The sequence below is a fragment of the Mus caroli genome, unplaced genomic scaffold, assembly GCF_978045245.1.
Source record: "Mus caroli unplaced genomic scaffold, Mus_caroli_1 scaffold_14, whole genome shotgun sequence".
Classification (NCBI taxonomy): Eukaryota; Metazoa; Chordata; class Mammalia; order Rodentia; family Muridae; genus Mus; species Mus caroli.
The window spans coordinates 113081060-113153148 of NW_028227269.1; the positions used below are offsets into that span (position 1 = coordinate 113081060).

Genomic DNA, 72089 nt, shown 5'->3' on the forward strand with positions numbered 1-72089 from the left:
TCAGGCCTTGGAGCCTCCCCTTGAGCTTCATCTCAATTTGGGCCAATCACTGAACTTCCTTTCCCTCAGGTTCTTCTCCATTCTTGTCCATGCACTTCTTTTCGACAGGAGGAAGTCTGAGTCACATTTTTTTACTGTGGGATTTCAAGCCATTCCCTCTACTTGATGCCCTGTCTTTCTACTGGAGAATGACTCCACAAGGTCCCTCTCCCCACTGTTGGGCATTTCACCTAAAGTCCCTCCCTATAGTGTTCAAAATTCCAGACCTCAGAAATACTCATGATGAGAGTTTATTTAATGTATTTCAAGTCAGTGATGTAGGCATAACTAGGTCTCCCTTTTTATCACAGTGACATGTGAAAGAAAAAGTTCTGCAGTGGAAACAATTGTTATTTAAAATGGTATCATCAATTAACCCTTCAGAAATTCTCAAGCTCTTAGACTGAAAATGATAATGGTATTTTTTGTTTATGTGAGAAAACACATTCAATGTCAATGGTATGAGAAATGGATTAAAGAATTTGCACTGGGTATAGCTCTAAACAGATATACATTTACATGACATAGAAAGTCTGCTATTATAGGCAAGACCTAATCTCATAAGATGTAAATATAACCCAGCTATATTATTTGAGTTTGAAAGGAGAGAAAGAAAGGGAATCCCTAACAAGTAATCATTATCAATCTCAGAATTCCCCATAATAACCTAAAATTCTATGTACAACATTGGTGTTGATTCTTAATCAGATAATGAATTATTCTGCAAGTAAATCTGAAAATTAGGATGAATATGGGACATAAACCTTGGACATCAAACAAGATTGAATGAAAGAACAATGATTAAACTAATACTTCATAAGGCCCAGAGCATTGTGAACAGATAAAATGGCCTTGGAATCCAGGAAGTTGTAGTAAACTGTATAAATGCATGTGCAAACGGCAGGTATATGGTGTTGGTGTGACGATTCTGAACCTCTACAAATATAGGCTTTAATTAAGTTACTTTCTTCTTATGTTTTATCCCAAGTCACAAAAATCACACAATGCTTGATATTACAAATTTGATTTCAAACCTTTATTATGAAAACCATAATAAAGAAAAGATGAATGATGAAAACCAGTATTTAATGAAGTCCAGATGAAGAAAATGTCCAGCTTCTCATTCTCTTCTTTCCTTGAACTGAGGGCTGCGCATGGCACTGGAGGACACCTTGGAACAAGGTCATCAACACTTGACCAGAAGGCCTCGTCTGCTCAGCGGTGTGGATGGAACACCAAGGCCTATGCTCCCAATTCATGAACATATTTTCCATCTGAAAAATAATCTCTGTCAGAGGAAGAACTTACAGATAGATTTACTTATGCTGTTGATGGTGATGCTCATGACTAGGTGTTTAACAGCTCAGGTTTGAAACTCTGTAGATTTCTTTTAAATGGATATGCAAGTGATGTTTGCCCTTTCAAAAAGGTTCATATGTCATGGATGATATATATATATATATATATATATATATATATATATATATATATTAACAATAGATATATTCTTGTAATGGTTTTATTTATATAACTGTGCTCCAATGTGGCTATAAAAGTGTGAACTCCTCTCTGAAATGGAGGACTGTTCCCCTTGCTCCAGATCCTCACCAGCATTAGCTACCACTTATGATTTTGATCTTACCATTCTGATGGAACCTCAAACTCATTTTGATTTGCATTTCACTGTTGGCTAAGGAAGTTGAACATTCCTTTAAGTGCCTCTCTCCATTACTGATTCCTTTTTTGAGAATTCTGTTTAGACCTAAAACCTATTTTAAAATTAGATTGTTCTGTTGATGTCTAGATTCTTGAGTACTTGTCTGGATATCAGACTTCTCTCAGATATGGAGTTGGTAAAAAAAAAAAAAAATCCTTTCCCATTATGTAGGCTCCTTTTTTGTCCTAATGATGATGTTCTTTGCCTTACAAAATCTTCTCAGTTTTCATTAAGTTCCATATATTCATGGTGCTATTAGTATCGATGCAATTGCTGTTCTGTTCAGGATGATATCTCCTGTGCCAATGAGTTCTAAGCTATTCCCCAGATTCTCGTATTAAAGCTCACAATATCTGCTTTCATATTGAGGTTTTTGGTCCAGTTATCTTGAGGATTGTTCATAGGAACAATTATGGATATATTTGCACATGAAGACATGTAGTTAGACCAGCATGCTTACTTTTATTCATTGTGAATTTGTTGCTTCATTATCAAAAAAAAAGTGTGCATAGCTGTGTGGAATTACAACTGAACTTTGATTCAATTCTGCATATAAACCTTTCCTATTTTAGTTGAGTATCCTGCTGGTTTTATTACTATACCTCTGTATTACACTCTGAAATAATGGAGGCTGATATCTCTAGATGTTCCTTTATTACACATAATATTTTTGGCTCTCCAGGATTTTATTTGTTTTCTATATGATGTTGACTGTTGTCATTTCAAGATCTATAAAATTTTGATGAGTATTGCAATGATTCTATATGTTGCTTTAAGTAGAAGGGCAATTTTTAATATGTTACCAATTCAACAGAAGGGCAGATATTTCCAACTTTTGATGTCTTCTAATTTTTTATTCAAAGACATGAAGTTTTAGTCATACAGGTGTTTCAATAGCGTGTCTTAAATTTCCAATTGAGGAGTGTATTCAGCTATGAGGTGAACAGTCTTCCTGGTGACTGAGAGGACCTTAAAATTTTGTCATTTATGTTTCTGTAGCATTTCCAGGGTAGTGACATAGATTTTAGGAAATAGCACCAGTAATCTGCTTCAGATTTTGTGTCCTTTAATACAAGGATTAATGAACAGAGGAGATGGCTTCCAGGCTTTCAAAGGGGTTAAAGGAGAAAAAAAAAACACTCTGTAGACTAAGTAATCATCCCGCTCTAAACCTGATCCTCAAGTTCTTCACAACTAAGTTATTTATATGTTTTGCTTTCACTGACACATGACAACAAATATTTATAAATGTTATTGATGATATTGACATTAACATTGTAGAGGAAATGAGGGCCTTGATCTCACAGAGAAGTACTAAAAACCCAGGAATTTTAGTCTTGCAGAGACGTCTTCTCAAGGAAGGAGATAAAATCAAATAACTCCACTCCATCCAGAAACCTGAAAGTGGAGGTTCTTAACAACCTGTTGATCCTTTTGCTCTCTGTATGGACAGAACATATCCTAATTCCTAGGAATGATTATCTCACACTCTTCATCATTATTTTACCACTCATCCTTCAGGGAGGTGTCATATGTACTTTATGGCCTACTGACCTGTACACTGTTGACTAGAGATCACACTAGAACTAGTCTTTAGCAAAAGAACCTATCCTTATGGTCACAAGAACTTCATGAATTTTTTTCTATATGGTCATACCTTAAGGTTTATTGAGTAAAAGCATTTGGAATGACTAGGGAAATTATTGTTGCCTAGAGACTGTTTTCCAAATTATTTTTTGTTAAAGAGTAACATGAACAAACTGCCTGTGATTAGACTCCCTGAAGTCTGATCCAGGTAGACAAAGTCAATCTGAACCACATGTTCATTCTCATCTCTTTACATTGTTTCTTTCCCTCTATTACATGTGCAGGGACACCTGCAAGAGATTAAATGTATCCTAATAGAAATTATTCTGTGCACTTAGAGATTAATGATAGAAAAATTCATTACTGAAAATACAGAGAGAGAGAGAGAGAGAGAGAGAGAGAGAGAGAGAGAGAGAGAGAGAGAGAGAGAGAGATTAGGATGGACTAAAGTCCAAACATGTTACTTATGTATTTCACTACCCCTTAACATTACTCATTTTACATATTTCTCATCATTAAATCTTTTTATTCATGGCTTCTGAATATCCTTTGAACAATTTAAATAAAGGCATGAGACTTAGAGACTGGGCAATTGAGCATGTAGAAGATTTATACAGGAGATATATTATCAGAATGCTTTGTTTATTTATTGATATTTTACAATTCTTTTTCTATTTTTATTAAAAATAGATTTTTTCATGCAATATATTCCTGTTAATGATTTCCATTCTGCAACACCTTCCTGATCTTCTCCTAGCACAACTCTGTTTCTTTATCTAATTAGAAAACAAACAGAATCTAAAAGTAATAAAATGGAAAAGCAAACAAATGGAATAGGACAAAATAAATAAACAGAATAAAGGTCACCAAAAACAAAGCACAAGAAACACATGTGAATGCAGAGACACGTGTTCACAAATACTCTATATAACAAAGCTGAGGGACAGGTATGAAATGGACTATAACAGTTACTAATATATCAGTATAAGTCCACATTCTAAAATGCTAGTGACTGTAGGGATGATTACTGAGTCTTGAAAGGAAGAAAATATTTAGCAAACACTTATGTATAATCTTAAAACTTACATAAATTAACAGGTACATACACTGTGTTTTTAAATGAGTTTCATGAAAAGTGGTTTAGTAATATTTTGACCAACTTACAGGAATTATATTTATCTGACTTTACATTTTGATGTAGTTATTTCTCATATTCTACAAGACTGAAACTTCTCCTGGAACACACAGCCTGATTTAACAACACAGCTGAAGTTACTTTGTACTTAAGACTATGAAAGGAGTGTTTGTTTGCCCAGATGTTAGTTATGTAGATTTTATACGTCTAATTCACATTGTACATTATTCCCAACAATTTCAAAGAATGTTCTGGTCTCCTTGAATCCAGTGATGTTTTTATCATGCATCACCATATGTTTCCTTTTTGATTGTTGGCGGAGTAAAAAACATGTCAGTGGAGGTGGTCACTGGTGAAGAGATTGCCAGGGTACAGTGTAGTGTACCTTTATCCTAATTCAGCATCACTTAATTCCTAGATGTCCTTTTAGAAAGATGACAAAGACACTCTAGGACTATGGCGAGAAGTTCAAAAATGGACACTCAAAATAACTATTTCTGAATAATTGTAAGGTTAGTCTTTCTGTGATCTCAGTGCTAGTGCAGCCTAATGCTCCCCCAGGGTTTCTGAAACACTCAGGATGTGGTTATAACACTGTGTCTTGCACAGTAATAGACTGCAGAGTCCTCAGATGTCAGGCTGCTGAGTTCCATGTAGGCTGTGCTGGAGGATGTGTTTGCAGTCAATGTGGCCTTGCCCTTGAACTTTTCACTGTACTCAGTAGCATCACTGTACATAGTAAAAGATCCTATCAATTCCAGGCCCTGTCCAGATCTTTGCTTCACCCAGTGCATAGTACTGGCCATGAAGGCAAAGTCAGAATCCTTGCAGGACAACTTCACTGAGGACCCAGGTCTCACCAACTCAGCTCCAGACTGCTGCAGCTCAAGCTGTGAGTGGACTCCTGTGGAGAGAAAGGCAGAGTGTATATCAGTGATATCCCAGGCCATTTCTCTTCTTCTGATTTGGAACTGGCAAGCCTCTTACCTGCAGTTCCTGACAGGAGGAAGAGAAAGACCCAGATCCATTCCATGGTTAGAGTCGGTGTCTTCAGGGACTGTGGAGAGGACACTGATCATGGGTTGTTTTCAGGGTGAGGACATCCCTGTATTGACTGCCATAGACTCAGGTGATTTACATATTCATAAGCAGAGGACTTCTAACATAAGAACCTCGTCCATCTAGAGAAGATTTGGAAAGGAAGTAATGAAAAGACACATGGGTCAGGCAGTAGAATGCTCAAGTCCGAATCCAATTCCTCCCTGAGGAAATTCATCCAATACACTTTCTATGAGGCCTGGACGGCTGGTATGGTTGTAACTACAGGGATGAATCTCTCAATCTATATGTGGTCTAAGTCTGTTGCTCCACTCTGGGATATGTTAACATGTTGATTTACAGATAATACTTTGTGAAGATGAAGATGAAGAAGATGATTATGATGATATTGATCATAATTATGGAAAATTCCAAAAACCAGCTAACTTTTATAGCTTTAGAGTCTTCTTTCTAATATATGTAATTAATTTTTGCCTTTCTAACAGGTTATGTGCTTCAAAACTCAATAAAATGACTAAAATTAAATGTGCTTTAAAATTTTCTACCTATCAGTGATTATTGCAGGAGGATGATCAGTAAATTACAGGAATAAGCTATATGTGGGTAAAAAATTATTTTATCAGTAAGGCATGGTTACATATATATTGTAAATTACATAGGCACACACACACACACACATACACATATTTCTTGACCAGAAATAAATAAGAAATTTAAATTACTTTTGGAAAAAATGAATGTAAGTAGAGATAACAGTATTAATGATGACAATCTCAAAATCACAGACATTAAATGAGACTCTCATTAGCAGCTCTTCCATATTTCATGTCATATATGACTACTTATGCAAAAAAATTATATTGCATTAATGAAATTCCCTAGGTAAAATAGGATGGTCAATATGTGACAGGAGAAATATACACAGTATACAAAATAAACATATGAAAAAATCTGTACATATGTAAAGTTGTTATTTCTGTATTTCATAAAGATTTTAATATATGAAATATTCTATAATATACAACCACTCTCAGGACTCTCACCACTATCTACAACTACTACAGTGCATCTCAAAAAGAAAATGACTTCCAGGCATAACAGGCTCATTCACATGTGAATCTACAGAGACTGTGACAGCATGGGCAGGAAATGCAACTCAATCCAAATGAAGACCCAGTGTTGAGAGAAGGACATGGCCACAGACTCTCACCTTTTACCAAAATAGTTTCTAAAATTGGCATTCATGTTTAAAGAAAACATTAGCTTTCTCCAGTGGATTATTGTTGGTCTTATTAATTGCATTTAATGATGGACTCATGACTAGCAGTCGCAGACCAATACAAAATGAACTCAACAGTGTTTTTGTATATATTTACTCTCATTATTATGTGCATTGATTGCTGTATTTGGCTTTTGAATATATTTCTTGATTACTGAGTTGCATTTTATGGGTTTGAGAGTGTGTGTGTTTTATCTTTTTTATTTTTGTAACCCCTCTTAAATGTGTTCCCTTCTTTCTATAGAAAAATAAATGAAAGGGTGAATAGTTAGGTGAGTGGTGAAGTTTCTCACAGAAGTTTTTAAGGAAAATCAGTGATCAGAATACATTGTATAAATTTTATATTTTCTTACTATTATTTCTTTACTTTCTAGTCATTGTCCCTTTACCAGTACACCCTCTCATATTTCCTTATCCTACTCCTACTCCCCCATATCTTCAACAAGGTTCTCCACCACCACCTTCCCACTCCCTGGAAATTCAAATGTCTTAAGGGATAGGTACACTTCTCCCACTGAGGCCAGAACAGGCAGTCCTCTACCGAATATGTGCCAAGGGACTCAGATCAGCTCCTGTAAGCTGCCTGGATAGTTGCTCAGTTTCTGAGAGATCTCAGGAGGCAAGGTATATATATATATATATATATATATATATATATATATATATTAAAAAATGAGAAAATACAAATCTTTGAAGTGTTTAACACAGAATCTTCACAGTGAGTATAAAAACATTACAGGTAAATCACAATAGTTACATGTAAGTTAAGAAAGAATACAGCAGGGTTAGAGAGATGGCTCAGTGGTTAAGAGTACTGACTGCTCTTCCAGAGGATAGGTTCAATTCACAACAACCACATCCATCACAACTATCTGTAATGGTATCTAATGCACTCATCTGATGTGTGTCTAAAGACAGCTACGATGTACTTGTATACGTAAAAGTAAATAAATAATATTTTTAAAAAGAAAGGAAACCACAGAGAATAAAGAGTCTCCATCCACACCCACCACATTAGCTCTTTGCTGGGGATTCTTGAACCCATTGTGCCCCCTGCTTGTCATGAGCTCACCTGTAGGTAGATTTCCCATCACTTACACTGAAGTTGCCTAGTCGAACTTCACCAGTAACATGTCCCTGAAACTATTGTGTGTGTAGGGCTCAGATGTAGAGAGAAATGGCTCTTGTTTAAAAAACGATGATGACTGATTCTCAGCATATGATTTTAAGTTGTTTCTACTTTATCATCCATGACACTTTTAAAGTCATCTGCTTTCCTAGTGGCAGTAGGAACAAGCTCTAACAGTTGTCATTCATAATAATGTGTAAACAGGAGAGATCATCTACATGTGGAGGGGCTTGTGTCCACTGTCTCATGTGACTGATGTCCACAACTCTCTTTAAGGGGGTCTGTGACTATGTGACAGGGACCTGGTGTTAGGAACAGACAAAGCTCCAACTGTTCTTTCTGGGTCCCCTGGACTTCAAGCCTAGCTCAACTTTAGAGGCTTCCTCTCATGGTCCACCTCCCCACAGAGAGAAATTCTCATGCAGTCCAAAATTATACAAGATGCAACTTATGTACTTCATAAAGTTGTGACATACAACCAAGAAGGAATCCCAAATTGTTAAAAAACACCATGAAAGTTCTATTTCTTTGATATCAATTATTTTAGGCCTGCAATATAGGCTTAAGTTTTTCTTCTTTATTGGTTATTTTATTTATTTACATTTCAAATGCTATTCCCCTTCCCAATTTCCCCTCTGTAAACCCTCTCTTTTCCATCCCCCATTTCCTCTGCTTCTATGGGGGAGTCCTGCACCCACCCAGGAACACACCCACTCCTATCTCACTGTCCTAGTCTTCCCCTACATTGGGACATTGAGTCTCCTCAGAACCAAAGGCCTCTCCTCCCGTTGATGCCAAAAAAATCAATCCTCTGCTGCACATGCAGCTGGAGCCATGAATCCCTCCATGTGTAATCTTTGGTTGGTAGTTTAGTCTCTGGAAGCTCTGGGGAGTATGGTTGATTGATAATGTTGTTCTTCCTATGCAGTTGCAAGCATTTGTGCTTCTTTAGTCCTTCCTCTGTCTCCACCATTGTGGTCCCCATGCTCAGTCCAATGGTTAGCTGTGAGCATCAACATCTGTACTGGTGAGGCTCTCGCAGAGCCTCTCAGGGGTCAGATATTCCAGGCTTCTGGCAGCAAGCACATCTTGGACGCCCACTCTCCAGCAAGTAAGACACCACAACAGGCTACAACAGGATCCTTCTGCAACACGTTTATTGGGAGAGCATGGACTGCGTAGGCCAAAGACCCCAAGCTCCAGAAATGGCGCTGCTTATATAGGCCTAGGAGTGACGTGTCCATACCTGATTGGTTATGCTATCAGTACCTCATTAATATGCCTTGGGCCAGGCAGTGACTCGGCAAAAAACTCTTATGCACATGCGCACATTGGTTGTTTACCCATATTCATGGGTGGTGGCCAGTGGTAGCCAGTGCCATCTTGTAATGATATTTGCAGCTTCCCACATCTCTTGTAATGGCGTTTGCTGCTTCCCACATCGTTGGTAGTTTAGTCTCTGGGAGCTCTGGGGAGTATGGTTGATTGATAATGTTGTTCTTCCTATGCAGTTGCAAGCATTTCTGCTTCTTTAGTTCTTCCTCTGTCTCCACCATTGTGGTCCCCATGCTCAGTCCAATGGTTGGCTGTGAGCATCAACATCTGTACTGGTGAGGCTCTCGCAGATCCTCTCAAGAGTCAGGTATCCCAGGCTTCTGGCAGCAAGCACATCTTGGCATCAGCAATAGTGTCTGAGTTTGCTGACTGCAGATAGGATGGATCCATAGGTGGGACAGTCTCTGGATGGCATTTGCTTCAGGCTCTGCTCTAAGCTTTCATTTGCATTTCCATTTCCTTTAGACATGAAAATTTCTGTTTGATGTATTGGATTAAATTCATAAATATAGGAACTGATAAGATGTAGCAAAATAAAGATGTAGACTATTTAGAATTACCATATTTGGCCATTTAAGTGTGATTTTTCATAAGTAAACACTTGATTAATAACTTAAATATTACTCCAGGTCAAGAGAAGCATTTGATGCCCGCAATAGGAAAGCCCATTTGTGAATAAGAAAATATATTTTCTCCAAATAATTTTTGAAGATTAACTGATAATATTCAATTTAATAACACTTACAAGCATTACCAAGAGCAAATAACTAATATGTGAAGATGTGTGGATGATAGTTTGCTGCTTCAAAACAACTACTCAAATTGATGTTTCACATAACTGAATCTGGCCACTTGTTTGATGATCTGTAGCTTCTACAGGGAGAACTATTGTCCTGTGCAGCTATTAAGTAATGTTTAGATATCATTTAGATACCAGATGCCACATTGGCATCCCTGTTAGCTATTGCTGCCACACATTATATTGATCTCTGAAAATGATCACTGTGAGGTTGATCAGAAAAATGGGATCTGAATTCTAACACCTGGAACCCATGTCAACAGGTCATGTACTGGGTTTGAGAAATGGCCCAATAGTTAAGAGTAAATATTGTTCTTCCAGAAGATCTGGATTTAGTTCTAAACAACCACATCAGATGGTGTACAACCAAATGTCTGTGACTCCAAATTTGAAGGATGCACTGCCATCTTCTGGTATCCAAGAGTACCCACACAAATGTGTCATTTAATTACCGAGAAAACTACACAAATACACAAAAATGAAAAGCAAAACAAACAAAAAACATATTTAAAAAACTTCTGAGTTCCCCAATACTCACATTAAAGCCAAATGCCCCAGAATCTGTCTGCTGTCTTAGACTCAGAAACAGAGGAGCAGAATGGTCCCTGAAGCTTTCTCCTCAGGAGAAACTGATCAAATTCAAAAATTGATCTCTAGTCAAATTGATGAGCTCAGGCTTAGTGAGAAATTATTACTTAAAATATATAGGGGAGAGCAATAACAGTTACACGTCACATCCACCACTTGTCACCACATGTACATACAAATCTTTCATACCCAAAAAATTAAAATAAAAAATGGACTGTCTCATTCTATAACACATGTCTAATGCTCCCTTAAAATTTGTCATAAAATTTGCCTCCCCGCTGCTTAGAGGAGAAGGGGATTAGAAGAAGAGAGGTAGGTAATGGGAGGAGAAGGTAGAGCTGTGACTGGGATGTAAAGTGAATAAATAATAAAGTGTCAAAAAAAAACAAAGAAAACAAAACAAAGCAGTGCTCAGAATGGATAACATTGAAACTTTTAGTTAAATGAACACAAGATCCACATACTGTTTCTCTACTACTACAAAATCTTCAATAACTCCTTTCATACTTATGAGCCATATTAGAGAATAGAAAATCTTGTGAGTGTTCCACTTTCCCCATTATTACTCATTTTTATTTGTTTTAATTAGTAGCTTTCATACATGAATCATATTTTAACTATTCAAAAACACAAAAACATACCAGAAATGATAGATTAATTTATCATGGATGACCAGTACCTTAAATGATACTTAAACGTTAAATACTTAAACGATAAAGAAAAAAATAACTTCTCTCTCTCTCTCTCTCTCTCTCTCTCTCTCTCTCTCTCTCTCTCTCTCTGTCTCTGTCTCTCTCTGTCTCTCTCTCTGTCTCTGTCTCTCTGTCTCTGTCTCTGTCTCTGTCTCTGTCTCTCTCTCTCTCTCTCTCTCTCTCTCTCTCTCTCTCTCTCTCTCTCTCTCATTGTGTGTGTGTGTGTGTGTGTGTTTGTCTTTTATTTGAGAATCCAGATAGCTCCTGGGGAGTGCACACATACGATCCAATGGGAACCGAATCAGTATATTCCAAACTTACCACTTAATACTGGATAGCCAAAAAATTCTCAACAAGAAAAGAACTTCTGGGTGAATCACAATGCTTGAACTCAATGTATATTACAAAGCAACTGTGCTAGAAATTGAATGGTATTGGTAAAGAGACAGACAGTTCAATTAATAAAATAGGGTCACAGATTCAGAAATAAACCCATACACCTATGGACACTTGATCTCTGACAAAGAAGCTAAAACTATACAGTGGGGTAAAAGTAAATTCAAGAAATGTTAGTGGTCTAACTGGCAATCTGCATGTAGAATACAAATTGATACATATTTATCACCATGCACAAAGGTCAATTCCAAGTGAATCAAGGACCTCAACATAAAGCCAGACACAGGAAATCTAATAGAAGAGAAGTTAGATTATAGCCTTGAACACTATGGAACAGGAGAAAATTTATTGAAAAGAAAGTCAATGGTACAGAGTCTAAGATCAGCAATTGATAAAAGGGTACCTCAAGTTAACTAAAAAGATTATGTGATACAAAGGACACTTGTCAATAAGACAAAACAATCTATTCCCAATCTACAGATTGGGAAAAGATCTCCATTAACATTAAATCTAAAAGAGGGCTAATATATAATATGTGTAAAGAACTCAAGGTGTTAAACTCCAAAAAATAAATAAAGCAATTTAAAAATGAGATACAGAGACTGCATATCATGTGTGTTCTTTTGTGATTAGTTTACCTCACTCAGGATGATATCTTCCAGATCCATCCATTTGCCTAAGAATTTCATAAATTCATTGTTTTTAATAGCTGAGTAGTATTCCATTGTGTAAATGTACCACATTTTCTGTATTCATTCCTCTGCTGAGGGACATCTGGGTTCTTTGCAGCTTCTGGCTATTATAAATAAGGCTGCTACGAACATAGTGGAGCATGTGTCATTATTACAAGTTGGAACATTTTCTGGGTATATGCCTCATAAAATTGCAAAGCTTCTGTAAGGCAAAAGACACTGTCAATAAGACAAAAAGGCCACCAATATTGGGAAAGGAACTTTACCAATCCTAAATCTGATAGGGGACTAATATGCAATATATACAAAAAAACTCAAAAAGCTAGACTCCAGAAAATCAAATAACCCTATTAAAAAATGGGGTACAAAGTTAAACAGAGAATTCTCAACTGAGGAATACCGAATGGCTGAAAAGCACCTGAAAAAAATATTTAGCATCCTTGATCATCCGGGAAATGCAAATCAAAACAACGCTGAGATTCCACCTCACACCAATCAGAATGTTGCTTATGTTCTTATGCTTGCATCTTGCCATCTGGTTATCTCTGGTGTTATCTGACCTCCCTGTCTGTGACTGGAGCCTGTTCTTCCTGTGAGATGTGATCCTATCATTCTGGATGTGTCAGAACACCTGGAGGGTCAGGCTGAACCAGCGATGTGTGCTGTGTAGGTAGGGATCCAGTGTCTATGTTGTGCTCCCAGAAGAGGTAGAAACCAGAATGTGCTTTGGTCTCTGGCTGGGAAGGGAATCTGTGTCCAAAGGTCTCAGGATTCCCTATACACAGTGTAATGGGGCCGTGTATGGGTTCTCACTTGTGCTCCAGGGTTTGTCAGAATATCCGGGAAGTCTAGCTGCAACTGTGTGGGTACAGATCCAGAGCCAAGTCTCTGCTCCCAACCGAGGTGGAAACCAGAAGGAACACAACTCTCTGGTGGGGCAGGAAATCTCTACCAATATAATCTTTACACAGTGCACAAAAAGCTCACCCCAACACAGGAATATGTGGAACAAATTCACTAATACTCCTTTTCCTGAATCATAAATGTAAGGGTTTTCAGATGTGAGTGGAGTAGTTCTGGATCTCAGTTTGAATGTGTGAGGACAAGTGTTTAGAATTTTTTTATGTATTCGTTAAATTTCTTTGAGCAATGTTATATAAATATAGATGTTGAGCATCCTGCCAATAAGGGTTTTATTTAAAGATTTATTTATTTATTTATTTACTTATTATATGTAAGTACACTGTAGCTGTCTTCAGATACTCTAGAAGAGGGAGTTAGATCTCTTTAAGGATGGCTGTGAGCCACCATGTGGTTGCTGGGATTTGAACTCCAGACCTTTGGAAGAGCAGTCGGGTGCTCTTACCCACTGAGCCATCTCACCAGCCCTGCCAATAAGGTTTTTAAAAACTAGACAATATTTTGAAAAATTTGAAGCATCTCACTCAAAAATTTTACTGAATGGCTTTTTTTCCTTTTCTTTATTATTCTTTAGTCCTTTGTTTTGTTTTGTTTTGTTTTGTTTTACATTCCAGTCACTATTCCCCTACCATTTCACCCTCCAAACATTCCCCATCCCATTCCTCTTCCCCTGTCTCCAAGAGGATGTGCCACTTCACTACACCCCTACCCCACCGCCACCCCACCAGATCTTCCTACTCCCTTTTGCCACAAGTCTCTCAAGGGTTAGGTGTATCTTCTCTCACGGAGCCCAGACCAGGAATTCCTCCGCTGTGTAGATGTCAGGGGCCTCATATAGGATTGTTCATGCTACCTGGCTTATAGTCCAGTATCCAAGAGATCTCAGGGGTCCAAGACAGTTGAGTTTCCTTGTCTTCCTATAGGGTCACCCTCCTCATCTTCTCTCAGGCTTTCCTTACTTCAATCACAGGGGTCACTGGTTTCTCTCCATTGGTTGGGTGAAAATATCTGCATCTGACTCTTTCAGCTGCTCCTTGACCCTCTCAGAGGACAGCCATGCTAGGCTCCTGTCTGTAAGCACAGGATAGCATCAGCAATACTATCAGGCCTTGGAGCCTCCCCTTGTGCTTCATCCCAATTTGGGCCAGTCACTGAACTTCCTTTCATTCAGGCTGTTCTGATTCGTTTCCATGCACTTCTTCTAGACAGGAACAAGTCTGGGCTGCAATTTTTTTACTGTGGGATGGCTACCCATTCCTCCACTTGATGCCTTGTCTTTCTACTGGAGAATAACTCCACAAGTTTCCTCTCCCCACAGTTGAGCAGGAATTAAGGGAGAATGCTGGAGGTGAGAAAAGCAGGTCCTATGTGCCTGGAGCTGCTGGTGGCAGCATGAGAGGAGAATGCTTTGCCTCTCCCTCCCTCACTGAATTGCATACAAGAGGAAATGTGAAGTGCTGAGGTCTGAGCCTGAGATAGCCTGAGGAGCCCAGGAATTTCCAGCACTCCAGAGTTGGCCCCTCTGTCTCCCACACAGACCTGGGCAGTTAGACAGCCAGACTGTCTAGCTCAGGGCTTCACCTGGGAGTTATGCAAACACCTGAGAATATATTGCCAGGGAAGGGGCACTCTGAATCTCTCGCATTCGCCCTCACCCTGGCTGACAGAAGAGTTCCTCTCCAGAACTGGAGCAAGACTCCTAATAAAGATTTCTTTAAAAGAACAAAGAAAAAAATTCCTCACACTCTTGTACAATGAAAGTACTGCCTGCTTCCTCCAGCACATGGGTTTATTGCTGACTAAAAACAGAAAGAGGATACTAACCTGACATGTGCCTTGCTTACAAAATCAGGGCAATCTTTGAGTATCTGCTAGAGATAGAGGAGGAAGCTGTAACTAGGACAGGAAACCACTCCTTAACCACCTCTGATGGCTGGATCTAGATGAGACAGAAGGGCAGGCAGCCAGGGACATCAAAATGTATGTGACAAATGACACTTACAGTCAGTGGGTCCTTACCAAAAAAAACAGACCCATAGAAGAGCCAATCCTATCACAGAGCAGCTGAAAGCTAAAGGGCTAAAGCCTTAGGGTTTCAGAAGGAGGTGTCTACCCAGATTTATACTCAGAGCCCAGGGTCCAGTCATTTTCACCACACTCTAAATCCTTAAGAGATCTGTCACCAACATAGATAACTACTGTCTGTGAGGAAGCATTCCCCTAATCAAGCCTAAACAAAGGATGACAGTGGGTGGCAACAATCACAAAGGTTTTGCTCAGTTTCACAACTTGGTGCCCAAACCAAGAAAACATCTTCAAGACCATTAGACTTCTACCTCACCTTTACAAGGGTATATTTGCACACTGTTGTTCTTCTGGCCAACACCAATGGCAGTAATAGCCACTAACAGCTGTCAAGGATTGACAGAGACCAGCATCCTATTCAGTCCACTGTGTACTAACTGGAATCCATCTTGGATTTTGCAAATGTTTCTCAAGGCCATATGGGCAGAAATAGATGACCAGAAAGATAAAACCAGGTCTATGTAAATCCAAAACTAGGGTATTATGCTTCTCCTCCCAGGATGGCAGTTGTTAGGTCTGTGCTTCTTGCAGCACATTCTCCTGGCTTCCTAGCATTCTCTCCAATGCCAGGCAATATTACACTGTGTGACCCAATTATCAGGCTCATGGGACACCAAAGGATTTGTCATGGTCACTGGTCCAATAGAAGAATATATGGTAAATTCATAGTAATGATTGTCTCTGATGAGTAGGATTATTACTATTTTAAATATCCTAAAATATACTTTATGAATTTGAGAGGTTTTGTTATGGTTTCATTTGTATTTTGAGTCAGAGTTTCTTTGTGTAGCCCTTGCTGTTCTGGAACTTTATTTGTAGACCAGACTGGCCTTGAATTCAGAGGTCTGCCTACCGATGCCTCCCCAGTGATGGGATTAATGGTGTGTACTACCTTCAATGGGAAATTATAAAATTTTAACATGAACCCATAGAATATTTGATACATGAAAAAATTCAAATGTACTTGAAAGTTTGGAAACTAGAATGTATAGCCCCTACTAATAAAAATAAACACTATATATTTTAATGTAAATGGTTGTTTTGCTGGCATGTATATCTGTATGTAACATGTGGACCTAGTGTGTGAAGACATCAGAAATAAACATCAGATCCTGTATGACTGGAGTTACAGATGGTGGTGAGTTGCCATGTGGGTGCTGTGGGTGTTGAGAATTGAGCCTCTGTTCCCTGTAAGAGCAATAAATGCTTTAAACCACTGAGTTAACATCCCAGGACCACCCACCTTTATTTTCATTTACTATTTTATCAAAGAAGCTGGATCATTTGACCTGTAGAGTGTCCCATAGCTGTGAATTAGAAACATTTTATTATTTATTATATTTATTTAGTGATTGAATGATTGAACATGTATATATGTTTACACACACACACACACACACACACACACACACATGCCACGTGTGGTAGACAGAGGAATTTCTTTAACCCTTCCATCAAGTGGACTTCTAACATCTAATTCCAGTTGCTGGATTTGGTCATGAGGGTCTTTATACTCTGAGCAATTTTGCTGGCTAGGAATGTAATATCTTGATAGTATTCAATACTTCATACAGAATTCTGTTTGTTTCACATAGATGCTTCTTTAGATAGAGAAACCCCTTAGCATTGAACAGCATGCTTTGTTTATGCACAGAGGTAGGACAAGGCTAAACAATGTGGGGGCGTTTCCATCTATTTGAAAGATCAAATGGCTTGCCAGGCATCACTAGTGGTTGATGTTACAACTGTCATGAAGGATTGCAAGGTGTTGATGGTTTCATTCTGTCATTTATCTTCTCCTCTCTCTCTCTCTCTCTCTCTCTCTCTCTCTCTCTCTCTCTCTCTCTCTCTCTCTCTCTCTCTCTCATTAGAATGCTTCTTTAAAAGGAACATTTCAGCAAAATAGAATGGCACATTTATAAAAGTCAAGCACTATAAAGACCTTGACAGGAGGACTAGGAGTTTATGGGTAGCCTTGGTTCCAGGAGACCTTGTGGTGGTTTGAATATGCTTGGCCGAGGTAGTGGCACTATTAGAAGACCTTTCCTTGATGGAGGAAGTGTATGACTGTGGGGGTGAGCTTACAGATCTTCCCTCTAGCCACTTGGAAGTCAGTCTTCTCCTAGCAGCCTTTAGATCAAGATGTAGAACTCTCAGCTTCTTTCTTGCCATGCCTGTGTAGACACTGCTGTGATCCCACCTTGATGATAAGGGACTGAATCTCTGAACATATAAGCCAGACCATGAGTTATCTTGGTCATGGTGTCTCCTCACAGCAGTAAAAACCTAACTAAGACACACTTTGTCTCAAAACAAACAAGCAAGCAAACAAACAAAAACCAACAATAACCACTCAACCAACCAACTAACCAACAAATCAGAAGAAAGAATCCCACATAATTTTCCTTTGATCAACTATTTTATTGCATATCAAAATAGAACACAAAGATAAAGTGGAAGCCTCTAGATATTTGAGGAGTTAGTTATGGAAAATGATATTTTACCGGAGCACACAGGTGAAAGAATGTCTTCCTGACACTGCCTGCGGGACAGTTAAACAGGATCTGAGGAACCACCTGTGGAGAAAATGAGAGGTGAGGTACACAAGGATGGACAGCAAGTATGGTTGATCAAGCTGTCAAATTTTTATTATTCCCAGGCATTTTTTATGCCCAGAAAAGCAGGGTATGGGGAGGGGGATGATGCAGAATCACTTTGTTTCTGGAAGAATGCACATGTTCCCAAAAGTAGGATATTGGATAGGAAAAAATTTCAGCAGGAGAAAAAGAAGAGAATGAGTTGCTAGGTGCCTGTAAATAAGATCTATAGCTATTTGCTCTTAACTTGGGGTGGTACTTTCCCATAGAGGCCTCAACTTTTTCCCACAGAGATATCAACTAAGGTACTATTTTCCACTAAGACCAAGACTTTGTAAAAAAGCACTTATGGCTGACAAGGCAGTAAACATTCAAACAGGGTCGCTCCTATCATCTTCCTAAAACAAACTCATAGAAGAATGTTGTCCTGAAGCAGACACATGTGAAAGGATGTTTTCATATAGCAAACATGTGGAAGGATCTGTGAGGAAAGAGTATCAATATGACCCCACAGAAATGAGGAGACTAGCACTGAGCCTTGATTTGGTTTGCTCAACTTCTCTATTCTTCATTAAAGTCATGCATGTATTGGTTTGTCATATACATCATTGGTGAGCTCAACTTGTGATAATGCCACCACTGACTCAAACTCACTTAAAAACTGTCCATGAGGTTTCTCTGACCTTGCATCAGACCTGTTGGGCAGCCCTGTGGTTTCTTCAGGATTGAACTACATCTGCTGGTTTGTGACTGGTGTCTACGTGCCTAGAGGTCTGTAGATGTTGAGAAATATTTGGTGTTTGCTATGTGAATGAACTCCTGCCATAAAGTTCAAGCTCACTCCCAAAGTACTATTGCTGAACAGTCCACTTCCCCCATATCGTAAAATCTTTTCTCTTTCACTATCTGCTGGGTGTTGGGCTAGAAGAGAGTTTGAACCTTCAGTAAATGTAGGTTTCCAAAAATTTATGCCTACACAAAGGAAAGTGGTTGATTCTCTTTAATAGCCACATTCAACATTTATATACACAAAATATATGATCTATACCATACACACACACACACACACACAAATATATATTTGTTAGAGGAACTGGTGATTGAACTCTGGGCCTTATACATGATAGACAAGTACTCTATGGATTGACATCTCTAAACTTCCTGGCCTCTGCTATAGTGTTGAGTATCAAACCCAACCCTTTTTATGTCAAGTATTTGCTTCCATGGTAGTTAATCTTCTGTCACCTCATCTATGCACCTGCTACACACAGTGCAAAGTAGGAAATATTTCATTCCCAGTTTGAGATGGTTTGGTTCATGTCCCCCTGAATTCACTGATTTGGAACCATGTGTGGTGAGGCAGAAGAGAGTGGCAAAGACCATGCAGTAGGGGAAAGTAATTTTCCTATCAGTGGACAGAAGACAGAAAGTAAGAGAAAGGTCCAGGGCGAAAGTACTTTATGCAAAGGCACTCTTCCAATGAACCACTTCGTACAACAAGATATTGAATCACAGCCCTAATGATCCAGATGTCTCTTGAATCTCCCTCATATCTACAACTGTGCTTGATAAATCTTCTAGGCAACTTCCAGTACAATCAAGCTGACACACAAGATTAACATCAGAACCACTGAGCCACATACACAACTCTTAGCAACAAGTTTCAAATAATTATGTGGTTTTCTAAAGGCTACCAGAGTGAGTTACTATTTTTGTATCATAATGAATAAAAGGAGTTAAAAATACTCAATGTGTTTTAATCTATCTTTATTTTTAGCTCATTTAACACAAATTGACTCTTTTTGTTTTTGTTTTTTGTTGTTGTTGTTTTTGTTTTTCGAGATAGGATTTCTCAGTATAACTCTGGCTGTCCTGGAACTCACTTTGTAGACCAGGTTGACCTCGAACTCAGAAATCCGCCTGCCTCTGCCTCCCAAGTGCTGGGACTAAAGTTGTGCGCCACCACTGCCTGGCCACAAATTGCCTCATTTTTTTTTTATTTATTTTTTTATTAGGTATTTTCCTCATTTACATTTCCAATGCTATCCAAAAAGTTTCCAATACACTCCCCCTCCACTCCCCTACCCACCCACTCCCACTTTTTGGCCCTGGCATTCCCCTGTACTGGGGCATATAAAGTTTGCAAGTCCAATGGGCCTCTCTTTCCAGTGATGGCAGACTAGGCCATCTTTTGATACATATGCAGCTAGAGACAAGAGCTCCGGGGTACTGGTTAGTTCATATTGTTGTTCCACCTATAGGGTTGCAGATCCCTTTAGCTCCTTGGATACTTTCTCTAGCTCCTCCATTGGGGGCCCTGTGATCCATCCAATAGCTGACTTTGGGCATCCACTTCTGTGTTTGCTAGGTCCCGGCATTGTCTCACAAGAGACAGCTATATCTTGGTCTTTTCAGCAAAATCTTGCTAGTGTATGCAATGGTGTCAGCGTTTGGAAGCTGATTATGGGATGGATCCCTGGATATGGAAGTCTTTAGATGGTCCATCCTTTCGTCACAGCCTCATTTTTAAAGTCTTTGAGATAGAGTTTCTCTGTGTAGCCCTCCCTAGTTGACCTGGAACTTGCTCTGTAGATCAGAATGTCCTTGAACTCAGAATCTGTGGGACTGTGATAGGCAGTCTATTTTGGTTGAATGGGGCTTGCTCCTGTGACCCAATAGAGAAATCTACAAGGGACAGAAAGGCCAGCCACGTTCCCAGAATCAGGTTCCTGTCCATAATTCTGTGATTATAGTCATGCAGACAATGTCCCAAGCTTCTGGCATTCTGGCTAGACTCCACCCCCACAGTTACCTGACTATAGCCAGGTATGCTCCTCCCCACAGTTACCTGGCAACAGCAAGATAGGCCAGCTCAGTATAAAAGGGCTATTTGGCCCCTCCTTGCACTCTTGAAGCCCTCACCTTTCTTATTCTCTAACCCTACTTCTCTCTTTCCCTTCTCCCCGCGCTACATGTGGTCATGGCCCGACTCTCTCTCTTTCTACCTTCTCTCTTTCCCCATGCCTTTCTACAATAAAGCTCTAAACCATACACTGTCTCAGCTCATCAAGGCCCACCGTGCTTGAAAAATGGGATAGGCTTGTGCTCTCTCTCTCTCTCTCTCTCTCTCTCTCTCTCTCTCTCTCTCTCTCTCTCTCTCTCTCTCTCTCTGATGATTTGACCCCATTAGACTGTGTATGTGTGTGTTTCTGGGTCTTGTTTTTAATTTTTTTTTGCTTCTGTTTCTTTCTAATTCCCCTTTAACTTAACTTTCTTTCTCTCTTTCTTTCTTTTCTTTCTTTCTTTCTTTCTTTCTTTCTTTCTTTCTTTCTTTCTTTCTTTCTTTCTTTCTTTCCTTCTTCCTTGCATCCTTCCTTCCTTCCTCCCTGCCTTTCTTCCTTTTTTTTTCCTTCCTTCCTTTCTTTCTGTTTGCTTATTTTCTGAAAGAAAATAAGATGTGTAGTTGAGTTAATTCAAAGATAGGATGAATCTGGAAATAATTGGAGATGGGATAAGGTTATTAGAATACACTGTATTACTTTTGTTGAAAAGCTTATAGAAGCCAAAAAAAATGAACATTAATCTGAGAATGAATGAGTAAAGAATCTAATGAGCACAGAGACATCACATGTTAATCATAGCAGGGAAGATCAGTTAATACACTTAAGAAAGATAACCACAGAGGATACAGAGTCCCTTTCATAACTACCTCTTCTCTCTGGGGATTTGTAGCATTTGTGTGCCATCTGCTGGTCAATTGCCCCACTGCATGTAGGTTTGAAAAGGCTTACACTGAAGTTGCACTGTCTGGCTTAAGAAAAATGGCATCCCTGTAACTTCATTGTTCACAGACCTCAGCTGAAGGGAGAAGTGGTTCTAGTTTACCTGTAGATGGTGATTTATACAACAGCTGTTTTAAGTTGTGCCAGTATTTGTATAATATCCCGCTATATTGACAATGGGGGATGTATAGACAATGAAGTACTACTACTCATAGTAAAACACAAATTATGAAGTTTAAAGGTATAAACTGACCTTTAAAAATATGCTGAATGTGGTAACCTATGTCTGTAATAATGTTCACTGATTTGACTATTTTATTGTGTGTTTAATTTGTAGAAACCAAGAGAGTAGAAATTGGCCAATAGGGTCACATGAATTAAAGGAGATGATGTAATAAAATTGAGGTAAAATGAATGCAAAGAATGCATAGAGATAAGGCAGAGTGGTTCAAACACGAAATGGTGGTGGGGCATGGAGAAAAATGACAGTGGTGTAGGATAAACCAATGTTAAGTGTTATAAGAGCAGTAAGATAAAAGGAAAGATGTTTCAATGTAGGGAAAAACTAAAATAAAGAGGAAATAAAATGTATGTAGCATGAAAAACAAACCAGGAATTCTGAGATTAAAACAAAATGCATTATGAAGTAAAAAGAGAAAAAAATTACAAATTTTCTATGAAAACCTCTTGAGATATAATGTACAGTTCATAGTTGCCAAACATATATTTAGGAATATCTTAGTGTTAATAGAGTAATATTATGTTGAGATTTCCATGAACATTTATGGATCTTCTGCTATAGTATTTTTATAAAAAATACTGAATGCAAGGAAATTCTATGAGAAATTGCTGGTATTCAGATAATACTCACTGATCAGTTATTGCAATTGTCTCAGTGATCTGGGTCTGGGCATGCTCTATGGCTGTGTAGGATATGTGTTTTCAGAGACCAAGTAGAAAGTATACAGATGGGCTGTATGATTTATTTTGACCTAGGTATATTGGGACAGAGGTACGAGTATGGAGGGCAGTGCAGCTCCCAGATGATATGAGTTATTAATTGAACATCTCAGTGCCCATCATAGGACAACTCACCATGAGTTAATGGTTAGAGAGTCCTCATAGGTGCCACAAGAATATGAGGTATTGCACTTACTCTAAGTTTCAAAATAACTTTACAATTAAACCTCATTTCTGAGAAAAAAATAAAATGCTGAAAAGGATAAAAGAGACAGAGGATCTGGCTCCAAAGAACTGTCTTCCAGACATAACAGGACTCTCTCTCATGTGAGAGCATGAACAAGGTATGCAGAGACTCAATCCACATGGTGTCCCAGTGCTGAGAGAGTGTTATGGCCAAAGGTTCTCACTCTTAACTAAGAAGTTTCTGGAATTCACACTTGTTTGGCATAGAAAATTAGCTTTCTCCAATGGAACAACATTGGGTCTATTAACAATACTTAAGCGTGGACACATGTCCAGCAAGAGAAGGCCAACACACAGTAAGTAGTTCCATCCTCACAGGGTTATGGAAGAGGGTACTAATGTGGCACTGCTGGTTTTGTGAACAACCCTGTATTAGTGAGACTGCTAAGACAGTAAATATAAGAACAGCCATTTATGAATAATCACAGAACCTACCTCAATTGACAAGTATATGTTGGTAAATGAATTCTATGAAAAGTTATCTAATAATATTTTGAACAAACTACAGGAATTCTATATGCAAACCTATGCATTTTAATATAAGTATTTCTCACATTCTAAGAGAGTGGGACTTCTGCTAGAACAGAGCCAGAGTTAACTACTCTTCTAGGATCACTTAATACTAAAGAATATGAAGAGTGTTTCTTTGCCCAGATGTTGGTGATTTGGATTTTATAGGTCAAATTCAAATTATTCATTATCTCCAACTATTTCAACAACAGTTCTGGTCTCTCAGAATCCAGTGATATTTTTATCATGCATCACCACAGTTTTCCCTTTTATTGTTTTGTGGAGTAAAAACATGTCAGTAGAGGTGGTCACCACTGAAGATGTTGGCAATATATGCTGTCTTGTAGGTTTATCCTAAATCAGCACAGCTTTATTCACAGATGTCTTTTTAAAAACAAGACAAAAGTGACGTAGGACTTTGAGGAGGAGGCATAAAAATGGAGATTCAATATTACTATTTCTGAACAAGTCTAAAGGTTAGACTTTTTGGTCATCTCAGTGACAGGGCAGATTTCTGCTCCTCTGGGGATTCTTACACACTCAGGATGAGATTACAACCCTTTGTCTTCACTGTAATAGTCTTTAGAGTTCTCAGATATCAGGATATTACTTGCAGGAAGTCTGTGCTGGAAGATTTATCTATAGTAGATGTGGCCTGTCCTTTGAACTTCTGATTGTAGGTAGTACCAAAACTTCAAGGATCAATTCATCCAATCCACTCAAGAGCCTGTCCAGGCCTCTGCTTTATACAGTTCACAGTAGTTGCTAAATTTGTAGACAGAAGTTGAGCAAGACACCATCACTGAGTCTCACAACCTCAGCCCCACACTGGTGTAGCTGAACCAGGGAGTTAACATCTGTGGGTGGGAAAGGCACAGTGTATGTCATTGTCACCTCCAACCCTATCTCCTCTTCAGATTTGGAAACAGTGAGCCCCTTACCTGTAGTTACTGACAGGAGGAAGAGAAAGATGCAGCTCCATCCCATGGTTAGAGTCAGTGTGTTCAGGGACAGTGGAGAGGACTCTGATCAAAGGCTGTTTTCAGGGTGTGGACATCCCTGTATTTACTGACATAGACTCAAGTAATTTGCACATTCATGAGCAGGGTATATCTTACATAAGAACCAGCTGGGCAACAACTGGAGAAGAAGGACTGAGAAGGCACATGGATTAGACAACAGGATGCATAGGTCCAAATCCTACTCATCTCTGAGGAAATGCATCTCACATCCTTTCCCTGAGTCCCGGGCAGATGCTTTGGATGTAACTTCAAGGGTTAAGCTCTCAATAGATTTTTTGGCCTGGGTCTGTTGGTCAACTTTGGGACAATGTTAACACTTTGGTTTACACATGGTACTTTGCAATGATGATGGTGGTGGTGGTGATGGTGACGGTGGACATGGTGATGTTGTTGATGATGATGATTTCAGTGGTAAATTCCAAAAACGTCTATCTTTTGAGAATTAGAAACTTCTTTCAGATTTCTGCAAGTAATATTTGAGTTTCACACACTTTATATACTTCAAACTTTGCTAAAAAGAATAAAATTAAGTGGACTTAAAATATTTACATATCAATGATTAATGGACCGCTATCATGAGTAACTAAATTGTAGATATAACCTATAGATGTGTTAACAAAAGATTTTATCACTAAGTCCATTTTCTGGACCTACCAACACTAAGTCCCTATTGTTCCATTTGGAACCTTCCAATAAGTCTCTTTCCAAACATCCTAACACTTCTATTTCATTAACTAATAAGAAATGTGAGTTTAGTTAGTACTAATGATATAAACATAGATAGAATCATCAGTAGTAAAGAGTGGAACTCCAGAAATTTTCCCCTCAAAGTAGATTAATTTTGCCCATCAGTTTTCAAATGCTAAAAGACCTTCAGCTTGGTGTGCCTTAAGAATACCTCCCCATCCATGTGGTAATTTTTTAATTGTTATACTATTCTTAGTGGTGATAACAGAAACTTATATAATTCAAATCTAAGGAATTAAACTGATATTCATGAGCTTGCACATAGACATCTTTACCTGCTCAGTCATTTTGGTGTCTCTCATGTGGTAGTTTTCACTGCTTTGATTTGTTTGTGTCTTCTCCTAGTAAATATAGCTATTGAGAGTTCATATGTACACTATGAAGAAATAGTTAAATCCCTAGAGATAGAATTTAATGTCTGTTAACCTAATTTTCTATATCATACATCCTTATTTGCCCTGTTTTTGATGCCCCTTGATTCAGTGGTAAGAGGTTTTTATCATTACTCATCTGTGGCTGTGTACTATGTCAATCATACTCAATTCTCAAACAACTCATGAATGTCTGCATCAATATTTACAAACAGTTACATATGAGCCACTGTGATAAAGGTTCAGACAATCTACTGGGTATAAACATAAATGTTTATAAGGCAGTTTGACAACATGACCTTTATCAATATGACTGGGGTCTACTAAGTCCTATATCATCTCGAAACAAAGGCTTTGGACAGTACTTACATTGTATAAAGTACTATGAAAATTCACCAAAAATTAATAATCAAAATCATGTTGTATCCCAGTGTATCCCTTCCAAACATGTACTCTAAGGATTCTACATCTTATTATAGAAATATTTGCACACACATGTTTATTCACAGCATGGTATTCATGCTCTATAAACAGCATATAGAGGAACAAATAATCATCCCACGTTTCCAAAACACCACAAATAAAAGGTGACAAAGTTGTTCATATAGAAAAAGGAATATAACTCAGTGGTAAAACATGAAATATATAATCTATGAGTGTATGCATGGAATGGGAAAAACATACTGAATGTTCACCCATGTCCTTAAGACTAGTGTCTCATGTTCTGATTCATATATGTTCCAAGATTTGATTTCTTTTTTTTTTTTTTTGGTATATTTAATTGTTGAATCCTGTAGAAAAGAATTGACTCATCAGAGTATGGGAATTTTACAAAGATGATATAAAGAAATATGCATAAAACGAGAGTAAAGAATTTTAAAATTGAGCAGATTATGAGAGTTGGATGTCTTCAAGGAAGGAGTGTCTTCTGGACCAAGTGGACTGATGTAGATATGAGGTCAGAGAGACTATGACTGAAGGCACAGAGCCTGAACCAAGTCCATCCAGATTAAAATCCCCCAACTGGGAGGAAGAAATGGACACAAGTTCTCAGCCCTAAGCAAGAATTTCTGCAATTGACACTCACATACAAAGAAAAATTAATTTTCTTCAATGGAGTTGCACAAGAGATATTAAGCACAGTTAATCATGGAAGACAAGCTTTGAAGTTGATAGCCAACAAAACACGTGGTCAATGGTATTTCTGCAGATATTTTTTCCATCTAAAGATATTTCTTTTCAATATAACCTGGTTTACATATTTTTGTCTCACCTAAATTTGCCTATATAACATGACTCTGGAGCTGTGATTTTACTGATTTTACTATCTGTGTGAGTGTGCATGTTTGTGTGTGTGTATGTGTGTGTGTGTGTGTGTGACTGTGTTTTTGTGTGTGTGTCTGTATGTGAATGTGTCTGTCTGTTTGTGTGTGTGTGTGTCTGTGTTGGAAAATGTGTATGGATGTGTGTCTGTATCTGTATCTATGGTTGTGTGTGTGTGTGTCTATCTGTATATATGTATGGTTCTCTGTGTCTCTGTGTGTATGTGTGTGTGTGTGTGTTTGTGTGTGTTATTTCTCTATTTGTTTCTGTGTCTGTGAATATGTATATGTGTGTGTGTTTGTGTGTGTCTTTGTCTATTTGTTTGTGTGTCTGTGAATATGTATATGTGTGTGTGTGTGTGTGTATGTCCTGGTTTGTTTTAGTCGGTTTTGTTGTTTGCATGTTTGTTTGTATTTTGTTGTTGTTTACTTTAAATCCCCATCAATTTTTTTCATTTTTTTTCTTTTTCAGAAAAAAACAGATAAAAAGGTTTGTAATTGGGTAAGTTGGAAGGTAAGAAGGATCTGAAATAAGTTGTGGATAGGGAGATCAGTTATTACAACACATTGTATGATTTTACTCAGAAATTATAAAAAGCCATACAAACAAATAAACAGGCATCTAGGAAGTGTTTCACAAAGAATCTTTACAGTGTTTGAACATGGAGATATCACATGTCAATCACAGCAGGACAGACTAGTTAATACAATTAAGAAAGGAAACCACAGACAATACAGTGTACCATCCAGACCCTTCTCATCTCTCTATGTGGATTTCTGGCCTCATTGTGTCCCCTGCTTGTCATGAGCTTCCATGCAGTTAGGTTTGTCATGACTTACACTCAAGTTACAGAGTCTTACTTGAGAAAAACTTTATACCATTAACTTCACTGTTCATGGATCTAAGCTAAAGGGAGAAGTGGACATAGTTTATGTGGGGATAATTATTTATACATCGGAGATTTTAACTTGTGCCAATGTTACTGCAATGTCCCTCTCAGTGCCAGGTTCCTCCTTGGTGGCAGTTGGAACCAGCTCTTTCAGATCTCATTTTTAAAAAGGGAATGACAAGGGATAACAGCTTTTCTCCTGTCTTCATCAGGCTACTGTTCAGGCAGAGATCCTGTGTTCAGAAGATAAATTACTCACCTACATAGTATAACAGACAAAGTAAAAAGACTTACACAATAATTGGACATAGGAATGAGAAAGTTGACATAAGTAACTGAAATGCTGCAGCAGCTCAGGACATGGCAGAATCATAGAAGCTGAAATAGTTTTTTGAACTTACTGCAATAATAGGCCTGTATTAACAAGCATAGTTAATTAGTGAAAACTCTGCCTGGAGAAAATTGAAAAGGACCAACAATATGAAAACACTCTGGAGTTCCATAAAAGTACTAAACTTAAAAGTGTAATATATACACACAAAAACAAAAAAAAAAAAAAAACACTTGCTAAAGCAAACACATGAAAGACCTTTTACTTGAAGCAGACACTTGTGAAAGAAACTATTCCTGAAGCAGTCACAGGTAAAAGGATGTCTGCATATAGCAAACACATGAAAGGATCATTGAAGAAGGAGTATAAATATGATCCCATACACAGTGGAAGTTTTGCACTCAGCCTTGGGTTGGTTTGCTCCACCTCATTATTCTTAGCTAATGACAGACATATATTGGTTTGCCTTATGTAGTGTTGTTTACCTCAACTTGTGGTAATACTGATATTGAGAGAAACTCACCCAAGAACCGCTTGTGAGTTTTCTGCAGCTGCTTACTGCTTCAGCAGCCTTAGGCCAGTTGATGAGCCATCTGGATTCTTCATGATTGAGTTACAGGTGCCTGCTATCTACCTGCCTTGAGAACTGGTCTGCAACTTCTGAGTCATGTTTGGTGTAAGCAATGTTGCAGAACTTCTTCCAAAGAAGATCAACTCATCCCCAAAGAACTATTGCTGAACAGGTCTACTTCCTCATATTCTAATACATTTTCTGTACCCTTATCTCCATTGGATGGTAAGCTAGAGGAGAGGCTGAACCCTTATTAAAAGTAGGTGGAACAACAATATGAACTAACCAGTACCCCCAGATCTCATATCTGTAGATGCATATGTAGCAGAAGATGGCCTAGATGGCCATCACAGGGAAGAGAGGCCCATTGGTATTGCAAACTCTATATGCCCCAGTACAGGGGAATGCCAGGGCCAAGAAGTGGGACTGGGTGGGTAGTGGAGTAGGGTGGAGGGAGGGTATAGGGAACTTCTGGGATAGCATTTGAAAGGTGTTGCAGCCCGCCCGCGGTCCACAACACGAACGGTTCACTGAGAATGGCAGTTCCCTGCAAAGAGAGGAATCTAGACGGGGCGGAAGAAACAATGGAGTCAAGACAAAACTCTGATCAAGACTCAATTTAATATTTCCAGACACTCAGTTTATAAAGGAAGGGGGAGGGAACCCAATTTCCCGCCAAGTAACTCAGGGTCCAGTAGCAGGACGAACACGTGTGTGCCTCCAGGCAGCAGAGGGCAGGTTCCAGCAGTGGGCGTGGCAGGACGAATGAGCCGGTAGCTCCACCCTTGAGCAGGCAGGTTCCAGGCTGGGGGGAAGGGAGGCCACAGAAAGGTATATAAAGAAAATATCTAATAATAAATAAATAAATAAATAAATAAATAAATAAATAGTAGGTAACACAAAATATATTGAGGACACATGGTGGTCCTATGCTTACAAATTCAGTCTTTGTGAATTCATTTGACTTTGGCTCAATTGAGTTAATAGCCTTCAAATCCTGTTGTTTGGCATCCATTCTCAGTTATCTCAGGACTAACTTGATACTGAAGACAGGAAAAGATCGCATATATCACAGAAGACCTTGTGGGTCACCTCTGGAATGGAGCCTCCCTGATCCAGATACAAGAAAAGCTGGATTCTGTGCATGTTAGAGGACTTTGGAGATGGAGGTGCTCCCAGAGATCCATATGGCCAGTATGGTTTGGATAAGGGGCAAAAATAAAAGTGTCAAATTCAATGACCATTCAGTTGCATCATGAAGGAAAAATTAAATATGATATTCAACATGGACCACCAAAAGAAAAGGACATTTACAGCAAATACCATGACCTAGATCCAAAGGAAGTTATATATGTAGATGACCCAGATCTGCAATGTCTCTATGAAGAGAACAGTGAAGAGATAACAGAAATGACAAGAGTAGCCTTGCAGAAGATAGTATCAAGGAAGGTTGCTGCTGCCATGCCATCTCAGCAAGGAGGAACATTCAATTCTGGAGCTAAACAGAGGGTTATTTTGATGGTAGAATTGCAGAAATACCCAATGGAGCCTCCAACATTCAAGATGAGTAAGAAAATTCCCTGTGGACCACCTTCTCCTAAAGTGCCAATGATGCACTGTCCTACTAAGAAGACTTTTAAAGAACAGCTAGAATGGAAGATCCCTCCATGTATCCAACTAGAAGAACTCAAAACTTTATGATTCCATTGGATTAACAAGTGACTGCTGGTGGAAAAAGGGCTGCAGTCTATACATATAAATGAAAATTTGCAAACTGCCTGAAGCACTATCTTTTGCTGATCTGAAGGTACATGAAGCTGTGGAAATGTGAGCCAAATTGGAGAAAAAGATAGCTAAAAAAAACAAAACAAAAACAAAAACAAACAAACAAAAAAAGAATAAAGAGAAACTTAGAGAAATGGCCCAGAAAGTAAAAAAGGAGAACTGGGTTGAAAGTCTATGTGGAAAAGAGGATGGGGAGACATGAAAAAGGGATGAAATCCTTTATGGCAGGCAAAAAGAGAAGCACTGTGACTGGAATGTTTCCAGGGCAGCTCCTGATAACAAGTCAAACGAACAGAGAAATGAAAATGGAGATGTCAGTGAAGTCATTGCTCTTGGTGTGCCCAATCCTTGAACTTCCAATGAAGTCAAGTATGAACAAAGGCTCTTCAACCTTGCCAGGGGCTTGCAGGAGGAGAGGATGAAAATTACATTGTTTATGATCAGGCCTGGAGAGGTGGGAATGATGTGGCTCAGAGTATCCACAGGCCCAGTAAAATTCTGGACCATGACATGTAAGGTGATGACCTCAGAACCAGGAAAAAGTCCTACAGATTCATTCCTGTTAAGGTGTTTTCTTGTTCAGACCATAGACAGAGAGGCTCAAATGGACCATTTCACTTTGAGGAAGATCCTTTTGGTTTGGACACGTTTTTGGAAGAAGCCAAACTGTACAGTTTTTCTAAAAGACCATCTGAAGGCATGCTCTTAGTTTGTATAAAGCCATAGTGTGTCTGTATTCTACAAGACCTCTGCTACATCCTCACTGCCTTCTGCTCCATAGTCCAAGGCAGTTTAGCTAAAAGGCTACCTATTCTCCCACCCTTTTCCTTTTCCTACTTATTTTCCTGTAGATTAAAATTTGTTAAGTGCTTCCCATCAGACCCCTTGGGGATGTCACTCCATGCTTGAACTTTTGTGAGACCAGAGTGTGGGTCACATATGTCAAGCTCCCAGACGACAGTGCTTTTATTACCCTTCTATCTCAACATCAGTACCACCTGGGTGGCACTTACATGTTACCAAGTAGAGCTTCAGCAGGAGGTGCATTGCTTTTCTCTGGATCACAATTGCTTTGTATACTCAGAAAATACTTCTCAGAAGATTTCACCTCAATGATACTGGTCTCTTCTTAATCACAATTAATTTTTTAACTCCAGCTAATCAATATAACTTGTCCTAGTAGCCTCCTACTCTTTTTGATTATAAATCCAAACCCACATGGCCAAAGCTGACAAGTTCTGCTGTTTGCAGGATCTTGTTCTATTACATTATCACTATCTTCATCTTTCCCATCTCCTTCACTGCCTAAGCTTGACTGTCCTGGAACTTGCTGTGAAGACTGACCTTGAACTCAGACATCTATTTGCCTGTCTCCTGGCATTAAAGGTGTGTACTACCATGCCTGCATTTAAGCTTTTCTTCACCTAGAACTTGTTCTGTTTTTGGCTGACCTTGAACTCAGAGATCTGTTTGGCTTTATCTCCTGGGATTAAATTTTGCTGTGTTGGATCTTGAAACAAGTTCAGTACTCCCTTGATTCAATTTAATATCCTTGAACTCAGGATTCAGCTCCATTTCTATTCCTGGTGCCCTTTTAATACTTGACCTATGTATTTTATATTTTTCCTTTCAACGTATTCCAAATGCTCTTCATGTGATGTAAGCAGAGAACAAAGTCTATGACGGGCATTTCTGAGACTTCCTTGTTCAATGCAATTAATCTGAGTCTCTAAAACTTACCCTCATTCTGTCTCTTCAGACTAGGTCAAAAAGCAACCACTTAAGAGCACTAATCCCAAACACTAACATGGTTGCTGAGAAGAAACATCTGCTGCTCTAGTACCCAGTGGGTCCAATGCCCTCTTCTAGCATCTTCAGGCACCAAGCATGCATGTGGTTTCAGATAGCTATGCAGACAAAACACACACACACACACACACACACACACACACACACACACACACACACACATATATATATATATATATATATATATATATATATTATGAACTAAGTTCTAAGTTTGGTTACATGTAGTATATGAGTGTGGAGTGTGTGTGTGTGTGTGTGTGTGTGTGTGTGTGTAATACAACTATAACACCTCTGTGAAAGTAAGAGAACAATCTGAGATTGTCTGATTGTCTGTTTTCTCTATCTATCTGAGACTGTACTCAGGTAGTAAAGCATGTCAGCAAGGGCCTTTTCCCATTCTGACACGAATTCACTTTGACAGATCTATTTTCTTAGTTGTGTTGTAGTAAAGTTGCTGTACTCTATATAACCAGAGGACAAAGAGGGATCATTATGGTACAAGCAGCCCAAATGATATGCCCCTGCAGAAAATGAGACTTGACTGTAAGAACACAAACCGATCCCTTTCTTCCAAACCTACAACCCAGGTTATGGTCTAGGCATTTCTGATTTCCCACATTCATTATTTTAACATTGTCCTTGGTAGCATCTTTTGTATCTCATCACCATAGAAAGCAAGTATCAAGTAAGAATTGTCCTTTTGTTTGTTTTGTTGGTGTGGTGATTTAATTATGCTTGGAGCAGGGTGTGGTCCTATCTGGAGGTGTGGCCTGGTTGGAGGAGGTGTGCCACTGTGGAGGCTGGGCTTTGGGGAAATATATATATACTCAAGCTCTGCCCAGGGTGAGACACAGTAGGTTCTCCTTGCTGCCTTCAACTTGGGTGGCAGAGGCAAGAAGATATATGATCTAGCTTAACCTGGTCTGTAGAAAGAGTTTCAGGGCAGCCAGGATTACACAGACAAACCCTATCTCTGAAAGAATCATCTCTCTTCTGTGTCTCAATCCTCCTTCAGAGAAGATGGTGCTCACCAGGTAAGGAGTTGATTTGGGTTCTGGATATGCAAGGGTCTGGGAGTACATATATTTTCCATTTTTCTAACCAGACTTTTCAGGCTCAGGGTCAGAGCGAGGTAACTTGGCCATGATCATGGCTAGAAGCTCTTGTGGGCTTCATTGATGATTAGGCTGCTGGTGTCTTTCATCAGTTGCTTTGCCTGCCTGCTTGCCTCCCTCCTTCCTTTCCTACAAGAAAGCAAGTCCCTCTTGCTTCTGTGTGTGGGATTTAACTAGCTGGCTTGACATTACTTTGTAGGTTGTAACCTGAAATTGTAAGCCAGATAAACCCCTCCTCCTGTAAATTTTGATTTGCCAGAATATTTTAACAATAGCCACAGAAATGAAGGTAGAACCAACATGTGATATTTACTAGTGTGGTAGTAGCCTTGATACAGATAAATAAGAGTGAGTTGTGCTTACTAAGTTTTAGAGGTAGCAAACATTTGAGTCTTCCTCAGGCACTCTAATATATATTAGTAGGACTATAAGCGGAAAGCTACAATTTGAAATGGATGCACACAGAAAAAATCCAGGGGTTCGGTGTGCATTTTGTGCATGTCATAGCAATGGTGAAAAATGAAATCTCAATATGGCCAGGCTTGGTGGATACAATGCTTCATTTAGCTTTCATTTGTATGTTTTTAAATGTCATTTATAAAAAGCAGCAAATACTGGCTGGAGAGACACATTATTCTTTCTGAGCACTGGCTCTTCTTACATAGGACCTGGCTTAGTTCCAGACACTATCTCCTATAACTGCTCACAAAGAAAAAGTTAGTTTTCAAAAAAAAAAAAAAAATGCCGGGCATGGTGGCACACACCTTTAATCCCAGCACTTGGTAGGCAGAGGCAGGCAGATTTCTGAGTTCAAGGCCAGCCTGGTCTACAAAGTGAGTTCCAGGACAACCAGGGCTATACAGAGAAACCCTGTCTCAAAGAAACAAAGAAATTAAAAATAAAATAAAGAAAAATAGAGAAAGAAAAGTTAGCTTTCCCCAAAGGAGTCTCACTATGTAAAAATCCATTCTTAAGGGAAAGCCCCATACCCAGAAGTAAGTAGATGGTCAGCACACAATGAACTCAGTAGTGTTTCTGGAGAATTTGTTTTACTTTTAGTGTTAATTTGTATAGCTCTATTCTGGTTGGTTGGTTTGTTATTAAGCCTTTCTCACATCCTAAGGAGATGGAGATGAACTTTCTGGTTGGTCTTTGCTGTTATGTTTTCACTGGATGCACCAGGACTTCGTATAATGGTCATATGTGTCTATGTCAACTGCTTTAATGTGTTGTTTTGTGTCCCAATGTAGAACTAAGTAACAAAACCTGAGGCTTTAATTTCTCATTCATTTGTGAACTTAAAAACAACTTAAGAGTTTTTTAGTTACATGAGCATACTAGAGCTGTTCTCAGACACATCAAAAGAGGACATTGGAACCCATTACAAATTGGTGTGAACCAACATGTGGTTGATGGGAATTGAACTCAGGTGCTCTGGAAGAACAGCCAGTGCTTTCAACTGCTACGCAATCTCACCAGCCATGGAATTGGTTTTATTATATGTTTTGAGCATGTCCATTCAAAGTGCAGCAGTGCATATTTGTAAGTGTTCTAATGATATATTAAAGGTCTCATAAACACAAATGACCTTATAATATTGGGTACTCTAAACTTCTTTAAAATGTATAGAAATGGTATCTGAGTCTATTAAGTGTTTTATGAAATCTTAAACTGTTACATTTTAAAAATATCTACATTCCTCAGAATGATAAAAAAGAAATTTCTATTAAGCTATACAATTAATTGTTGTGTGCAGAAGTTTTGATAAATATAAATTCTTTCTTTCCAAGGCATGAGGTTTCAAGATGGGAGTATCTGCGTGGTTGAGCCAGAGGCAGAGGTGAAGTGCCCTTCTCAGAAAGTTCTCCAGGAGAACCTTCTAGCTGCTCTTGCCTGCCCAGGAACCTCACAGTCATTCCTGCTTTAAAATTAAGAAGTAAATCATATGAAAAGCAGAAGGTCGCTCTTGAAGGAAGTGGCTTCTCTGAATCCATAAGCAGAAGGTTGCTCTTGTAGGAAGTGGCCTCCCTGAGTCCGTGACCAAAGCACCATTACTATGTTCTCAAAGCTCCTCTTGGCTGCTTGCTGGGACATACTGCTGCCAAAATGCCCCGGATCATGATAAAAGGAGGAATGTGGAGGAATACAGAGGATGAAATTTTGAAAGCAGCAGTAATGAAATATGGGAAAAACCAGTGGTCTAGGATTGCTTCATTGCTGCATTGGATAATGGCAAAGCAATGCAAAGCCAGATGGTACGAATGGCTGGATCCAAGTATTAAAAAAACTGAATGGTCCAGAGAAGAGGTAGAAAAACTCTTGCACTTGGCCAAGCTGATGCCAACGCAGTGGAGGACCATTACTCTGATCATAGGAAGAAAAACAGCCCAGTGCTTGGAACACTATGAGTTCCTCCTGGACAAAACTGCACAAAGGGACAATGAAGAGGAAACAACAGATGATCCCCGAAAACTTAAGCCTGGAGAGATAGATCCAAACCCAGAAACCAAACCAGCCCGGCCTGATCCAATTCACATGGATGAAGATGAACTTGAGATGCTTTCTGAGGCTCGAGCCCGTCTGGCCAATACTCAAGGAAAGAAGGCTAAAAGGAAAGCAAGAGAAAAGCAGTTGGAGGAAGCAAGGCGCCTTGCTGCCCTCCAGAAAAGATGAGAGCTTTGAGCAGCTGCTATAGAGTTTCAGAAGAAAAGGAAAAAGAAGAGAGGAGTCGATTATAATGCTGAATTCCCATTTGAAAAAAAAGCCTGCTCCTGGTTTTTATGATACTTCTGAGGAGAATTACCAGGCCCTTGTTGCAGATTTCAGGCAATTACGACAACAGGATCTTGATGGGGAGCTAAGATTTGAAAAAGGAGGAAGAGAGAAAAAAAAAAAAAGATAAACAGCTATCCTCCAAACTAGTGGTGTCTCTGAGATTACTGAAAAGAGAAGCAAACTAGGGTTGCCTGCGCCTCAGATTTCAGATGCTGAACTCCATGAAGTTGTCAAGGTAGGCCAGGCCAGTGAAGTTGCACTGCAGACAGTGGAGGAGTCTGGAATAACAAACTCCTTCTAGCACTCTCCTGTCTCTGTACGATGCCACAAACAAAAACAACATTGCTCTGAGAAGCCCATGGACACCAGACTCTCAAGACAGGATTCTACAGGAAGCTCAGAACCTCATGGCCTTGACCAATGTGGACACTCAATTGAAAGGTGGGCTTAATCCCCCCCTGCATGAGAGTGACTTCTCTGGTGTAACCCCACAGTGGCAGGTTGTGCAGACTCCAAATACAGTTCTGTCTACCCCTTTCAGGACTCCACCTAATGGAGCTGAATGGCTGACTCCACGAAGTGGAACAACCCCTAAACCAGTCTCTGATGCCACCCCAGTTAGAACACCACTTAGAGACAAGTTAAACATTAATCCAGAGGACAGAATGGCAGACTACAGTGAGCCCTCTTATGTGAAGCAGATGGACAGAGAATCTTGTGAACATCTCCATGTAGGGTTGTTAGGCCTCCCTGCACCTAAGAACAATTTTGAAATTGTTCTGCCTGAAAATGCTGAGAAGGAACTGGAAGAACATGAAATAGATGATACCTATATTGAAGATGCTACTGATGTGGATGCTCGAAAGCATGCCATAAGAGATGCTGAGCCTGTAATGGAAATAAAAGAAATGCACAAAACTGTTCAGAAGGATCTACCCAGACTGTCTGAAGTAAATGAAACTATTTTAAGACCTTTAAATGTAGAATCACCTCTAACAGATTTACAGAATAGTGAATAACTGATCAAAAAAGAAATGATTACGATGCTTCATTATGATCTTCTACATCATCCCTACGGACCATCTGGAAATAAAAAAGGAAAAAATGTCGGGCTTGCTACCAACAATTCAGAGCACATTACCTATCCTGAGCATAGCCCTTATGAGAAGTTCTCCAAAGAAGATCTGAAAAAGGCCCAGGATGCTCTGGTACAAGAGATGGAAGTGGTAAAACAAGGAATGAGCCATGGAGAACTCTCCATTGAAGCTTACAACCAGGTGTGGGAGGAATGCTACAATCAAGTCCTCTATCTTCCTGCTCAGAGCTGCTACACCCATGCTAATCTTGCTAGCAAGGACAGAATTGAATCACTTGAAAAGAGACTTGAGAGAAACATGGGTCACATGACAACAGAAGCCAAGAGAGCTGCAAAGATGGAAAACAAGATGAAAATTTTGCTTGGTGGTTACCAGTCTCGTGCTATGGGGCTCATGAAACAATTGAATGATTTATGGGACCAGGTTTATCAGGCTCACTTAGAGCTATGCACTTTTGAAGAACTCAAGAAACATGAAGACTCTGCTATTCCCCATAGGCTAGAGTGTCTAAGAGAAGATGTGCAGCAGCAACGGGAACGAGAGAAAAAGCTTCAGCAGAGATACTTGGATTTGCTGATGGAGAAAGAGACTTTATAGGCGAAGTTCTGAAGCACAGTTGATGCTCTGCCACAGAAGAACTAGTTGTTGCTTTCCTACTCAGCAAGGCAGAACTGACCTTCCTCTTTGTTGACAAAGTTACCCAGTACCTGTGGTTTCTCAGTTGTTCCTTGTGAATGTTACTGTTCATTGTGTTCCATGTTACAAACTTGGACTCCAGGATAATCAGGGTTTCAATTATACAGATTCTTATTCTTTGCCAGTGTCATATTTATAAAAATTTTATAGTTTAGGCCTTTAATTTAAAAAAACTGACTTTAAATACTGCCTGTGAATAAACCCTTGAATAAAAAGAACATGTGGGAAAAAAAAGAAGTAAATCATATAAATTGTCAACATGGGGCAAAGTTCAACATCCTCTACCAAGAATGGGAAGTTTATGGACCCCATAGACCAAGCCCAAAAGGAAGCATGGAAGAGAGAAATGAGTAAGAACAAAAAGCAGTGCATGGTGGTATGAGCTGCAGTTTTGAAGATGAAAGATCCAAAACAGATTATCCAGGGCAGGGGGGAATTTGATGATGGTGTTTAACCCAGTACAACAGCCACAGTTGAATGAGAAAGTACTGAAAGACAAGCAAAAAAAAGCTGCAAGACACCTTTCAATGAATTCTTCAAGTTTATGAAAAATAAAACCCAGATATTTACAAAGAATTGAGAAAGCCAGAAGTAGAATATAAACAGAAGAGAGCTCAACTAAGCCAGAATTTTGATGCTGTCAAGAACACTCAGCACGTGGAAGTAGAGAACACCCCTTTGTGTGACATGCAACATGCTCCTTCCAATATCTTGATTCAGGACATTCCACTTCCTGGTGCCCAGCCACGTCCATCCTGAAGAAAATCTCAGCATATGGGCCTCCAATTGGAACAATTACTATCCTTCCTTCCTCTTCTGGGACATGGTGTTCCACGTTTACCTCCTGGCAAGAAACCACCAGGCCCTCCACTTGTCCCACTTTCTCCTCAAGTCCTGCAGATGTATGGCAGTAAAGTGGGTTTTGCTCTAGAATTTCCCCCTTGGAGACAGGATGATGACATGCTGTACAGTCCAGGATGTGCTCAGCAGAGTTATGATGATACCCTGTCCATCACCAGCGAAGATGGTGGCTATCCTAAGTCCATGGATCAAGATAAGCATGATGTGAGACCTGAGGACAGTGATACTGACATATTGGATGCAGAGAATGACTGGTATGAGTTCAGGCACATCGATAACAGTAAGCACAAAATCACTGAGGAGACAAAGTCAGGTTTGGGCATCCGATTTGCTGATATGTCTGGGAACCTAAGGAAGAAGCACATGAAGGAGCTGGCTCCTGTTCATGCCAAGATGCTTCGAATGGTAGGTCATGATATCCCTGAGGAAGAACAGGAACTTGAAGAATTTTCAAAAGAGGATGATGACAAAAACTCTGATAATTCTGAAGCAGAGAAGCAATCACAAAAGCAGCACAAAGTAGATTCCTACTCTGATGGTACACGCTCTACAGTCTGTTCATACTTCTTAGATACAAGCAGCTTCCATGCCACGAAGACCACCTGTCCCACCCTTACAGAATCCTGACCCATGTGTAGGTCTTCCTCCATTCCTAAGACCACCTGGAATGGCAGGAATCCAAGGGCCTTTACCACAACTTTTACCTCAATGGCCTCCAACAGGCCCATCAGGTCTGGTCCTTGAGGACCATCCTTAAAGAACCCTACCAAGTCTACCTCCTACAGCACTTCCAGGTATCCCTTCTCCTCATCCTAGCATGATGTGCCTACCCTTGAGGCCTCCTCTTGCATCTGCCCCACCTGGTCTTTTCCCACCAGCTCCCTTGCCCAACCAAGGAGTGTTGAGTGCCCTGCCCAGCCTCATTCAGCAACCAAAGGCAGAGGATGCAAGAGCAGCCACCATCAAGAAGAAGTCCACAGTGACCATCAGTGCCAAGCCCCAGATCACCAATCCCAAAATAAGGGTCATACATTTTGTGCCCACTGCACTGAGGGTACACCATGAGAATAAGCGGGGTACTGCTGTTCCCCAAAGAAGATCTCAGGATGACTCTGCTGTGCTCATTGCCAAAGCAGCCAAGATCTAGTCCTTCAATTCCTGTCTCAGTACAAACCAAGGACAATGCTTATGAAGTATTTATGAAAAGATGGAAGGACTGCTGTGATAGACTCTCGTTCTTCCAGGACAGGCTTCTCATCAGCGTACTGGTTTGTGGAACAAGAGACACTTGTTAAAGTTAAGGTTAAGAGAAATGTCCACTGTAAGGTGTTTTTCATGTCCACTTCCATGAGCCTGCTAATGTTTGCCTGCTGGGATCTATGCCCTCACCCCACACAAGGTGTTTCTTTATAATAGGCCAGGATGTGAAACACTGCTGCTAAACCCTGTTCTATTTGATACCACCATCTCCTCCCTCTCTTCATCTCTCTATTTTGGGAATTCTGCTAGTTATTTTTCTTTAAGTTTTAGTAACTTGTTTTGAATTATATGCCTTGAGTAGAGAATTCTGAAGGATAAATAAAGTTTATTTCATCTTGGCTTTTGTTTTTGAGTTATTTTTAGTATTGTCCTGTAAATATTTTGTAATATTTTCCTGGTAGTGAAATGGATTACAATATCGTTTTCTAATTCAATGTAGGATATATGGGAAGAAAATATATAGTTCTGGGATTAAAGTTATTTCTCACAAGCTAAACTCTTTGAGTGTTTCATGGAGAAATTAAATGTTCCATACCAAGATAAAAAGTTCAATGTGGTCCATTGGTCACTGCTGGGAAACCCTGAGGTTGCTCTATAACTTCAGGGAAGGCTGCCTGCATTAACTGGTAGTGGCTAATGAGCTATAAGGATGTTTTGGAAGAATGCAGGTCTCATCAGAAGCTATTTTCTTACTCTGAATGGGTGGTAGATCTCATCCTAATCACACCTCATGACACATGCAAAAGCATGCTCCTTCCTCTGATAAGTCACCATCTTCTATATCTGCTTCAGGACAACGTCAAAGTAAATGGTGAGAAGCTGGAAGCAATCCCGCTAAAATCAGGGACTAGACAAGGCTGCCCACTTTCTCCCTATCTATTCAACATTGTAGTTGTAGTCCTAGCCAGAGCCATTTGAAAACAAAAGGAGATCAAGGGGTTACAAATTGGAAAGGAAGAAGTCAAAATACCACTTTTTGCAGATGATATGATTGTATATGTAAGTGACCCTAAAAATGCCACCAGAGAACTCCTAAACCTGATAAATAGCTTCAATGAAGTAGCTGGGTACAAAATTAACTCAAACAAGTCAATGGACTTTCTGTATACAAAGGATAAACAGGCTGAGAAAGAAATTATGGAAACAACACCCTTCTCAATAGTCACAAATAATATAAAATACCTTGGTGTGACTCTAACTAAGGAAGTGAAAGATCTGTATGACAAGACCTTCAAGTCTCTGAAGAAAGAAATTAAAGAAGATCTCAGAATACGGAAAGATCTCCCATGCTCATGGATGGACAGGATCAATATAGTAAAAATGGCTATCTTGCCAAAAGCAATCTACAGATTCAATGCTATCCCCATCAAAATTCCAACTCAATTCTTCAACGAATTAGAAAGTGCAATCTGCAAATTCATCTGGATTAACAAAAAACCTAGGACAGCAAAAACTCTTCACAAGGATAATAGAACCTCTGGTGGAATCACCATGCCTGACCTAAAGCTTTACTACAGAGCAATTGTGATAAAAACTGCATGGTACTGGTGTAGCAACAAACAAGTAGACCAATGGAATAGAATTGAAGACCCAGAAATGAACCCACACACCTATGGTCACTTGATCTTTGACAAGGGAGCTAAAACCATCCAGTGGAAAAAAGACAGCATTTTCAACAAATGGTGCTGGCACAACTGGCAGTTAACATGTAGAAGAATGCGAATTGATCCATTCCTATCTTGTACTAAGGTCAAAACTAAGTGGATCAAGGAACTCCACATGAATCCAGAGACAGTGACACTTATAGAGGAGAAAGTGGGCAAAAGCCTCGAAGATATGGGCAGAGGGGGAAAATTCCTGAATAGAACAGCAATGGCTTGTGCTATAAGATTGAGAATCAACAAATGGGACCTCATAAAATTGCAAAGCTTCTGTAATGCAAAAAGTCCACCAACAGATTGGGAAGGGCTCTTTACCTATCCTAAATCAGACAGGGGACTAATATCCAATATATATAAAGAACTCAAGCAGGTGGGCTCCAGAAAATCAAATAACCCCATTAAAAATGTGGCTCAGAGGTAAACAAAGAATTCTCACCGGAGGAAAACCAAATGGCTGAGAAGCACCTGAAAAAATGTTCAGCATCCTTAATCACCAGGGAAATGCAAATCAAAACAACCCTGAGATTCCACATCACACCAGTCAGAATGGCTAAGATCAAAAATTCAGGTGACAGCAGAGGCTGGCGAGGATATGGGGGAAGAGGAACACTCCTCCATTGTTGGCGGAATTGCAGGCTTGTACAACCACTCTGGAAATCAGTCTGGTGATTCCTCAGAAAATTTGACATAGTACTACTGAAGGATCCTGCAATACCTCTCCTGGGCATATATACAGAAGGTGTGACAACCGGTAAGAAGGACACATGCTCCACTATGTTCATAGCAGCCTTATTTATAATAGCCAGAAGCTGGAAAGAACCCAAATGTCCCTCAACAGAGGAATGGATATAGAAACTGTGGTACATTTACACAATGGAGTACTACACAGCTATTAAAACAAATGAATTAATGAAATTCCTAGGCAAATGGATGGACCTGGAGGGCATCATCTTGAGTGTGGTAACCCAATCACAAAAGAATTCACATGATATGTACTCACTGATAAATGGAAATTAGCCCAGAAACTTAGAATACCCAAGATATAAGATACAATTTGTAAAACACATGAAACTCAAGAAGAACTAAGACCAAAGTGTGGACACTTTGCCTCTTCTTAGAATTGGGAACAAAATACCCATGGAAGGAGTAACAGGGACAAAGTTTGGAGCTGAGACGAAAGGATGGACCATCTAGAGACTGCCATATCCAGGGATCCATCCCATAATCAGCCCCCAAAAACTGACACCATTGCATACATCAGAAAGATTTTGCTGAAAGGACCCTGATTTAGCTGTCTCTTGTGATGCTAATCTTGGGCCTAGCAAACACAGAATGGATGCTCACAGTCAGCTATTGGATGGATCACAGGGCCCCCAATGGAGGAGGTAGAGAAAGTACCCAAGGAGCTAAAGGGATCTGCAACCATATAGGTGGAACAACATTATGAACTACCCAGTAACCCCTGGAGCTCGTTTCTCTAGCTGCTTATGTATAAGAAGATGGCCTAATGGGCCATCGGTGGAAAGAGAGGCCCATTGGTCTTGCAAACTATATGCCTAAGTACAGGGGAACGCCAGGGCCAAGAAGTGGGAGTGCAGGGGGCGTGGGGGATAGGAGGAGAGTGAGGGGAAGGAGGGGAAGGCATGGGTTTTTTTTTGGGATAGCATTAGAAACGTAAATGCAGAAAATTCCTAATAAGAAAAAGGGAAAAAAAAGTTTACTGTCAGGGAAGAATGAGTATATGGAAAACCATACCCTACTTCTCAGAGTGGGCCTAAAATTAAATACCATTTGCAGAGAGGAATGTCTGGGAACAGAAACTTCCTGGCTAACCTCTGCAGTTATTTAGGAACATCATTAGCATGGAGAACACTTTTGGGCCTACTTTACTGTGGTCATGTCTCATGTCCTGTTGTCTTGGTCTGAGATGTTAGGGGTGTTGCCATATGTACAGGAAGCAAGGCTTGGATCCTTGACCCTTCTTGACTAATGGCCATGAATCTCACTCAGGGACTGAGGTGACTTGACAGTGGCCTGATGCCATGAGCAAGTGAAGCTCCTCTTGTTCTTTCTCTGGGGCTTCTAGCCTTTATCTTGATCTTACCTGAGTTCCTCTCCTGGTCCACCACCCATCATTGTAAATCTTGAGAACCTCAGTAAATGATCAGGATAAAAGCCATACCTGACATACACTGCAGAGGACTGCCTGGCCTAGCCTCAGTCAGAAGATATGCACCTAACCCTTAAGAGACTTGAGATCCCAGGGAGTAGGGAGGAGACATCTTAATTGTAACAGGGGAGGATGAATAGGATGAGGAACTGTCAAAGGGATGACTGGGAGGGGGATAATGACTGGAATATAAAAAGTAGGTTTAAAAAATTTAAAAATATATTAATTAAATTAAAATATGAAACATAATCAAGACAAGCAAAACCAACAAAACAAAATAAAACAAAACAAAAATATAAACAAAACAGAACAAAAAGTAACCTGGGTGATCCCAATACACCTTTCTATTCTGGGAGATAGGATCATTGAATATTCTCTTTCTGGATAGATCTTTTTTAATTCATGTTTGTGTTTCTCCAATCTTGCAGCACTTATAGAAAACACAGCCTCACACAGAAATGAGACTACATTATTTTGTGTGCCACTTACTGATCCAGGAATAAAATTTTCTGTAAGAACTTTCTGAATAAACTTTATGAATAACATCACCCCAAATGGTGAGTGTGATAATGTTCACACACTGGGACTATGCTAGCAGATGCATTTGCCCTGTTTTGCTCTTCTCCCATACGGTGGGGAAATGAACATCATGCTTAGTGCAGATGGTTTCAAATAAAAACATAAGCAGTATACTGATCATCTCAGAAATCTTTCTCTTTATCAGATGTTTGATGCTCCTGAAAAGCTTTGGTTTTGAGCTTAAACATGGATTGTGGGGGTGCCCCACTGTCAGACAAGTGAATTTTCTTTAAGAAACATTAAAAGCAGAATTTATCTAGTGTTAAGATTAGAGTCTCATTCCAAATGACTCAAGTGTTTTTGTCTTCCTTCTACTCGTCAATTGACACATCTTTAGTCAGTAGGAATGATGAGGTCTCAGCCCCCTTGCCTACACTTCTGTTTCTACTTTTCTATGTTATATACATGCTGATAAGACATCAAAGGGTTTTCCATGTGAGGACATAACTCAGAACAGGATGTATTAGCATATATGTGCATTCTGCATTCAATTCCTGGCACCAAAGCTAAAGAGAGGTTTTCAGGGACTTCCCTTTTCAAACCTTATAGAACACCAACTACTCTTAAAAGGGATATGGAACAAAAGCAGAAATACTCTCTTTTATTCCATCAATAATATGAGGTTCTTATACAGCATTCTGAAGTTCTTCCTTTCAGGAAACCTGAACCTAAACTATGCCTCTGTGAAAACCAAAGTCCTTTGACCTGAAAGTGATAATTTTAACAATGAGCATCACATTATCATGAACCCATTCACATAAAACTACCAACTTTGTCATTTGCCAAAATTAGATTGCAAACAATACATGTCCGGGGCCCATACTACATACCATCCTGGCTGTATCTGAGCAAGGCTACAAGCAAACCTGCTCTGAGTTTCCTAAGTCTCAGGGCAGCTTTTGCACCTCCAGGGTTTCTGACACTCTCAGGATGTGGTTGCAACACTGTGTCTTGCACAGTAATAGACCGCAGAGTCCTCAGATGTCAGGCTGTTGAGTTGCATGTAGGCTGTGCTGGAAGATTCGTCTACAGTCAATGTGGCCTTGTCCTTGAACTTTTGATTGTAGCTAGTATAACTATCAGAAGGATCAATCACTCCTATCCACTCAAGGCCTTGTCCAGGCCTCTGCTTCACCCAGTTCATCCAGTAGCTGGTGAAGGTGTAGCCAGAAGCCTTGCAGGACATCTTCACTGAAGCCCCAGGCCTCACCAGCTCAGCCCCAGACTGCTGCAGTTGGACCTGGGAGTTGACACCTGTGGAGAGAAAGGCAGAGTGAATGTCATTGTCACCCAAGTATATGGCCAGACCTCGAGCCTGCTACTGTGAGCCCCTTACCTGTAGCTGTTGCTACCAAAAAGAGGATGATACAGCTCCATCCCATGGTGAGTTCCTGTGTGCCAAGTAACTGTAGAGAGACCAGTGATCTTATGATGTTTGTGTGGTATAGACAACCCTATATTTACCACTGTAGACTCACAGGATTTGCATATTTATGAGCAGGATACATATTAGATAAGCATAATGCTGGAGAAGAGGGGACACCTGGGTCAGGAATCAGGATGCTGAAGCCCAAGTCTTAATCTTTTCTGTGGAAAGTCATCCCATACCTCATCCATGAACTTTGGGTTGAGTCTGTGCACTAAAAAGATTTGCAGCCTGAGATAGTGGCCCCACTTGTGACACAGTTGACAGATGGATTTACAGGTGGTTACAAGGATGACAATAGTGATGGGAAATTTCAAAAACAGCTACCTTATTAGAATTCACAGCCTCCTTTCAATACATACAATTAACATTTGCCTTTCCAATATCTTATACATTACAAATGTCACCCAAATTACCAAAACTAAATATACTTCAGAAACTTTTATATATGAGTGATTATTGCAGCATTATCAGAAGAACTAAATTATGTAAATAAACTGTGTATATATAGGTCAACAGAAGATTGCATCAAGAAGACATGAATATACATGATATATATTTTGATAGATAGATAGATAGATAGATAGATATAGATATAGATATAAATCTTTGAAGAGTTTAACTTCAAAGAATCTTCACTGTGTTTGTGCATGGAAACATTACATGTGAATCACAATACATACATGTAAGTTAAGATAGAAAACAACAGAAGACACAGAGTCCCCTCCACACGCACTGCATCTCTCTGCTGACCATTCTTGGCCTCATTGTGCCCCCTGCTGGTCCTCAACTCACCTGCAAGTAGATTTCTCATAAAGTTGCCCAGTCTGACTTGACTAGTAAGGTTATCCTGAAGGGTGTGCGTACTTGGTTCAGCTTCAGGAAAAAATGGCTCTTGTTTATCTGGAGATGACTGGTGTCTCAGTGTCTGAATTTAAGTTGTTTCTACATTATCCTCAATACTTCTTTCAAAGTAATCCCCTTACCTAGTGGCAGTTGGATACAACTCTAGCAGTACCAATTTGTAATAAGGTCTAAACAAGACATATCAGGGTCTTTGTTGCCTTTATCAAGCTGTACCTTGGCCAGAGCAGCTGAGGGTAGCAGTACAATGATGAGTCTTGAGCTCTTATATATTGCCCACATGTAACCATGTAGGGATTACTGGAGTACACATACAACAAAATGAGGAAGAACCGCTGTGGTTCTCACAGAAAAATTAGCAGCCCAAAAGAAATTCACATTGACAAGGAAGTAGAAATCCAGCAACTGTTCTTCAACTCAATCTGTTTCTCAACCTGCATGTGCATCCATTTAATGGGATGAGGGCAGAGAGGACATCCTTATGGTAGAGAACCTAATTGGCAGAGACCTCATGGACAGAGAATTTGTATACTTATAAAGCTTTATCTCTACCAGAATAGCTTTCCAATCCACGGTCCTCTTATTTCCACTTGGTTGATTTCTGCCTTAAGTTTGATTAATTTCTGCAGTCTACTCCTCTTGGGTGAATTTGCTTCCTTTTATTCTAGAGCTTCTAGGTGTGCTGTCAGGCTGTTAGTGTATGTTCTCTCTAGTTTCTTTTTGGAGGAACTAGGGCTATGAGTTTTTGCTACATCCACTCCAGTAGTGACAAGCACGACAGGCCTCGAAAACCTGGGCACTTTCCTGAGGCAAAAAGTTCATGGAAACTTAGTCTCCTGGAACAGTGGCATCCTGTATAAAGAATGCTCCAATGTCCTTGCTTTAGTTGGTAAACAGATCTGTGTACTTTCCCTTAGTATTGCTTTATTACAAGTGCTCCTAAGAATTGCTATTTTGACATATAGCTAAGTTAGATTCTAGGGAGTTCTTGATCCAACCTTGGGCATGGATAGCTAAATCACTGCCCTACACAGAAATTTACCATTATTTAGGAAGAAGGAAGTTTGTGACCTAAAGAGGAACCAGAGTAGATACTTAAAACTATAGGTAGCTGAGTCACACCCATACACAACAAGTATTTACAATGACCTAGGGGGAAGGTGGACTATACAATAGACTAGAGTAGGAACTATGGCAAGGGCACGAAGCCCTTGCCCCTGGCTTCCAAGATTAAGTGGACCTTAGGTGGAGATGTTTTTGATACCATTTGTTAACATTGAGTTTTACCCCAGTTGGTTGCTGCCAGTTCTTCCATATTTGTATTTATTTGCTTTGTGTAGGAATCCAGTAACCTCTTTGTACCTTGCCGGTGTTTCACCTAACTTCCCTATTTTCTTCTGTAAAAAAAATTTGATGCTCAATTTGACAAATTACATTCAGATCCACACTCCCTTGTGTTGAGTCTGTCTCTCAGTTCCCGCCAACTCCTTGCCCATCTGCTCCAGAGATTTATTCCATGCAGACAAGGGACCTAGAGGGTCTGTGGCAAGTTTTCTTCTTCGGACTGCCTTCATTGTGTCCCTTAAATTTGGGTATGTTGTGGCTTAATTTTCATTACTCTCTAAAAAGTCTTTAATTTCTTTATTTCTTCCTTGACCAAGGTATCATTTAGTTGAGTGTTCAGTTTCCACGTGAATGTTGGCTTTCTATTATATATGTTGTTATTGAAGATCAGCCTTAGTCTGTGGTGATCTGATAGGATGCATGGGTTAATTTCAATATTTTTGTATCTGTTGAGGCCTGTTTTGTGACCAATTATATGGTCAATTTTGGAGGAGATACCATGAGGTGCTGAGAAGAAGGTATATCCTTTTGTTTTAGGATAAAATGTTTTATAGATAACTGTTAAATCCATTTGTTTCATAACTTCTGTTAGTGTCCATGTGTCTCTGCTTATTTTCTGTTTCCAGGATCTTTCCATTGGTGAGAGTGGAGTGTTGAAGTCTCCCACTATTATTGCTTGAGGTACAATGTGTGCTTTGAGCTTTATTAAAGTTTCTTTAATGAGTGTAGTCTCCCATAAGCCTGAATCAGGCTGAGCCAGGCTTGACCTTGTTGTAACTAGGGAGATCACCTGGGGTGGAGCCTGCCTCCCTGGATCACTCTGTTGTTCCGCCACTGCCACTGCTGCTACCTGCTGCCTAGCTGTTCTAGGAGCCTACATGTGGTCACCTGCAGCTGGGCTCCAAGGATGATTTGGTGGGAATGTGCTTTCCCCATTCCTTTATAAAGTTTGTTGGCCATTAAAATTTTGAACCTTGATCAGACTACTTGTCTTGCTTCCATCTTTCTCTCATCACCTAGTTTCCCTCTCTTTCAGTTCCAAGATGCCTTCCAGACTGGAATCCGGACATGAGAGTCACAGGCCATCCCCAACAAATGTGGCTGCCCTGGCATTTGGAGCATAGATATATAGAATTGAGAGATCATCTTGGTAGATTTTACCTTTGATGAGTCTGAAGTGCCCCTCCTTGTCTTTCTTGATAACTTTGCATTGGAAATTGATTTTATTTTATACTAGAATGACTACTCCAGCTTGTTTCATTGGACCATTTACTTGGAAAATTGTTTTCCAGCCTTTTACTCTGAGGTAGTGTCTGTCTTTTTCCCTGAGGTGGGTTCCTGTAAGCAGCAAAAAGTTGGGTCCTATTTATGTAACCAGTCTGTTAGACTATGTCTTTTTATTGGGTAATTGAGTCCATTGATGTTAAGAGAAATCAAAGAAAAGTAATTGTTGCTTCCTGTCATTTTTGTTGTTAAAGTTGGGAATCTATTCTTGTGCTTGTCTTCTTTTAGTTTTGTTAAAGGATTACTTTCTTGCTTTTTCTAGGGTGTAATTTCCATCTTTGTGTTGGTGTTTTCCCTTTATTATCCTTTGATGAGATGGATTCGTGGAAAAATATTGTGTGAATTTGGTTTTGTCATGGAATACTTTAGTTTCTACATCTTTGGTAATTGAGAGTTTGGCTAGGTGTACTAGCCTGTGCTGGCATTTGTTTTCTATTAGTGTCTGTATAACATCTGTCCAGGATCTTTTGGCTTTCATAGTTTCTGGTGAGAAGTCTGGAGTAATTCTAATAGGCCTGCCTTTATATGTTACTTGACATTTTTCCCTTACTGCTTAAGATTCTGTCTTTATTTAGTGCATTTGTTGTTCTGATTATTATGTGTCAGGAGGACACATAATTTCTTTTCTGGTCCAGTCTATTTGGAGTTCTGTAGGCTTCTTGTGTATTCATGGGCACCTCTTTCTTTAAGTTAGGGAAGATTTCTTCTCTAATTTTGTTGAAGATATTTGCTGGCCCCTTAAGTTGAAAACCTTCATTCTCATCTACTCCTATTATCCATAGGTTTGGTCTCCTCATTGTGTCCTGGATTTCCTGGATGTTTTGAGTTAGGATCTTTTGCATTTGGCATTTTCTTTGATAGTTGTGTCCATGTTTCCTATGGAATCTTCTGTACCTGAGATTCTCTCTTCCATCTCTTGTATTCTGTTGCTGATGCTCACATCTATGGTTCCTGATTTCTCTCCTAGGGTTTCTATCTCCAGAGTTGTCTCCCTTTGGATTTTCTTCATTATTTCTCCTTCCATTTTTAGATCTTGGATGGTTTTGATCAATTCCATCGCCTGTCTGGTTGTGTTTTCCTGCATTTCTTTAAGGGATTTTTGTGTTTCATCTACCTGTTTAGTACAGTTTTCCTGTAGTTCTTTAAGGACTTCTACCTGTTTAGCAGTAGTCTCCTGTAATTCCTTGAGGGATTTTTATGCTTCATCTTTAAGGGCCTCTACCTCTTTAGCACTGTTCTCCTCTATTTCTTTAAGTGAGTTATTAATGCCCTTCTTTAAATCTTCTACCACCATCATGAGATATGATTTTAAATCCAAATCTTGCGTTTCGGTGTGCTGGAGTATTTAGGACTCGTTGTGGTGGGAGTACTGGGTTCTGATGATGCCCAGTGTTCTTGGTTTCTGTTAGTAAGATTCTTACATTTGCCTTTCACCATCTGGAAATCTCTGGTGTTAATGATGAAGCTGTATCTGGTTGGAGCTTGATCCTCCTGTCATTCTGTTAGCCTCTGTCAGCACTCCTGGGAGTCCAACTCTCACCTGAGTTCCACTGGTCAGAGCACTCTCTGCAGGCAAGCTCTACACTTGGAGGGCAGGAGTTCAGCAGTTTGGAGCTTTGGTCCACTTCCTGAGTTCTGGGATCAAAACCCTCCCTGTTGGCTGACTCTCCTCTGGCAAGGAATGTGCTCAGGTGTCTGGGTCTCAGCTCTGCCTCCTGGCTGAGGATGAAGGCCTGAGGGAACCCTAACCAAGAAGCTCTGTTACTTCTATCACCCACATGCTCTCAGGTGATCAGGAAGTCCTAGGTGTGCTAGGGGTCCTGTGGCATGGAGAAACCTCTGGTGCCCTAGATGCCCTCGACCAGGTTCACACAGAAGATGGTGGGGCTGGCCCCGACCTGAATGCATCCCAGCCTCTGGTTGGGTGGGTTCCTTTGTCCCTGTTCCTGCTGGCACAAGAAACTCTGCGATTCTTTGAAGCTGGTGTTGCGTTCCACTCAAACATGTTCCCAAGGTGATCCTCAGGTCCTGCAGCATGGAGAGCACTCTGGAGCACTTAGCAGCCTCCTCTTGGCTCAGAAGGAAGATGGTGGGGTGGCCCCAACTGGAACGGACCCTAGTCTCTGGTCTGGTGGGGTTCCTCCATACCTGTTCCTGCTAGCACAAGACCCTCTGCGATTCTTTGAAGCTGATGCCTTCCATTCACCCGTGATCCTGAGGTGATCCCTAGGTTCTTATGTTTTGGGAGAACTCTGGAGCACTTAGTGGCCTCCGCTGGGCTCAGAAGGAAGATACTGTTCAACCTTTTCAAGGCTGGGAAAGGCCTACTCAAATCTGAAAAGACTACATACTGTTCCAATAAACAAACAGTTGGATATCACTGTCATATTTCAAAGGTAAATTTGTTAACATATGATGTTGGAAAAACTGGTGATCAAGACAATGATCCAGTTCCAAATTTCCAGTTCCACATGGAACAATTTTTACAACCCAACGCATTAAAAGTTTGCATTAAAACTAAGTTAGGTATAATTGTAATTCTAGCATTTGAGAAGCACCCAATATCTGTGCTGATCATCACTGCTAAGCAAGTTGGAGGCCAGCCCAGGCTACATGACCTCCTGTCTGTTCTAGAAAATTACTTTATAATGGCAATTCTTATAATGCCATTCAGTACTATGCATGCTGCTATGGGATAAAGGCAACGATGGTCTTACCAAGCTGTGAACTCTGATCTATATCACCAACACAAATCATAATAGCAATGGGATATATGAGATGGGTTGGAAGGAGGAAGGGGAAGGCAGAAATGATTTAATACTATTTTTTTTCTTTGCTTGTTCTTTTCAAGACATGTTTTCTCTGTGGTCCTTTCGGTCATGGAACTCACAGAGACCAGAATGGCCTCAAACTCTGATCTACCTGCCTCTGCCTCCTATGTGATGGGATTAAACAGTTGCCCTTGTCTATGCTGACACAGCCACCACCACCACTGGAAAGAAAAAAAAATTAAAATCAATATCACCCAACTAAGCATATCATGGAACTCTATGCTAATATTGTAGTGTAAGGAAAGCTTTTCAATTATGGATGAATAAATAAACATCAAAAAATCCTTCTCCAATCAGAGGCTAAGTTTCTGAAAGGCCCTTACAGTCTAGCAATAACAGAGCCTCAGAAAACATAGTAAGGGGAGATTAGGCAAAATAGGGCAAAATATTCATGTTAAAACAAGACAGTAAACATCCTAGAAAATACTTTCAATCTTCTGGTTTAGCTTTTTCATATCCTTCATTGGCCCTTTATGCTAAATCCTTGGTTGTCAACCTGTGAGTGATATTGGAGGTGGGAAGGTTTTAGGATATAGGGCCTAGTGAGTGGAAGAATGTTATAGAAATGGGAGGGCCATGCCCATGAAAGAACACTGGGGCCTCTGCTTCTTACTCATTTTCTTTTTTGAAGTAGACAGCCTTTCTCCACCTTCTGCCACAAATATGATATACTATGCCAAGAAAACCCCAAACAAGCAAGTGTAAAACTGGACTGAAAGACTTTCTCTCATTTTCCACTCCACCTTTACTTTATCTGCCCAATCATCAGCTCTCCTTTATTTTACAAATTAAGGTGGGAAGATCATTTACATGAAAACACCTGAGTACTCAACTCATTCCTTCTTCACACCCCTCACAGGAGAAAGGAATTAACCTCAAATATAATTGGCCCTAAGACTATCCACAACATGGAGGTTTCCCCAGCATGGAGAGGAGAAACGGGTGGCCAGCAGAGATGATAAGAGTCAGGGATGTGTGGGAAGGAGCCAAGCATGATGGTCAGGGGAATCTATCACCTGACTTGCTAGGAATCAGGCCACTTCTATGACTTAGACTAATAATAAGCCCATTGCTGCTGTGTGGACATATTAAAATTAGCTTCTTCATTCATACAAGCTTCATAGAACAAGGACAGACTGATGAACCCTGATTATCCAAGTGGTACAGAATATATGTATGATTTGTTGTTACAAGTCCAAGGATAAAATTTAAATCACAATTAGAAAATACAAACAGAACAGATTGTTCTTAATGTTATTAGTCCTATAACTAAAAATGACTCCTCCAAATCTAACACATTTGTTATATGGTAGCCCACATTTGGGCTGCCAATTTCTGTTATTTGAAAGCACTCCAGACAAACAAAAAATATCTGAGCCAGTCTTTTTATGAATAGCATATACTAATACTGAATTTCTTTCACTATATGTTTCACCATCTACACTGTTAATTAGGAAAAGTTTATTTTAGTTTATCTTATTTACTGAGATCTATTCTTCCAAGGGTTAACCATGCAAGAACACCTATTTTAAAAGTACATTTTTAAAGAACTCTCAGCCTATAATAAAATGACATTTTGAATTTTTAATCTATTCTCTGGCCATCCTGATTAGCAATTGACTTTGTTTGCCCTGCACCAATTTTATTGTTTGAGCTAGCTTGGGGGCAGATACCCTAAGAAGTTTCCTGAAGCAATGGCCTCATCTAACTATGTGTTTATCTCTGCATTGCCAAGAGCCCTCTAGGAGAAGCTAAAAACTAGCAAGTGATTTTCCTCATATGATTGCCCAAGGGATTGTAAAGCCATGATCGCCTTGCTTCTTTCGGCAAGGCCAGGGAGATTATATTTGAGGATAGATTACTGCTATTACTAGGTTTTCCTGTTATTATTGAATATTTATATAATCACTTGTTATTTGCCCACATTTTCAGAAGATTTCAGAAGAACAATGAAGATATGCTGTCTCACCGTGAGGCTGTATAGACAAAGAGATGATTTCTTAATTTTTAATGATGATCCAATCAGAATTCCTATCATAATATAAGAAGGTGGACTTCAGAAAATCAAATAACCCCATTAAAAAATGGGGCTCAGAGCTAAACAAAGAATTCTCACCTGAGGAATACCGAATGGCTTTGAAGCACCTGAAAAAATGTTCAGCATCCTTAATCATCAGGGAAATGAAAATCAAAACAACCCTAAGATTCCATCTCACACCAGTCAGAATGGCTAAGATCAAAAATTCAGGTGACAGCAGATGCTGGCGAGGATGTGGAGAACGACGAACACTCCTCCATTGTTGGTGGGATTGCAAGCTTGTATAATCACTCTGAAAATCAGTCTGGTGGTGCTCAGAAAACTGGACATAGTACTACTAGAGGATCTCGCAATACCTCTCCTGGGCATATATCCAGAAGATGTTCCAACTAGTAAGAAAGACAGGTGCTCCACTATGTTCATAGCAGCCTTATTTATAATACCCAGAAGCTGGAAAGAACCCAGATTCCCTTCAACAGAGGAATGGATACAAAAAAATTTGGTACATTTACATAATGGAGTACTACTCAGCTATTAAAAAGAATGAATTTATGAAATTCCTAGGCAAATGGTTGGGCCTGGAGGGCATCATCCTGAGTGAGGTAACACAAACACAAAAGAACTCAAGTGATATTACTCACTGATAAGTGGATATTAGCCCAGAAACTTAGAATACCCAAGATATTAGATACAATTTTAGAAGCACATGAAACTCAAGAAGAACTAAGAGCAAAGTGTGGACTCTTTGCCCCTTCTTAGAATTGGGAACAAAACACCCGTGGAAGGAGTTACAGAGACAAAGTTTGGAGCTGAGACAAAAGGATGGACCATCTAGAGACTGCCATATCCAGGGCTCCATCACATAATCAGCCTCTAAATGCTGACACCATTGCATACACTAGCAAGATTTTGCTAAAAGGACCCTGATATAGCTGTCTCTTGTGAGACTATGCCGGGGCCTAGCAAGCACAGAAGTAGATGCTCACAGTCAGCTATTGAATGGATCACAGGGTCCTCAATGGAGGAGTTAGAGAAAGTACCTAAGGAGCTAAAGGGATCTGCAATCCTATAGGTGAAACAACATTATGAACTAACCAGTACCACAGAGCTCTTGACTCTAGTTGCATATGTATCAAAAGATGGCCTAGTCGGCCATCACTGGAGAGAGTCCCATTGGACATGCAAACATTATATGCCACAGTACAGGGGAAAGCCTGGGCTATAAAGTGGGAGTGGGTGGGTAGAATAGTGGGGGGGTATGGGGGACTTTTGGGATAGCATTTGAAATGTAAATGAGAAAAATACCTAATTAAAAATAATAATTCAAAAAAAGAAGAAATGCCAAGACCAAAAAAAGTATTAAAAAAATATTTATTTATTATTATATTTAAGTACACTCTAGCTGTCTTTAACACACCAGAAAGTGCATTAGATCTCATTGCAGATGGTTATGAGGCAACATGGTTGTGGGATTTAAACTCAGGGCCTTTGAATGAGTAGTCAATGCTCTTAACTGCTGAGCCATCTCTCCACCTCACCTATTAAAAGCAAGGGTATAATGAATTTTGCAAACAAATGTATGGAACTATTGAATATCATCCTTGCATCCAGTGCTCCTGCTCTCTAGGCTTTCCATCTACAAGATTCCATCAGTTTGTGTTTATTGTTCCTAATTCCATTATTAATTCTTACACATTTTAATTATTACCTTCACCTGTTAATTGTATTTTCCTATATTTCTTAAGGGATTTATTCATCTCCTATTTAAAGGCCTTCATCATCTTTATAAGATTGGGTTTAAGGTCATTTTCTTGTATTTTGATTGTGTAAGGATATCCAGGGCATGCTGTAGTTGGTTAACTATGCTTTGGAGGTGTCAGGTTGCCCTCGATTTGTTGGTGCTCTTTCAAGTGTCTTTAGAAATGGAGACTGCATTTGTCCAGGATCTTCTTGTAGTCAGTATTGAGAGGAAGAAGAATCTCAATGGGCATACTATGATAGGCCTCTGATGTATATCTTTGTTCTTTATGGTTCCTGGACTGCAGTTCTATATGATTCAGGAACATCAGATCCAATGAACACGCGCAAAGGGGTGGCAGGAGACTGTATATCCCTCTGTATGGGAGAGACCTTAGCTGTGACATAGTACTTTGGGGATATGCAATCTAAAGAGGTAACTCCTGCATCTAGAAACACCCTTAGTGGAGCAATAGGAATTCCTACCCACCTACAAAACTTTCAACACAAAACTTTTCCTGTCTAAAAGAAATGCAGGGACAAAGATAGTGAAAATGGCCAACATACTGGCCAAACTGGAGGCTAATCCATGGGCAAGCACCGATCCCTGACACTATTAATGATTCCGTTTTTATGCTTTCAGATAGGTGCTTCTCATAGTTATCCTCTGAGAGGCTCCACCCAGCAACTGTCTGAAACAGATGCAGAGAGACCCATCGCCAAACATTGGATCGAACTATGGGAGTCTTGTGGAGGAGTTGGGAGAATAATTGAGGGATCTGGAAGAGATAGAACCTCCCAAGGAACATCAACAGATCTAAGTAACACAGATGCTTGGGGGAATCTCAGAGACTAAATCACCAAGAAAATCACATACATGGACTAGAACTAGGACCCCTGAACTTATGAAGCAGATGTGCAGCTCAGTCTTCTTGGGACTATCCCAATAACCAGAGTGGGGAAGGTCTGTAAATCTGTTGCCTTCCTGTGGATCATGTTATCCTTACTTGTCTGCCTTGTCTGGCTGAATTGGGAAAGAATGTGCCTAGTACTGAAGACTCTTGATGTGCACGTTAGGCGGATACCTAGGAAGGGGAGGGCTTCATCCTCTCAGAGGAGAAGGGGATAATGGAGAGAAGGTGTGAAAGGGCACTGGAGGATATAAAGTAAACAAATAAAAATATCAACAAAAAAAAACACTAAAATGTAATGTTCCAATTTGACCTCAGTAAGAGGAGAATAAGCAAGAATATAAATGATAACAAATAAGCACATGTATATTGCAAAATTTTAAGTCTTGCTTGCTTTTGATATGAGTGTAAAATAATGTAGTGACTTTGGAAATAAGTCTGAAAATGTCACCAATAATAATAAACAATATAGTTTTCATCCCAGATATATCCCACAAATGCCTGTCCTCAAATGTTCTATATATATTACTATAGAGACACTAACACATCCATGTTTATTGCTGATCCATTCACAGCATTGGGAAATGGAATCCACCTAGATTTATAACAAAAGACAAATAGATACTGACATTGTGGGATGTATAGACAATGGAACACTACTCATACTAAAACATGAATTACAAAATCTTAAAGTATCAAATGGACCTTGAAGAAGATATGTTGAACGGGGTCACCTAAGTCCATAAGAAAAAATTCTCCATGTTTTCTTTCATATACATTGCTTATTTGAGTATTTTATTGCGTGTTGAATTTGTAGAAGGTGAGATTATGTATGTATATATATATATATATATACATATATATATATATATATATATATATATATATATATATATATATACACACACACACATATATATATTAAAACTTGCTTAGTATTTTTTATGTGGCTCCTGATAATTATTATAAAATTTAGTGGTTTCCTGCCTCTTCTGCCTGCTCTTGGGTAATTTTTCCTCTTCTTTGTTTTCCATGTCCAACCTTAACACAATTGGTATTGCTTTATTTTACCATATTTTAGTATGCCATGCTTTGTTGCTTTGTTGTTATGTCTTAGACGTCTGTTCTTTTATACTGAGAGATAGAAAGTTAGTATATCCAGAAGGGGTGGAGAGAAGTTTAGAGGAATTCTTAAGAGCAGGAAAGAACCAAACTCTAATAAGGATATATTGAATGACAAAAGAATCTGTGTTCAATAGAAGGGGAAAACTTTAACAAAAAAAGAGGGGAGAAGAGGAAGAGGAAGAAAGAAGAGGAACAAACAAGAAAGAGAAGGAGGAGGAGGAGGAGGAGGAGAAGGAGAAGAAGAAGAAGAAGAAGAAGAAGAAGAAGAAGAAGAAGAAGAAGAAGAAGAAGAAGAAGAAGAAGAAGAAGAAGAAGAAGAGAAGGAAAGAAAGAGAAAGAAAGAAAGAAAGAAAGAAAGAAAGAAAGAAAGAAAGAAAGAAAGAAAGAAAGAAAGAAAGGAAGGAAGGAAGGAAGGAAGGAAGGAAGGAAGGAAGAAAGAAAGAAAGGAAGGAGCTGTGATAGTAGAAATGAGCCACTAGAGTTCCAGGAATTAAAGGAAATGATGTAATGAAATACAGAGAAAATGAATACAGAGAATGCATAGAGATGAGGCAGAATGATTCAAACATGAAATGAAGCTGGGAAAAGGAGAATAAGACAAGGGTATAGGATAAATCAAAGTTAAGTGTTATAAGAAAGTTAAGATGAAATCTAGGATCTTTTAATGCAAGTAAAAACAAAACTATAGAGGGTATAAAATGAATGTAGCATACATACATACAAACCATGGATCCTGGGAGTAAAACAAAGTACATTATGGAGTAAAAAGAGACAAATATTATAATTATATTTCTTTGACAAACTGAGAAATAATGAACAGTTCATAGCTGCCTAGGATATATTTAGGAATATTTATGTGTTGATAGAGTAATTTAATGTTCAGATAAAAATAACATTTATGGATATGCTGTTAGAGTGGCTTTATCAAAATTAATACATTTAAGAAAAATCAATGAATAACTTGTAATATGCAGAAAATACTTGCAGTTAAGTGACTCAAATTGCCTCAGAGGTCTGTGCCGGATTATGCTCTGTGGTTATCAGAGATACATGCTTGCAGAAAGAAAAGTAGAAAGTAGATGGGTGAGCAGAGTGTTCTATTTTTACTTAGGTATATTTGAACAGAGGTACCTACATGGGTAGACAGTGAGGCTCCCAGAAAACATGTTATTAACTGAACATGTCAGTGCCAGTCAAAGGATAACATACTATAAGTTAATGGTCACAGAGTCCACATAGGTGCCAAAAAATATGAGGTATTGCAGTTGCTCTAAGTTTCACACAATAACTACAAAATTAAACCTCATTTCTGAATAAAAATTTAATCATCCAATAGATTAAAAGAGCCAGAGGACCTAGCTACAAAGAAACTGTCTTTCATACATAACAAGACTCATGCACATATGAACCTACAGGGACTGTGACAACATAAACAAGTTATGCACATAATCTACATGGAGTCTCAGTGCTAGGCAAAAGTCATGGCCACAGGTTTTAACCATGACCAAGAAGTTTTTGAAATTGACACTGACTTGCAAGGAGAAATCAGATTTCTCTAATGAGCAACATTGGGTCTATTAACCACACTTAAGGTTGGAAATATGTCCAGCAATAGAAGGCCAACACAAAGTAAGAAGTTCTATGCTCAGGGCCTGTTAGCAGTATTAACAGATCTGCTGGTTGTGTGAACATATGTAGCAGAGGAGGCCTTATCTGGCATCAGTGGGAGGGAAGGTCCTCAGTCCTGTGGAGGATTGATGCCCAGCATCCTCTTTCCCAGTTTTCCCTCTAGAAACCCCCTATCCTATCTCTCCTCTCCCTGCTTCTATGAGAGTGCTCCCTCACCCACTCACCCACTCTACCACCCTGCTCTGGCATTGCCCTACACTGGGGTATAGAGCCTTCACAGGACCAAGGGGCTCCCCTTCATTAATACCAGGACAGGTCATCCTCTGCTACAAATGCAGCTGCAGCCATGGGATTCTCAATGTGTACTCATTGGTTGATGGTTTAGTCCTTGGGAGCTCTGTGGTGTCTGGTTGGTTGATATTGTTGTTCTTTCTATAGGATTACAAAAGCCTTCAGCTCCTTCATTTCTTTCCCTAACTCCTCCACTGGTATCCCAGTTCTGTGCTCACTCTGTTGGTTGGATAAAAACATCTGTGTCTATATTGGTCATATAATGGCAGAACCTCTCAGGAGACAGCTATATCAGGCTTTTGTCAGCAAGCACTTATTGGCATCAGCAATAGTCTCTGGGTTTGGTGAGTAGATATGGGATGGTTCCCCAGGTAGGGAAGTCTCTGGGTGGACTTTCCTCAATCTCTGCTTGCTTCTTTGTCCCTATATATTTCCTGTAGACAGGAGAAATTCTGGGTTAAAATTTTTGAGATGAGTTAGTGGACCCATCCCTCAACTGAGGGTTATGCTTATTTACTGTAGATGGTCTCTACAGGTTCTATTTCCTCTTTTTATTTATTCATGTAACATCTTTGTTTACAGAGTTCAGCTGAAGGTAGAAATGACTCTAACTTACCTGGGAATAATGATTTATGCATCAGAGATTTTTAAGTTGTGCAAGTATTAATATAATATCCCTGTCAAACCCAGGTTCCTTCTTGGTGGCAGTGGGATCCAGCTCTAACAGTACCCATTTCTAAATTGGAAATAATAGGAGATAACAGGCTTTTTTTCTGTCTTCCTTAGGCTACACCTAGAGCACCTGTGTACAGATGATAAATCATTGACTTTACATGGTTAAATAAGCAAAGTAAAAAGACTTACATAATAATGGTACAGAGGAGTGAGAGTGTTGATATTACAAACAAAAATGTGGAACCATATCAGAATCTGGCTGACCCTTAGAAACTGAAACATTTTTGAACTTACGGCTGAAATATGCCTGAATTAACAATAATGGATGAACAGACTTACATAATAATGGGTCAGAGGAGTGAGAGTGTTGATATTACAAACTAAAATGTGGAACCATATCAGGATCTGGCTGACCCTTAGAAACCGAAACATTTTTGGATTTATGGCTGAAATATGCCAGAATTAACAATAATGGATGAACAGTTAATGCAAAAAAAAAAAAAAAAAAAAAAAAAAGCCTGCTTAGAGAAAAATCAAAGCAACTAACCAGGTGAAAACTCAGAATCTTAAAGATCTGCAATGAGAATCACAGTAGAACTGCAGAAACTCTCAAAGACTATGCCACCAACCAAAGAACACATATGAGCTAGACTGAAGCACCTGGGACATACATAGTAAAGAACTGTCTTGTCTGGAACCAATGGTAGTGGATGAACTTAATTCTGCATTGATGTGATGACCTAGCAAAGCAGGGATCAGGAGGAGTGAGAAGGTGGGAGGGAGCTCCCTCTTTGAGGCAAAGGGAAGAGAGTATAAGGTGAAGAATTCTTGGATAGAGGAATCAGCATGGGGCCAACATTTGGAATATAAAAAAGTAAAATATTTTTTATTAATTTTTAATATTTTTATTACGTATTTTCCTCAATTACATTTCCAATGCTATCCCAAAAGTCCCCCATACGCCCCCCCACTTCCCTACACACCCATTCCCATTCTTTTGGCCCTGGCATTCCCTTGTATTGGGGAATATAAAGTTTGCAAGTCTAATAGGCCTCTCTTTCCAGTGATGGCCGACTAGGCCATCTTTCAATACATAGGCAGCTAGAGACAAGAGCTCAGGGGTACTGGTTAGTTCACCATGTTGTTCCCCCTATAGGGTTGCAGATCTCTTTAACTCCTTGGGTACTTTCTCTAGCTTCTCCATTGGGAGCCCTGTGATCGATCCAATAGCTGACTGTGAGCATCCACTTCTGTGTTTGCTAGGCCCCGGCATAGTCTCACAAGAGACAGCTATATCTGGGTCCTTTCAGCAAAATCTTGCTAGTGTATGCAATGGTGTCCGCATTTGGAAGCTGATTATGGGATGGATCCCTGGATATGGCAGTCTCTAGATGGTCCATCCTTTCATCACAGCTCCAAACTTTGTCTTTGTAAATCCTTCCATGGGTGTTTGTTCCCAATTCTAAGAAGGGGCATAGTGTCCACACTTTGGTCTTCATTCGACTTGAGTTTCAAAAGTTTAGCAAATTGTATCTTATATCTTGGCTATCCTAAGTTTTGGGCTAATATCCACTTCTCAGTGAATACATATTGTGTGAGTTCCTTTGTAATTGTGTTACCTCACTCAAGATGATGCCCTCCAGGTCCATCCATTTGGCTAGGAATTTCATAAATTCATTCTTTTTAATAGCGGAGTAGTACTCCATTGTGAAAATGTACCATAATTTCTGTATCCATTCCTCTGTTGAGGGACATCTGGTTTCTTTCCAGCTCCTGGCTATTATAAATAAGGCTGCTATGAACATAGTGGAGCATGTGTCCTTCTTACCAGTTGGGACATCTTCTGGATATATGCCCAGGAGAGGTATTGCTGGATCCACCGGTAGTACTATGTCCAATTTTCTGAGGAACACCCAGGCTGATTTCCAGAGTGGTTGTACAAGCTTGCAATCCCACCAAAAATGGAGGAGTGTTCCTCTTTCTCCACATCCTCGCCAGCATCTGCTGTCACCTGAATTTTGATCTTAGCCATTCTGACTGGTGTGAGGTGGAATCTCAGGGTTGTTTTGATTTGCATTTCCCTGATGATTAAGGATGTTGAACATTTTTTCAGGTTCTTCTCTGCCATTCGGTATTCCTCAGGTGGAATTCTTTGTTCAGTTCTGAGCCCCATTTTTTAATGTGGTTATTTGATTTTCTGGAGTCCACCTTCTTGAGTTCTTTATATATATTGGATATTAGTCCCTTATCTGATTTTGGATAGGTAAAGATCCTTTCCCAATCTCTTGGTGTGTTTTTTTTTTGTTTTTTTTTTTTTTTTTTTTTTTTTTTTTGTCTTTTTGATGGTGTCCTTTGCCTTGGAGAAGCTTCGCAGTTTCATGAGGTCCCACTTGTCAATTCTCGATCTTACAGCACAAGCCATTGCTGTTCTATTCAAGAATTTTTGCCCTGTGCCCATATCTTCAAGGGTTTTACCCACTTTCTCTTCTATAAGTTTCAGTGTCTCTGGTTTTATGTGAAGTTCCTTGATCCACTTAGATTTGACCTTAGTACAAGGAGATAGGAATGGATCCATTCGCATTCTTCTACATGATAACAACCAGTTGTGCCAGCACCATTTGATGAAAATGCTGTCTTTCTTCCACTGGATGGTTTTAGCTCCCTTGAGGAGGATCAAGTGACCATAGGTGTGTGGGTTCATTTCTGGGTCTTCAATTCTATTCCATTGGACTACTTCTCTGTCACTATACCAGTACAACGCAGTTTTTATCACAATTGCTCTGTAGTAAAGCTTTAGGTCCGGCATGGTGATTCCACCAGAGGTTCTTTTATCCTTGAGAAGAGTTTTTGCTATCCTAGGTTTTTTGTTATTCCAGATGAATTTGCAGATTGCACTTTCTAATTCATTGAAGAATTGAGTTGGAATTTTGATGGGGATTGCATTGAATCTGTAGATTGCTTTTGGCAAGATAGCCATTTTTACAATGTTGATCCTGCCAATCCATGAGCATGGGAGATCTTTCCATCTTCTGAGATCTTCTATAATTTCTTTCTTCGGAAACTTGAAGTTTTTATTATACAGATCTTTCACTTCCTTAGTTAGAGTCACGCCAAGATATTTTATATTTGTGACTATTGAGAAGGGTGTTGTTTCCCTAATTTCTTTCTCAGCCTGTTTATTCTTTGTGTAGAGAAAGGCCATTGATTTGTTTGAGTTAATTTTATATCCAGCTACTTCACCGAAGCTGTTTATCAGGTTTAGGAGTTCTCTGGTGGAATTTTTAGGGTCACTTATATATACTATCATATCATCTGCAAAAAGTGATATTTTGACTTCATCTTTTCCAATTTGTATCCCTTTGATCTCCTTTTGTTGTCGAATTGCTCTGGCTAGGACTACAAGTACAATGTTGAATAGGTATGGAGAAAGTGGACAGCCTTGTCTAGTCCCTGATTTTAGAGGGATTGCTTCAAGCTTCTCACCATTTATTTTGATGTTGGCTACTGGCTTGCTGTAGATTGCTTTTATCATGTTTAGGTATGGGCCTTGAGTTCCTGATCTTTCAAAGACTTTTATCATGAATGGGTGTTGGATCTTGTCAAATGTTTTTTCCGCATCTTACGAGATGATCATGTGGTTTTTGTCTTTGAGTTTGTTTATATACTGGATTACGTTGATGGATTTCTGTATATTGAACCATCCCTGCATCCCTGGGATGAAACCTACTTGGTCAGGATGGATGATTGTTTTGATGTGTTCTTGGATTCGGTTAGCAAGAACTTTATTGAAGATTTTTGCATCAATATTCATAAGGGATATTGGTCTGAAGTTTTCTATCTTTATTGGGTCTTTTTGTGGTTTAGGTATCAGAGTATTGGGGCTTCATAGAATGAGTTGGGTAGAGTACCTTCTGTTTCTAATTTGTGGAATAGTTTGTGAAGAACTGGGATTAGATCTTCTTTGAAGGTCTGATAGAACTCTGCACTAATCCCATCTGGTCCTGGGCTTTTTTGGTTGGGAACCTATTAATGACTGCTTCTATTTCTTTGGGGGATATAGGGCTGTTTAGATCATTAACCTGATCTTGATTCAACTTTGGTACCTGGTATCTGTCTAGAAACTTCTCCATTTCATCCAGGTTCTCCAGTTTTGTTGAGTATAGCCTTTTGTAGAAGGATCTGATGGTGTTTTGGATGTCTTCACGATCTGTTGTTATGTCTCCTTTTTCATTTCTGATTTTGTTAATTAGAATGCTTTCCCTGTGCCCTCTAGGGAGTCTGTCTAAGGGTTTATCTATCTTGTTGATTTTCCCAAAGAACCAGTTCCTTGATTGGTTGATTCTTTGAATAGTTCTTCTTGTTTCCACTTGGTTGATTTCACCCCTGAGTTTGATGATTTCCTGCCGTCTACTCCTCTTGGGTGAATTTGCTTCCTTTTGTTCTAGTGCTTTTAGGTGTGTTGTCAAGCTGCTAATGTGTGCTCTCTCTAGTTTCTTTTTGGAGGCACTCAGAGCTATGAGTTTTCCTCTTAGAAATGCTTTCATTGCATCCCATAAGTTTGGGTATGTTGTGGCTTCATTTTCATTGAACTCTAAAAAGTCCTTAATTTCTTTCTTTATTCCTTCCTTGACCAAGGTATCATTGAGAAGAGTGTTGTTCAGTTTCCATGTGAATGTTGGCTTTCTATTATTTCTTTTGTTATTGAAGATCAGCCTTAGTCCATGGTGATCTGTTAGGATGCATGGGACAATTTCAATACTTTTGTATCTGTTGAGGCCTGTTTTGTGACCAATTATGTGGTCAATATTGGAGAAGGTACCATGGAGTGCTGAGAAGAAGGTATATCCTTTTGTTTTAGGATAAAATGTTCTGTAGATATCTGTTAAATCCATTTGTTTCATCACTTCTGTTAGTTTCACTGTGTCCCTGTTTAGTTTCTGTTTCCATGATCTGTCCATTGGTGAAAGTGGTGTGTTGAAGTCTTCCACTATTATTGTGTGAGGTGCAATGTGTGCTTTGAGCTTTACTAAAGTTTCTTTAATGAATGTGGCTGCCTTTGTATTTGGAGGATAGATATTCAGAATTGATAGTTCCTCTTGGAGGATTTTACCTTTGATGAGTATGAAGTGCCCCTCTCTGTCTTTTTTGATGACTTTGGGTTGGAAGTCAATCTTATCAGATATTAGAATGGCTACTCCAGCTTGTTTCTTCATACCATTTGCTTGGAAAATTGTTTTCCAGCCTTTCATTCTGAGGTAGTGTCTGTCTTTTTCTCTGAGATGAGTTTCCTGTAAGCAGCAAAATGTTGGGTCTTGTTTGTGTAGCCAGTTTGTTAGTCTATGTCTTTTTATTGGGGAGTTGAGTCCATTGATATTAAGAAATATTAAGGAAAAGTAATTGTTGCTTCCTGTTATTTTTGTTGTTAAAGTTGGCATTCTGTTCTTGTGGCTGTCTTCTTTTAGGTTTGTTGAGGGATTACCTTCTTGTTTTTTCTAGGGCGTGGTTCCCGTCCTTGTATTGTTTTTTTTTTTTTTTTTTTTTTTTTTTTTTTTTTTTTTTTTTTGTTATTATCCCTTGAAGGGCTGGATTCGTGGAAAGATAATGTGTGAATTTGGTTTTGTTGTGGAATACTTTTGTTTCTCCATCTATGTTAATTGAGAGTTTGGCTGGGTATAGTAGCCTGGGCTGGAATTTGTGTTCATTTAGTGTCTGTATAACATCTGTCCAGGATCTTCTGGCTTTCATAGTCTCTGGTGAAAAATCTGGTGTAATTCTGATAGGCTTGCCTTTATATGTTACTTGGCCTTTTTCTCTTACTGCTTTTAGTATTCTGTCTTTATTTATTGCATTTGTTGTTCTGATTATTCTGTGTTGGGGGGTATTTCTTTTCTGATCCAGTCTATTTGGCGTTCTGTAGGCTTCTTGTATGTTCATGGGCATCTCTTTCTTTAGATTTGGGAAGTTTTCTTCTATAATTTTGTTGAAGATGTTTGCTGGTCCTTTGATTTGAAAATCTTCATTCTCATCCACTCCTATTATCCGTAGGTTTGGTCCTGGATTGTGTCCTGGATTTCTTGAATGTTTTGAGTTAGGATCTTTTTGCATTTTCCATTTTCTTTGATTGTTGTGCCGATGTTCTCTATGGAATCTTCTGCACCTGAGATTCTCTCTTCCATCTCTTGTATTCTGTTGCTGATGCTCGCATCTATGGTTCCAGATTTTTTTCCTAGGGTTTCTATCTCCAGTGTTGCCTCATTTTGGGATTTCTTTATTGTGTCTACTTCCCTTTTTAGGTCTAGTATGGTTTTGTTCATTTCCATCATCTGTTTGGATGTGTTTTCCTGTTTTTCTTTAAGGACTTCTACCTGTTTGATTGTATTATCCTGTTTGTCTTTAAGGACTTGTAACTCTTTAGCAATGTTCTCCTGTAATTCTTTAAGTGAGTTATTAAAGTCCTTCTTGATGACCTCTACCATCATCATGAGATATGCTTTTAAATCCAGGTCTAGCTTTTTGGGTGTGTTGGGGTGCCCTGGACTGGGCGAAGTGGGAGTGCTGGGTTCTGATGATGGTGAGTGATCTTGGTTTCTGTTAGTAAGATTTTTACGTTTACCTTTCACCATCTGGTAATCTCTGGAGTTAGTTGTTATAGTTGTCTCTGTTTAGAGATTGTTCTTCTGGTGATTCTGATTAACGTCTATCAGCAGACCTGGGAGACAGGCTCTCTCCTCTGAGTTTCAGTGGTTAGAGCACTCTCTGCTGGCAAGCTCTCCTCTTACAGGGAAGGTGCACAGATATCTGGTGTTTGGACCTCCTCCTGGCCGAAGAAGAAGGCCCAAAACAGGACCTTTCCCAGATGCTGTGTTGCTTAGTCTGCACAGGTGAGAGTGTGCACCACAGCACCACTGACAGCTTCTGTGGTGCACACTCTCACCTGTGCAGACTAAGTTCCTAAGTTCAGCAGAATCCCAGAACCAAGATTGTGCTCCCTGCTCCTGAGGCAGAGGGCTCCCTTGCAGGGCGGACCACTGTCCTCCGGCTGGGAGGGTGCCGGATGTCTGCGGCCCCAAAAGGGTGCTGCCTCAGCGGCTCTGTGGCTCCTGCCTGTCCCAGAAGCTGTGTGCCTCTGTGGTGCACACTCTCACCTGTGCAGACTAAGTTCCTAAGTTCGGTGGAGTCCCAGAACCAAGATGGCGCTCCCTGCTCCTCATAAAATATTTTTTTAAAGAAGGAAATTAGAGAGATCTTATACTAGAAACCTAAATATACACCTTAAAGATTTGGGGGAAATAAAAAGCAAGCACACATCTGTAGCAGGAGATGGCCTACTCAGCCATCATTGGGAAGAGAGGCCCCTTGGTGTTGTACACTTTATATGCCTCAGTATAGGGGAAAGCCAGGGCCAGAAAGTGGGAGTGGGTGGGTAGGGGAGTTCGGGGGGGAGGGGGTAATGGGAGACTTTGGGGACAGCATTTGAAATGTAAATGAAGAAAATACCTAATAAAAATGAGATATTAAAAAAGAGAATTAAAAAAAAAAAGCAAGCACACTCAAGAGAAGCAGACAGCACAAAATCATCAAATACAGGACAGAAATCAATCATAAAGAAAAGGAACAATAAAAGAATCAAGCAAATCACAAGCTGGTTCTGTGAGAAAATCAACAAGACCGACAAACCCTAAGCCAAATTAATGAAAAGACAGACAAACTGTATCCAAATGACATCAGAAATGACAAGGTAGATACGACAACAAACATTGAGGAAATTGAAAGAATTATTAAGTGCTACTTCAAATGTGAATATTACACAAAATTAAAAATATAAATAAACATCTACCTAAACCTGAATGAAGGGCAGATCATCCTGCCTCACCAACTGTGACAACTCAGCCTGCCAGTCTCAGATGAGGTCTGCTCTAAAAGATCATAAGAGAGTAAAAGGATGAAAACTATTTCCAATAAAGTGGTAGCAAGAAACAAGCTGTAGCAGCCATTCTAATATCAACTAAAATCAACTATCCACCAAAAGTTATCAAAAAGGATAAGGAATGAAAACTCATACTCATCAAAGGAAAAATGTACCAGGACGAACTGTTAATTATGAACCTGTTATATTCTAAGAGCCTGGAACTTCTATGAGACTATACAATAGAGAAATCAAATGAAGTCACATAAGACAGTGATGAAAGTACTTTTTTGTTTACCCAGAAGTTGGTGGGCTTTTACAGGTCAAATTCATATTATACTTTAAACCTAGCAAATCCAGTGGAAGTTCTGCTGTTTCTAAAAACCCATGCGTATTTTTATCGTGCCTAACCAGTTTCTTTTTTATTGTTTTATTACATAAGAAATATGTCAACAGAAATGGTCACTGGTGAGGAAGGTGATTGACAAGGTATGGGATACTCTAGGAGCGTTCTAAATCACTCTCACATGATTAATCGATGTCCATTTGCAAAGTGGACAAAAGCACTACAGGACTCTAAGGAAAACACACAGAAACTGACTATCTAAATGTCTGTAGCTGAGCAAGTCTACAAGCAAAGCTTCTTTGAGTCTCCTCAGTCCCAGGGCAGTTTGCTACTCCTCCAGGGTTTCTGACACTCTCAGGATGTGGTTGCAACACTGTGTCTTGCACAGTAATAGACCGCAGAGTCCTCAGATGTCAGGCTGCTGAGCTGCATGTAGGCTGTGCTGGATGACTTGTCCACAGTCAGTGTGGCCTTGCTCTTGAACTTCTCATTGTAGTAAGTACCACCACTATTAGGATTAATATTTCCAATCCACTCAAAGCCTTGTCCAGGACTCTTTTTTACCCAGTCCATCCAGTAGCTGGTGAAGGTGTAGCCAGAAGCCTTGCAGGACATTTTCACTGAAGTCCCAGGCCTCACCAGCTCAGCCCCAGACTGCTGCAGTTGGACCTGGGAGTTGACACCTGTGGAGAGAAAGACAGATTGAATGTCATTGTAACCCAAGAATGTGTCCAGACCTCAAGCCTGCTACTGTGAGCCCCTTACCTGTAACTGTTACTACCAAGAAAAGGATGATACAGCTCCATCCCATTGTGAGGTCCTGTGTGCTCAGTAATTGTAGTGAGAACAGTGATCTTATGTTTTTGTGTCATGTAGACAACCCTATATTTACCACTGTAGACTCATAGGATTTGCATATTCATGAGCAGGATACATATTAGATAAGCATAATGCTGGAGAAGAGGGGGCACCTGGGTCAGGAGTCAGGATGCTGAATCCCAAGTCCTAATCTTGTCTGAGGAAATTCAACTCATACCTCATCCCTGAACCTTGTGTTGAGGCAATGGATGTAACATTTGAGCCTGTGCACTAAAAAGATTTGCAGCCTGTGACAGTCGCCCCACTTGTGACACAGTTGACAGATGGATTTACAGGTGTTTACAAGGAAGACACTAGTGATGGGAATTTTCAAAAACAGCTAACTTAGAATTCACAGCCTCATTTCAATACATACAATTAACATTTGTTTTTCCAATATCTTATACATTAGAAAAGATAACCAAAACTAAAGATACTTCAGAAACTTTTATACATGCGTGATTATTGCAGCATTAACAGAACTGAAGTATGTAAATAAACTGTGTATAGGTCAAGAGAAGATTACATATTGAAGACATGAATATATATGATATACATTTTGATATATATACATCTCTGAAGTGTCTAACAAAGAATCTTCACTGCCTTTGAGCATGGAAACATTACATATCAATCAAAATACATAAATGTAAGTTAAGATAGAAAACAACAGAAGATACAGAGTCCCCTCCACACCAACAGCATCTCTCTGCTAACTATTCTTGGCCCCATTTTGCCCCCTGCTGGTCCAGATCTCACCTGCAAGTAGATTTCTCATAAAGTTGCCCTGTCTGACTTGAGCAGTAAGGTTACCCTAAAAAGAGTGTGCTTACTTGGTTGAGCCTCGGGGAAAAATTGCTCTTGTTTATCTGGAGATGACTCCTGTCTCAGTGTCTGGATTTAAGTTGTTTCTACATTATCCTCAATACTTCTTTTAAAGTCACCCTCTTTCCTAGTGGCAGTTGGATACTACTCTAGCAGTATCAATTTGTAATAATGTCTAAACAGCAGAGATCAGGGTCGTTGTTACCTTCATCAGGCTGTACCTTGGACAGAGCAGAGGAGGGCAGCAGTACAATGATGAGTCTTGAGCTATTATATATTGCCCCCATGTTACCATGTAGGAATTACTGGAGTAGTCACGTACAACAAAATGAGGAAGAACCATGGTACTCACAGAAAAATTAAGAGCCCAAAAGAAATTCACATTGACAAGGAAGTAGAAAGCAAGCAAGTCTATCTTCAACTCAATCTGTTTCTCAACCTGCATGTGCATCCATTTAATGGGGTGAGGGTTGAGAGGAAATCCCCATGATATAGAACCTAATAGACAGAGAATCTGTGTACTTATAAAGCTTTATCTCTACCAGAATAGCTTTCCAATCCAGGCTCCTCTTATTTATGGGCAAGGCATGTGGTAGTAAAGCTGTTTAGAAGTTGATGTTTCACAAATGGAGGATAGTTTTGAAGTGTTAACTCAGGATTGAGAGAAACCAGTCCCACTCTTTAGGACTTTGTGTACATATGTACTTAACTATATGAAGTATATTTAAACATCCTACAAATACATATTATATGGATTCAGAATATTCATACCTATTGTACTTTAACTTCTGTTTCATTAATTAGATGCACATAATATTACAGGATAGAAATAACACCAGTAACATGCATGTTTTATCTTCCATCCCTGGTCAGAATTCATGTGGTATCTTATGAATTGTCAGTTTACATGGCAGCATCCTCAGAGCATCAGGGACTTCTTCCGTACAGGAAGATTTATCCCTACAATTCAGGGTTCTAAATGGTTGTGTCTTGGTATTTTATAACCCCTGATATGCTGGGTAATGTCTATAATGCTGTACTTCATACTCCATCATATGCTGTGCTGATGGTTCTCATAGGTTGCAATGCACAGGAGTAGTATGGATGTATATAGAAATCCTCCTCACATAATATCCTCCATTCAAAAATGTCCAAATTCTGTAAGACGGTAAATAAATAATATGAGTTTATTCTACCAAGTTTAACTAATATGAAGATCAAAACACTTGCTGATCTGGTACAATGTCTATGCAGGAGTTTTCCTTGACTAAATGCACACATGGATTTTATTCACACTTTGGTCTTACTTTTTCTTGATTTTCTTGTGTTTTGCAAATTGTATCTTGGGTATTCTACATTTCTGGGCTAATATCCACATACCAGTGA

General features: G+C 39.5%; 5 pseudogenes; 3 read left to right on the plus strand and 2 right to left on the minus strand.

Annotated features, from left to right (window-relative positions):
- Positions 1-5053: 5053 nt before the first annotated feature.
- On the minus strand, positions 5054-5428 carry LOC110306642 (Ig heavy chain V region 186-1 pseudogene; annotated as a pseudogene).
- A 19487-nt stretch (positions 5429-24915) lies between these two features.
- On the plus strand, positions 24916-31313 carry LOC110306644 (SNW domain-containing protein 1 pseudogene; annotated as a pseudogene).
- Positions 31314-35620: 4307 nt separating this feature from the next.
- Positions 35621-37995, plus strand: LOC110307445 (cell division cycle 5-like protein pseudogene; annotated as a pseudogene).
- Positions 37996-38341: 346 nt separating this feature from the next.
- On the plus strand, positions 38342-40238 carry LOC110306645 (WW domain-binding protein 11 pseudogene; annotated as a pseudogene).
- A 29136-nt stretch (positions 40239-69374) lies between these two features.
- LOC110288968 (Ig heavy chain V region 1-72 pseudogene) lies at positions 69375-70990 on the minus strand (annotated as a pseudogene).
- Between the last annotated feature and the right edge of the window lie 1099 nt (positions 70991-72089).